This window comes from Triturus cristatus, chromosome 2_2, assembly GCF_964204655.1.
Source record: "Triturus cristatus chromosome 2_2, aTriCri1.1, whole genome shotgun sequence".
In the NCBI taxonomy this organism is placed as follows: domain Eukaryota; kingdom Metazoa; phylum Chordata; class Amphibia; order Caudata; family Salamandridae; genus Triturus; species Triturus cristatus.
In genome coordinates this window covers 521,044,880-521,116,968 of record NC_140582.1, presented here as the reverse complement: position 1 = coordinate 521,116,968, position 72,089 = coordinate 521,044,880, and positions in this window count along the sequence as shown.

Genomic DNA, 72,089 nt, shown 5'->3' with positions numbered 1-72,089 from the left:
TTGACCATGACTGTGTTTTTTTTTCCCTTTAGCTTCAGGTAAATATCAGTCACACAGCCTACATACACACTTTATGTGTGGCACAAACTGTCAAACATGTCATGTCCACAGTGCATGGATGAAGGGTCAACAAAAGTCCATATGCTATGGGTACTTCACCCATTGGCTTTCTGCTGTGGTCACAGTTTATTTTTTGTGTGCACGTCCTGCTGTTACACCTCAGGGTGCTGACTGCTCTCCCTTGAGGCATCCATTGGTGTTCCCTGCCTTACACTACACTGTCCGGGTTCGGCAATTTGTGGGGTGATGCTGCTTCAGCTTGAGAGCTCCTCACTGTCCCCTGAGCCCAGGAGACCTGTGCCACCCATGGTAGCTGTCTGCAGCTGGTCTACTGCATTTGTCACCTGCACCAAACCTTTGGCCACATCCTGGCTGCAGAGTGCCATTTCGACCTGCATGGTCACTGTGCGGCTGACAGCATGGAAGTGGCATTGGACAAGCGATTGACCTCCTTGCTAGGAGTTGGGAGGTAATCCTCCTAGACAGCGCAGCGGAGGTTACCATAGTGCGGCAGACACTCCACCAGCGTCTGGAGGCGAAAGCAACTGACACTTTTATTACAGTAGAGACAGCTGATACTCAAGTCACTCCTCCAGATAGATTTTACGAAGTGACCATCCAAATTGAAGGTGATGTTAAATGCCCAGTTAAAGCAGTGTTTTGGGAAAACCTCACTTCTTCTCATGATATTTTATTGGCAGAGGTTGATTGGCCTTCCCCTCTTGTCCTAGCCTCCTCTAGAGGGGAGAATGTTATTCTTCCTAGTTTTTCACAATATGTCACCGATGAGGACATAATGGCTTTTGCCTCGAAGTGAGCTTTAGCCTTAGCCCCATCGTTATATCACAATCAGGCAGTTTGGGACGAGGGGTTCATGTTCTTCCTTTGCGTTCTAGACCTCAGCCCCAACCACAATATCCGATCAAATGAGACGATTAAGCGCCCATAAGCGAAATCTTGACCAAATTGGAATATCAGGGTATGACTGAACCCTGTGTTTTATCAATGAATAATCCTCTTTATAGTGAAACCGGATGGTTCATATTGTATAGTTTTAGATTACAGACATTTGAACAGTCACGTTCGTACCTTTGCGGTTCAGAACACACATAGTTCTGCGTTAGTGAATGACATTGTTCGAAAAAAGTACAAAACCACTGTGGATATTTCCAATGGATTTTTCAGTCACTCTTTGGCTCCAGAGAGCCGTGATTTGACCGCATTCAGTGCGCTGGTCAATCAGCGCCGATATGTGAGATTGCTTATGGGATATAAGAATAGCTCTGGTGTGTTTGTGGCACGCATAGTGTCCCTTTTGCATGAGATCGACCCTGATGCCTTCTCATACATCGATGACATATATTTGACGGATGATAAATTACACCTACATCTCCTGCATGTGCACTGCATTATCACACATTTTGCGAACTTTGGTTACAAAATCAATTTTGCTAAGTCTCATATTGCCTTATTGGCAGTTCTTTTTCTTGGTTACAAACTCAACAATAAAGGTAAGTGGATGCCCCCCACTTTCTGGAGAAATGTGCTCAATTGCAACCTCCATCTACACTTAACAAATTGCAATCCTTGCTGTTGTTTTTTAAATTTCGGGAGAACATACATTCCTGATTATGCCCAGCGTATCAAACCACTTTACTCTTTGATACAACCTTCTTTTTCGTCTTCCTGTTGGCTTCCAGAACATACCGCAATTCTTTGGTCTCTGCAGTCTGATCTGTTTGCGACCAACTTCTTGTTAACACAAGACAATTCTAAAAATTTGATCATAAGGATTGTACCAGGCACGTTAGGTTTCACATGCTTGACGTTCAATGAGGGGGACACGGTCCTCATTGCTTATAAATTGCATTTGTATGCTCCAGCTGAGATGCGTTTCTCTTCTACAGAGCGTTCTTTGGCTCAGGGTAAACGCATTTTCATGGTCTCACTGGTACCTGCTCTAGAAACAGTTACAAAGGCTAGTGTTCCGAATTCCAAAGCCTTGCATCCACGGTGGATACAAGGGGTTAGTTCTTTGACGTCGGCTGATGTCAACTTTATCTTTGACCCTTCTTTGCAAACACAGGAGTTTTACCAATGTGAACATGTTCATCCTCCTTCTTTATCATTACTCCCTCTTGATCAGTACAAATGTATAATTTACACTGATGGTTTTGAGCAGCCTGCCATTGTTTCTAAACATGCTTATTCTGCTGCCTACGCAATTGTGGTGGGGAAGATTGTTGATGGGGATTTTAAATCCTGCTTGGTGCACACACATTCTCTAGGAGATTGCACGGCTCAATTGGTGTAGCTACGTGCTTTGGTTTTAGCTCTGGAATTTGCTGATCCAGTGGTTCCTACACTTGCAGTGTGCGATTCGTTTTACTGTGTACAATCCTTCAATGACAATTTGTTCTCTGGACACAAAATGATTTTCGCGATTCTAAATGTAGCGCAATTATGCATAAAACGCTTTGGGTTAAAGTGGCCGGTCTTAAGAGGAGCGCTTGCCACTCACACATGTTATCCATACTTTGGGCCATCAACGTGTGAGAGCACAAGCTGTTGGTAATTTACTGGTTGATGAGGCAGCCAAATCTGCAGTAGCCACTTGTTCTGTAGCCGCAGTCACTAGGTAAAAGACTAAAATTGATGATTACATCCTGGCAGCTATCGCTGAGATGAAGGAGGGAACGGAGTTTCCCCAAAGTTTTCCTCCACATTACACATACCACTTGTCTTCCGATCAATCCCAGAACAACTATTCCGTCCGTTGGGGATCGGCTGATTCCCAATGAGGACCGCATTGATCATTGCCGCTCATGAATGCGTAGCTTCAGCCCATGCTGGAGTAACTGTGACAATTTCACTTTACAGCAACGTTTCTGATGGTGTGGTTTATATCAAAAGGCACATAAATATGTTCTTTCTTGTGACATTTGTCAACAAATTAAGCCTTTCTCCTGTTGCACATCCACCCCACACTCAGCTTTACATCTCTAATCAGCCGTTTGGCTGCATTTATCTTGATCACTGCGGTCCATTGACTTCTGACACTGCTTTTAAACATGTCTTGGTTGCAGTGGATTCGTGCACTAGATTCCTTTGGGTATGGCCGCAATGCAGTGCAGATGTTATAAAAGGTTTGCGTGTCTTTGTCGGGACATTTGCCTGTTGCACTTTCCATTCAGATGAAGGTCCTGCATTTGCCTCCAAGGCTTACTGGAATGCGATGAAATCTCTGGGGCTGCTAGTACAATTTTCTTCTCATATCGGCCTTAGGGCAATTCTGTTGTGGAACAGATGAACCGTGACTTAAAGCAATCTATGACAGCGAGAGTCTTGGCAGGGGTTGGCTGACTCATCTCTATGGAGTCCAACGTGCACTAAATAATCTCCATAGAAGATCTCTGGGTGGGCAGACCCCATACAAAATACTTTTTGGCATTAAAATGTTTGTCTATCAAACAAGAAGGGGGGACCAAGGAGCTAATAAAGGTCCAGTGTCCATGCTCCCTGGTGCAAAAAGTCACCCATGCCCTTAAAGGATATGTTAAAAAAGAAAAGAAAAAAGAGTGAAATAGAAACCTAGGTAAGGGACCCACTCAGGAAATGGAAGACCACTCTTTGTCCTCTGATGCCCTCACACACCCCGAAGGATGTCATGCTTCATCATTGGGCAGTTGCTCCTCGTAGGGCCGGCGCTGCAATTCCCTACGGGCCCCCCCGAAGGGTCACTTTATTGGAGATCTTTAGAGGACTGCCGGATGATGCATGCAGGTGTGTGGAGAGTGGATCCTCTAGGGAGGGTAAAAAAGGTGCGTGCAATATTGTGAACAATTCAATAAAGGGTCATCATGCAGCAAATGTCAAAAAATTTACCCTGAGCAGACTATGTCTGCTAAATAAAAATTATAAAATCCCCTGGAGGCACTCTATGTCCAGGTGTCGTAGGTCAACATGTTTCGCGCCTGTGTCGCCATAAGGGTCGTTGGCGCTTCTTCAGGACCAGGGTAATAGTTAGTAAATAAAGTGCACGTGATGCAAAGTGAAATCCAAAAAAATACCCTCTATATCGATCAGGGCAATAACCTGTACTCCCTCAATGTGGTTACAGCTTAATGTTGGAAATCGCTCCTGATCAGTTCCTAGGAAAGAGAAAAAAGGAAACACAACGGGTATGTGCATCAGTAAAACTTGATGCATCAATAGTGTGCCACAGCTGTGTGCACATCAACCACATTAAGAAAGCAGGTACAAGAATCATGTAAACACATACATTACACTTGGTAGACCCAAAGCTCTGTGTAATAACAAATAGAAATTCCTCCCCATGAACATTAAAACATATTTGTGGCATGTTATTGCGTTAGAAGTGGCAGGAGACAGGACAAACAAAAGTCACCTTATCCATTTACAGATTAGCCCTGAAGTAATGTCTCTAAAAGAGAACATGGCCCCTAATGTTCAAAACAAAATGGCTAATAATGAGGGTAATCAGTGCTCTGTCATCCTTACCTAGTATTTAGAAGACGGTCGCTCCATTAGCTAGAAGCATGGGACGCCCGCATATTATCGGGCTGAAACAACAATGATATGGTTTAGAATTCCGTTGGTGAAAATACACAAAACTCTAAGTTCTCAATGGTCTATACTCAGTAATCAAGTTCCTCTCCTAGTCACCTACTCACGGTTCTGCCTGGGCGATAGCTCCTGTATACCTGCCCCGTCCATGCGACTGCCAGAAAAAACCTGATTATGGCAGCGCGAGAAACTAAAATAGTAGCGGGGACAGGTATCGGGGCGGTTTCCCTTTCCGGGATAGCAACTCTAACTGGGACCCAATGCGCGTGCGCAAATGGAGATCGTTAGTGTGCATACGTAAGAAAGATACACTGATCCCCTCTGCCTCAATGTGGGCATCCTGTTTATATACCCCGTAAATGACGGTAGTTCAAAAAATGGCTATCTCCTGGAATGCTAATACTCGCATTCATCAAGCTTGAAACTACCGAACGGAGGATAAACTATTTTGCACGTGACATCGATCTCACACATAATTAAAAGACATCACACACGCTGCGGTCTTGATAATTATAGTCAGTAGGGCGGCATATTTCCATACAAAGCCGTCCCAGAACAGATACTCGTGCTAAAATGTAAAGAAATCTTATAATAAAAAGCAATATATACAATGTTTGGTTATCTAAGAATCCATTGAGAAAAAAGAAGAAGGAGGGGGCTGGGAGGTAACCAAAATTTCATGAACCTCGACATCCCTATAAACACTGTCCCCCTAAGGCTCTCTGTGCCACGTAAAGTAGAAGAGGGGTCAGATAAACAAGAATTTTGCCGTAACATGTGCATCAAGGCACCATTTCGTATTAACCACTACCATCAGTGTTACAAATGGCTTGTGTACCTGAGAAAGAGAAAATTGGAAATAAAGTGATAGAATAAGGTCCCACGGCTAGCCGCTGTACTATATCTCTATCATACAAGAAGGGGGGACCAAGGAGATAATAAAGGTCCGGTGTCCATGCTCCCTTTAACTATGTATCAATCACCCAGAGGACACTGTTCCTATGGCTTGGTGCAAAAAGTCACCTATGCCCTTAAAAGATATGTTAAAAAAGAAAAAAGAGTGAAATAGAAACCTAGGTAAGGGACCCACTCAGGAAATGGAAGACCACTCTTTGTCCTCTGATGCCCTCACACACCCCGAAGGATGTCATGCTTCATCATTGGGCAGTTGCTCCTCGTAGGGCCGGCGCTGCAATTCCCTATGGGTCCCCTGAAGGGTCATTTTATCGGAGATCTTTAGAGGACTGCCGGATGATGCATGCGGGTGTGTGGAGAGTGGATCCTCTAGGGAGGGTAAAAAAGGTGCGTGCAATATTGTGAACAATTTAATAAAGGGTCATCATGCAGCAAATGTCAAAAAATGTACCCTGAGCAGACTATGTCTGCTAAATAAAAATTATAAAATCCCCTGGAGGCACTCTATGTCCAGGTGTCGTAGGTCAACATGTTTCGCACCTGTGTCACCATAAGGGTCGTTGGCGCTTCTTCAGGACCAGGGTAATAGTTAGTAAATAAAGTGCACGTAATGCAAAGTGAAATCCAATAAAATACCCTCTATATCGATCAGGGCAATAACCTGTACTCCCTCAATGTGGTTACAGCTTAATGTTGGAAATCGCTCCTGATCAGTTCCTAGGAAAGAGAAAAAAGGAAACACAACGGGTATGTGCATCAGTAAAACTTGATGCATCAATAGTGTGCCACAGCTGTGTGCACATCAATCACATTAAGAAAGCAGGTACAAGAGTCATGTAAACACATACATTACACTTGGTAGACCCAAAGCTCTGTGTAATAACAAATAGAAATTCCTCCCCATGAACAATAAAACATATTTGTGGCATGTTATTGCGTTAGAAGTGGCAGGAGACAGGACAAACAAAAGACACCTTATCCATTTACAGATTAGCCCTGAAGTAATGTCTCTAAAAGAGAACATGGCCCCTAATGTTCAAAACAAACTGTGCTCTGTCGTCCTTACCTAGTATTTAGAAGACGGTCGCTCCATTAGCTAGAAGCATGGGACGCCCGCATATTATTGGGCTGAAACAACAATGATATGGTTTAGAATACCGTTGGTGAAAATACACAAAACTCTAAGTTCTCAATGGTCTATACTCAGTAATCAAGTTCCTCTCCTAGTCATCTACTCAAGGTTCTGCCTGGGCGATAGCTCCTGTATACCTGCCCCATCCGTGCGACTGCCAGAAAAAACCTGATTATGGCAGCGTGCGAAACTAAAATAGTAGCGAGGACAGGTATCGGGGGCGGTTTCCCTTTCAGGGATAGCAGCTCTAACTGGGACCTAATGCGCGTGCGCAAATGGAGATCGTTAGTGCGCATACGTAAGAAAGATACAATGTTTGTGCCAGACATTGATGGTCTAGACGTTGTGGCGGCTGCCACAACCTTTGACGTAGATAAATCATTGTGCTATGTTGCAGGATCTACAAAAAGCTCCTGATTCATAAGCAAAAGCCCAGGTGTCCTCTTCCGCGGATCCATCGGTGCTAATTCCTGTTTCTGGCTGGCTTCCTAAAGTTGGAGGCCTGGGCTGAGAAAAAGTGGAGAACAAAAAAGAATTTGTTCCATCATACTGTGCAATGGTCAAAGTCCTTGGTTTGAAAGGCACCCATACTGTGATCTTGCCTCCTTTGCCTGGTTGTAAGGAGAACCTTTACATTTCCATCAGACATGTCAACCTACACATATGGCCGATACCGAATAGTATGCCTCCAAGCATTCCACGCAGAGATATTTAATTGAATCCAATGGCTTCTGTTTCTTCGAATAATCCCCAGCGAATGGAGGGGGAGATGGAAACTTCAATTGATTTATTATCTGTTTCTCCTTCTACATCTACATCTGCAGATATTGAGTATGCTTCTCCTCCTGTTGAGGTCATAATGGAAATTCCTGAGTACCATACCTGACAGATCCAATGCAGCACATGTCCTGTTGTTTCAGCTGGGGTCCAATGGTTATTATATGGACCGTACTAGCTTTTCCTCTGACACATCCTCCTCGTCATGTTCTGTGGCAGAGCCCCCTACACGTACCAGTCTTTTCATCTCCTGGTTCAAAAACACTTACATGGTCCTGCCCTGGACATATATCTTGATGGTGCTTACGATGATATTCCTTTTCATGTGGATTGGGTTTGTGATTGTGTTTTTCCTCTTGATTAATGGCCATTATTTACCTGAGAGCTCTGCTGTGAACTTTGTTGACAGGGTTCTGGCCCCTCATACTTCGTCCCACATAATGAAAAGAGACCAAGGCCTTGTCAATATATCAGCGTTCCCTGTTGTTGATGGCATTGTTCGGGATAAAGCATCATACAATATCTATGGCTCGACCGAAACTTTGAACATTCCATACGTTTTCCGCATTTCATTAGGAGATGTGGTTTTGCCCGATCTACATTCTGATGACTGAGGTGTTCATGCTGTTCATTCATTGTTCTCTGATTTAAAATATTATGCTACTATTGACATTGAAGATTTTTATTTAAATTCAGCAAATTAAGCGGATTTATTCTGTTATCAACATTATGGCCATATAATATTTCCTCCATTCCATTATTGGCTCCCTATGATACATGGCAAACACACTAACTATACAATTGATGGCTTAGCTGTCATGTTTCAGAATGGCACACTCAACTCTTCCAATATTGACCCCTTGGGATTATTACTGGGGCCGTCGAGCTCCAATGCATGCCAATTGCGTTTTCTGAATACCACAAAATGGTTTACACAACGTAGACCTGATTTAAGTTTCCCACATTACCATGCAGTTACCACATACTCTGTAGGTAAATTGTGCCAGCAATGTCAGCAATGGTTGGAACATTCCACACTGTCGTCTGTGAAACAACACCTTTCTCTTTTGTCAGGTGACATCGATTTGGCTGATTCTTTTTTTAGGTCCAAAGTCCCCTTGCACAAAATGTTTGATTTATTCAGCATATAATTAATTTTGGAAACTGTCGCAGATGGAAGCTGCTGTGCGTCTGCGCCAAATTGATTAGGCTAATTTAGAAAAAGTTCTTGCAGTAGTCGATAACAGAATTAATACACTGTCTTCCTGTATCTATACTTTGGATAATATATCTTGATGGTGCTTACGATGATATTCCTTTTCATGTGGATTGGGTTTGTGATTGTGTTTTTCCTCTTGATTAATGGCCATTATTTACCTGAGAGCTCTGCTGTGAACTTTGTTGACAGGGTTCTGGCCCCTCATACTTCGTCCCACATAATGAAAAGAGACCAAGGCCTTGTCAATATATCAGCGTTCCCTGTTGTTGATGGCATTGTTCGGGATAAAGCATCATACAATATCTATGGCTCGACCGAAACTTTGAACATTCCATACGTTTTCCGCATTTCATTAGGAGATGTGGTTTTGCCCGATCTACATTCTGATGACTGAGGTGTTCATGCTGTTCATTCATTGTTCTCTGATTTAAAATATTATGCTACTATTGACATTGAAGATTTTTATTTAAATTCAGCAAATTAAGCGGATTTATTCTGTTATCAACATTATGGCCATATAATATTTCCTCCATTCCATTATTGGCTCCCTATGATACATGGCAAACACACTAACTATACAATTGATGGCTTAGCTGTCATGTTTCAGAATGGCACACTCAACTCTTCCAATATTGACCCCTTGGGATTATTACTGGGGCCGTCGAGCTCCAATGCATGCCAATTGCGTTTTCTGAATACCACAAAATGGTTTACACAACGTAGACCTGATTTAAGTTTCCCACATTACCATGCAGTTACCACATACTCTGTAGGTAAATTGTGCCAGCAATGTCAGCAATGGTTGGAACATTCCACACTGTCGTCTGTGAAACAACACCTTTCTCTTTTGTCAGGTGACATCGATTTGGCTGATTCTTTTTTTAGGTCCAAAGTCCCCTTGCACAAAATGTTTGATTTATTCAGCATATAATTAATTTTGGAAACTGTCGCAGATGGAAGCTGCTGTGCGTCTGCGCCAAATTGATTAGGCTAATTTAGAAAAAGTTCTTGCAGTAGTCGATAACAGAATTAATACACTGTCTTCCTGTATCTATACTTTGGATAATATTGTATCATCTGTCATTGACATGGTTCAACATAAAGTGTCTGTTTTGTATCATGATCAAAATCAGTTGCATCTGTAATGCAGTTTGCTTGGACCTTGCAAACACACAAAAATGGAAAAGTGCCATGGGTTTATTTCAATGCTTCTGCACTGTTTTTGCCGTTTAATTGACTGATAAACAGAAATTAATGTCCATGAAAGACGCAACATACACATTGATACATATTGAACAATTAGAACAGTTACCGTTTTCTGTGGCAGAGACGGATTCAGCTGTGTGGTTAATACATGGGGTTATTTCACTGCCTATCACACTTTTTCAGTTCACAGCATGCATGAAACATCATCCTGTTGGAAGATATGAGCCACTGGGCAATAATTATATTAACAAATTATGTTTGTTACCTTTCACCTACAGATGTCAGCACGCAGATAAGGAAGTTTTCCTTACAGGGCAGAGTTACGATTCCACAGTAGAACATTCCCTAGTCTGTAAACAGGTTAAGCTTCACGGAGCTTGTAACGTTTCGGCCCCTAATCTGGCTTGTTTTTTCAAAGGTACCCCTGTCCCATCTATTATTCCCGTATTAACTTTGCTTTCTAATGGTAGTTATTATATTTTGAATAACCACGGTTGCTGTGACTTACGGGTGGGCATCCTGTATATAGTGACAGTTTCTCAGCGAGTTACATGTTGCAGCAATGTCCTGTTTCCACCCCCGCATGGGATTGTAGATAGTTCCCTTTCGCCTTCCATTCCAATTTTGGAAACAGATTTCAACAAGCGAAGCAGACTCAAAGCGTTATTGTTTCAACAAGAAGTCGCTCTCACATCAGCTCGAGAGACCTTCGAATTGCAGGTGGCAAGAACCGCAAGTGAGATACACTCACTGCTAAACATGAATCTTCCACTCTATTTTGGAGAATTAATACACCAAATATTTAATGTGTGTGATACGGGGGACCTTGCTCACTTTTTTAAAATCGTGGGGTCTACCTTGTTTCTTCCTTTCAGACTATATTTGGAGTAATTGCGGCCTTTATCCATTCTATTTTTTCCAGCGCCTTCAGAGAGTTTCCCCTGGTGCTCCTGTTGATTTGCGGTGTTCTGCTTCTCCTATTGTTGCTTCGCAATGGATGCTCAATCTGTGGAGCTGCCAAACCCGGTCCAGTTGCAACTGTAATGTGATCGACTGCAGCAGCTTTTTGGTTCTATGCCAGTGAAGTCCTTTGCTATCGACTACTGGCTGACCTTCCGTTATGCCTACTTCACCTTCTTGCAACCTGTATTCCACTGCCTCCGGTGCCCTTTTCAATGGGCCATAGATGTCTGCCACTCTAATACCAGACACGCTGCCCTGGATTAAGATCTGTTAATGGGTCTGTTGAAGGCCCATGACCAGAAATGTGCCATGGGTAGGTGTTTGTTGTGTGATCCTCCACTTGGACCAACAGAAGACTTGAGTACCTGTGCTTGTGTGCAGCACCTAATAGACCGGAGTTTCATCGAAGTTAAGACAGGGTGCCCTGTGATGCTCCTAACGGCCTCTGGATATGAGGAGCATGTGTGCTTGTTCGATCTACTAAACTTAATGGCATACCTTTTTACTATAGAGGGCATGGACAACATTCTGGAATTCATGGCATTCCGTTTTTTATGCAACATTTTTGTCTCCGAAGACTAACTAACAAGGGATGGGATTTTGAGTGCCCAATTGGCAAACTTTTTTGGGGAAAATATACCCTGCAATGAGTAATTTTTACCATTAAGACGCTTTGTTTTTGCTTGGGGGTGGAGCAAGCCACACCTGAAGATGACAGCGTTTTGAGCGAGCCCCTTCTGTCACTTGAACTAGTAAACTGGTTTGCTTTGTTCCTAAATAACAGAACTCAAAGAATAAAAGTCAATCAAACCCAAATTCTAAAGCACTAAAATAAAATATTCATTACCACATGTATGCTGATGATTCAAAATTATACTTGAAAATGTCATCACCTGAGGACGTGAATACTCTCATCCACACCCTGTTGAAAACCCAACAATTGTTAACTTGCAAACGCCTTATGCTCAAAGCACTCAAAACGGAATTCATTTTGATCACCTACCACAATCCCCCTGCCCCATAGAACAATGGCTCTAACGACTTACAGCTCCCAATTACGCCCCCAACATCATTGACTCTACTACATCACTTGGTATTATGTTGGAAAAATAACTGAAAATGCATGACCACATCAGAGCAACCACCAGGGCAGTCAACTACCAACTGAACGTTCTAAGGAAAATCAAACCTTTCTTGCCACTGATAACTTTCAATCGGCAGTCTAATACCTAGTCATCTTCTGATTAGATTACGGGAGTGCTACTCCTGCAGATCTACCCAAAGAAAGGCAAGCCCCGCTAAGGGCAGCGCTAAACTCAGTGGCTAGGCTCGTCACTGGATCCAGAAAATTCGATCCGATCACTGCAGACCTAAAACATCTAATTGGCTCCCATTTGAAGAAGGATTCAACTGAAAATAGCGTGCATGACGAATAAGGCCCTTCACCAGAACGCTCCCGTGTACCTGGCTAGTAAACTGGAACTGTCTGGGGGTATTCTCTACTTATGAAGCACCAAGTCCCTATTGTTGAAACTGCAGAAGCGCAACAAAAAGAAGACTTACAACCGCTCCTTCTCCAGCATAGCCCCAAGAATATGGAGCGCACTGCCGCCCATAATCAGGTCAAACCCCTTAACGACCTCTTAGAAAAAAGAAGTGAAAAAGCTTCTGTTGAACAAATTACTTCAATAATAACCCTGAGGACCTCAGCTGGACCATTTTCAAGTAGAAACCTCTGGATCATGAATCTACCTAACTAATTCTTACTTTGCATTTATCTTGTTGCTTACTTATTCCTGATTGCTTTCCTACTCTATATGTATGACTATTCTTCTGTTTGTACAGTGCTCTGATACCCTGTTTGGTCATATTCACGCCATATAAAACTCCTCAAATAAATAAATACAATAAAAAGCATGTCTCTTTGTAAATGGTCCAAGCTCCTCCCACTTTATGCTTCAAGAAGCACTTGTGAGTATTGCACCACTATCGACTCTTCTTCTCTTGCTTGCTTTTAAGTCATATCTGGATAGGGTTAGAAAAAACCATATTAGTGATGAATTTAAACCAAAAATCTAGAATCTAAGCTATCTGTCTATGTGGGTGCTGTCATCCTTTTGATCTCAATCACTCTTTTGCCTTTTTGAGTGGCAGAGGACATGTGTCAGCTATGCCTAAAGGTGGAAAAAACAAGCATCACAGGTACACAGATATATGGGTCCTTTATTACATCAAAATGGATATTTGAAGATGAGGCAATAATATCAGTGCACAGTAGATTTATGAGCAATACCACTTCTCAATGGTTACAGCAAAAACATTAGCATTTAAATTACAGTTGGTTACCATACAGTTTTCTGACAGTTTGACCATGAGGTGCCAAGCACAGAATAATAAATTACGGCTCTATCAGAACTTGGAGCAAGACTGTATGGGTGTTCAGCTATTTTCTGGACTGGGATTGTAATGAGATTAGTTTTATCTAGAGCAATGGACAAGGATATTTTCCATAGTAGTGCGCTTTATAAATGCTATGATTGATTGATTGATTTATATTTTTCCATTTTATGATGACCAGTCTGATCTCTGCTTGGCTCTTTGCAAGTTCGTATCCCCTGATAGCAACACAATCATTACAAGATAACCTAATTTAGTGTTGTGGATTACATTGTAAATACACCTTTAACATATTGATTTGAGCCTTGGCTGGAAAGTGGTGCTGAAGTTGCTCTTTCAATGTTTGAGAGAATGTTTTTGAATTTCTGGGTGCCAGTGATTTAATAGGGATGGCAGAATGATATTCAGATGATCATTGTCTGTTTTGGTGAGAATTATGACGTATGCTCAGAAGAAAAGACTCTTCCGAGGAGGCTGAAATGATGCCAGACTCATTATGTTTCATGTTGAGGTATGATCAGTTTTAATGTTTTATTTTTCCATGATAGCAGTTCAGTTTGAGGCCTTGGAGCAGAAAAGTTGAAAACAGTATAATGTCAACAATGGAATGCATATCTTAAAAGCACATGTCCTTTCTTCACCACATCGCTCCTCTGGCCAACAGTTTTCACAAAAACTCTCTTTGTAAATACCCCTTTTTTATGATAATGGCCAATTTGTCACATTACCTTCTCCAGTGTTAAGAGGCCTATTACTATTCTGCAGGTATGATGATTTCCTAATTGAACTGCCTTTATGTTGAAGTGTGCATTATCACGAAAGCTCCGAGATTCAGAAAAGGATAAGAATGATGGTGAGAAGCCCTGTTAGTTAACTATGTTTGAATCTCTGGTGTACTTGCCAGGATATTCTTGATTGCTCTGCTCAAGGACAGGTGAATGAGGATTTTTCCTAAAGAGCTAGAGAGAGTGCTCTAAAAATTGGAAGCTTGGTAGTGGAAGGAGGGATGGTCACTGCAATGTGTCTTTATCCTGCTGACCTATAACCTTGGATAGGACTGCCTTTTCTTTTTATGTCGGGAGAATCTACAGTCGTAAAGATACTGCTAGTAAAATTCCTTTGTGACTAACAAACAAGCATAAACTTCCTCAAAAGTAGATGGACAGCAAGTGCTGCTGGGGTCCCTTTATGCGCCAAATGTAGAGCAGCCATCCTACCTGGCCAGTCTGTTGGCGGTACTGGCGCCGTTCGCTGGCCTCCCCTGGCTCTTGGGGGGAGACTTTAACTCCGTACTTGATGTACACATGGACCGGTCCTTCCCGCCCCTGCAGGGCACGCAGGTGGGGTCGAACACCAGAGCCCTTACCGCCTGGTTGTCACATTGGACTCTCACTGACCTGTGGCGGAATGTCCACCCAGACGACCGCGTGTATTCATACTACTCCGCGGTTCACAGCCTCCATGTCCGGTTGGACAGGGTGGTGGACACCCATTCGGTACTTACATGGGTGACCCGTGCGGAATACATGGGCCGGACGCATTCGGACCACAACCCCCTCATATTGGGGCTTCGGTGGCAGCCTGATAGACCTCCGGTACCGACATGGCGCCTTCAGACAGCGGCTTTGGAGGATTCGGAGTTCCGAGCCTCCTTGGGCACTGCGATTGAACAGTATTTTGACCTTAATGATGGCTCCACTGACAGTGAGCTGATAGAATGGGACGCTCATAAAGTATATATTAAGGGGCACTGCCTGGGCGCGACGTGGAATATTCAAAAGCAGCTGGCGTGTGCTCTTGCCGCCTTGGAGTCCCGCCTCCTCTCATGCGAATTACGTGGAGAAGGGGGGGGTACGGACTCGAGTCGCTTACTGGAACTCCGGGCACGCCATGCCGAACTCCTAGACCGGCTCCATTGCCTTAACTATGCGGCTCACTCGGCCCGGGTGCACGCTGCGTCAGATAGGGCCGGACGACTCCTGGCTTAGCTGATTAGGCAGGAGACGGCTCGTGCTCCAATAGGTGCCATTGCTGGTCCTGATGGTACGCTGGTCCACACACAATGGGAAATTCACCAGGCGTTCACGGCGCATTATACCTCTCTGTACCGGTCAACGGGACGGAGGCGTGTGTGTGACCTAGACAAGTTCTTGGCAGCAGTGGAATTGCCCGTGGTCCCGGAGGAGCATCATGCGACCCTGGAGTGCCCCCTCACAGTAGAAGAGATAGGGGATGCCATCTCCTCTCTAGCTTCGGGGAAGGCGCCGGGGCCGGACGGGCTTCCCCGCTTAAGCCAGGACGAGACGCCACTCAGCTGGGGTCCTATTGCCCGCTCGCCCTGCTCAATACGGACTATAAAATCTTGGCGAAGATACTGGCGGAGAGGCTGGCGCCGGTGGTGCCCACGCTGGTGCACAGCGATCAAAATGGCTTTGTACCCAAACGCAGCACCTCTCTTAATCTGCGGCGTTTTTTTCGTGTAATGGAGGAGACTACCCGACACTGGCCCATGGCAGGCTGCCTGGTCCTGGACCTAGAGAAAGCCTTTGATTGCCTGGAATGGGGATACATGGTGACGACGCTGTTGCGATTCGGATTGGGGCTTGGCTTTCTTCAGCTTGCAGCTCTTTTGTACAAAGGTCCTATGGTGCGAGTGCGCACTGGTCCGTATGTCTCGGACCCCATCAAAATCGGCCTTGGCACTAGGCAGGGATGTCCGTTGTCGCCCCTCCTGTTTGCGCTTGCAATGGAGCCGTTGGAGGCGACGCTCCGTAGGGATTTGGCAAATGGCATCCCGCTGGGAGATGCGACACACCAGGTGTCCCTTTATGCAGATGACCTCCTAGTCTTTGTTAGGGACGTGTCTTCTATCCCTGCGGGGCTGGAACGCATCCTGTCCGCCTTTGAACAGCTCTCAGGACTCTGAGTGAATGCAACCAAATCCTGCCTGTACGCCTTTAGAGACGACGCCCGAGACCCAGACTACCGCCTCGGCGGGGTGCGGGTACAATGGCAACCGGACACCTTTCGCTATCTAGGTGTCCAGATCTATCGCCGACTGGCAGATTTGGTGGAGGGTAACCTGGGACGAACCGTGACGGCGATCCGGACTCAGATGGCATTCTGGAGCACACTTGCCCTCTCGGTAACCGGCCGAATAGCGCTTGTCAAAATGATAGTGCTGCCCCGTCTGTTGTACTACTTTGCCAATCTGCCGGTGTACATACCGGCGTCCTTCTTCATGCCCTTTACGTGCTCCCTCCGCAACTTCATATGGGGAGCGGCGCGCCACAGGGTCGCGTTGCCCAAACTGTGTCTCCCCGTAGGCCAGGGCGGGCTCGCGATGCCATGTCTCGAGCATTACTATCTGGCAGCGCAGTTGCAATGGGTGGCCCGGTGGCTGGCGGACAGATGCCGCGAGGACACTGCGACGGCAGAGAGCCCTCCGCTGGCATTGTTCTGAGCTCCTTAGAATCTTTCATCCGACGGCGGGTGCGCTACGGCCCAAGCCGCTGCTGTTAGTGGTGGTGTGTAAATGCTACCGTAGAAGTCTCCGGCTTACCAGTACCAGGCTCCCGTACGCTCCGGCTATACCTCTGGAGGGCTCCCCTTGTGGGCGAGGAACGCTTGGAGCTGCAGAATTGAGGGATTGGCATGCGGCTGATATCCACACTTTGGAGGACCTATACCATGAGGGGGGCCTTCTGCCGTTCGCGACCCTTGCGGAGGAGACTGGGTTGGCGCAGGGCCAGTTCCTCCGTCATCGGGCACTGATAGAGATGCTGGCAGGTCACTGGGGAGACTTGCGGGAAGAGCCGGAGCAGCACTTAGTGATGCAATACCTTCATGTCATGGGCTGAGGGGGACACCTGATTAAATGGTTCGCCGCGGCCTTGCGGGCGCATGCGGCGCCGAGCCTAGGGGCATTACGCGAGAAATGGGAGGGGGACCTTGCCCACCCTATGGTAGATAAAGAATGGGAGAGGGTGCTACAGGGACCGAGGAGGGTACCTAGAAATATGAGATTCCGCCAAATACAGTTTTTCGTCCTGCACAGGGCCTACCTTATGCCGGCTGCCATTAACAGATATTTCCATCGCGTGGATGCATGCTGCCCCCGTTGTGCGGAGGTTGATGCTGACCTGCTTCACATGCTGTGGGGCTGCCCGGAACTGCAGGCATACTGGCAGACGATACACGGGGCGCTCCGCAGGTGCACGAGGTGGGAGATTCCCTCTGAGTGGACCACTTACTTGTTGCACCTCTTTCATAGGCCGCCCCCGGCTAAGGTTGCCTCTCGTTTTATAGATCTGGGGATCATAGTGGCGAAGCGACTTATCACCAAGCACTGGAAGGCGGACGCTGCGCCGCATGTGCGGGCATGGCGCGGCTCTTTTTTGGTCTGGGCAAAGGTGGAGGAAGCGGTACTTCGGCGGGAGGAAACACTGGGCCTGAGGGTGACGCCAATTGCATTCCAATGGGGGGAGATGCTGCAGGTCCTGCTACAATCGGAGGGGGTGGCCCTGGAGGGGGACAGTGGTGCGCTGCAGGAGCTACGCTATACGCTGGGTTGCTGTCTGCCCTGTCGAGGCGTCACGACGCCGGGTATGACTACCTTGACAACGATGACAGTGCATGCTGCGGCTCGGATAATAGTGCATGAAATATTCCTGGAGGCGGGGGCCGGGGGGGGTGAGGAACCCGACGGGAGAGGGGTATGAGGGGAGGGGCCTCTGGACTAGAAACTGTGAGCTGCTGTTGGAGGTTGTTTTAGTTGCTACGCTGTAGAAGGGACAGCTACCCAGTTACAGAATGGGGAGTTTAGCACTGTTTGTATATCTGTTTGGGGATGCACGGGGAACAGCACGCATTTGGCGACAGAGACGGCAATATGATGCTCTCCACAAGGACTGAGGTCGCAGCATCGCGCATGGTGATAGATTTACTCATGGCCTCACAGGTTGTAACTCTGGACAATGCTGCATGCCACTCACTTAGTGTAACGTATCCAGATTGCATGTGATGTGTACTGAGACTTTACCATATGATTGATGTAACTATGCTCTCTGCTAAACTGAGATGTACTGTGTGAATCTAACTGCAAACTCAATAAACAGATTTCTAAATAAATAAACTTCCACAAAAGTATATATTTACCTTTGTGATTCAGGCCCAAAGAGTTTTATTAGTAAAATGCAGACTAGTCAATACAGAATAAATCAGTGTATGCCATAAAGGCTCAGATACAGAGCACAGTCCTAAATTATAAATCATTTGAAGTATCCATAAGTGTCCCATAATTGTCAGGTCCATAAAGAATACCAACAACATTTCTAATAGGTAAAGGACATTTCTCAATAATCGGACTGAGTTTGTGAGGAAAATGATAGTCTCGCCCAAACGGATAAAGTTACATGAGGAAAAATAAAAGTTGCCCTCCACCCACACAAAAAACAGGTGTTTTTATACACATTTTATGCATCAACAATGTAGAAAAACAGCAAATTCAGCATAGCAAGACTATCAACAGTACATTTTGACAAATCAGATAGTGGATCGTCATGTTAAAGTTTATAACACTAGCCTATTTCTAAGAATAATCCACAATATTCCATCACCTTCCACAGCAGCCGCAATCCCGAGATGCAGCACATGCTCTTTGAATAAATGATCTGTTCTGTCACATTGCACTGTGATCCGCGGAAACTATGGTAGAAGATTCGCAGGGAGGACATTGATTGGATCGCGAATGAACAGTAGCAGAATGAGAAAATGCTAGAAACAGTATTCATTTTAATATAAGGGTGTCTTCATGAAGATGTGGAATAACTAATCGGCATTGATAATTATACTTCTAAACATTTCTAACATTTCTAATCATTTGTTTTCTGTACAACATAATTCATTTAATAGTTACAACTATACTCATCAAAAAAACTATTAATTTTCACACATTGTTTATTACTTAAAATTACACATATGAAAAAACTTCAAACAGTTTCCTGCCTTTGAATATTTCTAAATATTCACTCATAACCCATTAACAAGCTTTATTAACTAATCATCTTCATCTTCTTTGGTTGTCGAGCATTCTCCTCCAACTTCTTTACTTGGTTGCAAACATGATCCTTACAATCTTCCATCACCGTTTCTACTGACCTCTTACTCCATTTCCATTGACCTCTTACTCCCATTCTATTTCCATCTTTTCTATTATTTTTATATCATAAATTCTAACAATTTTAGCAAAAGGAATAGAATAATTTCACAAATCATCATGATTATTACAGCAGTTAGAATTGACTGCAAAACACCTCAACCTATATTGCCTAACCACTCACCAACCTTGCCAAAACTTCTCAATACCTCTCCTAACCAAGAACTTATTATTTTCCATAAACCGGGTTCCTCCAAAGACTGATTCTCAAGAGTAAAATTAGTCATATTAGTAATGAAACAATTAATATACTTATCAGGTATGTTAGTACAACACCTTTTTGCTTTAATCACTTTGCAGACTTTGCCCTCTCACCAAAAGAATATCTAAAGCAAGAACATTTTGCATCACCATTGACCTAATTGCTACCATTTCTAAAATTACTAACCTAAAAGACCCTGCCGAATCTACGTAGACAAATGCTTACTTTTCACATCATTCATTGCTACTCCCATTGAAGGAATAATAGCTCCTAACACATCTAATACTATTTGCCCAAAGATACATTTCATGCTTCTCAAACTATGTTCCTCGTTCCATTCATCCATATGATAAACTCTAGGAAAACACAAAGCTAAATGACATGAGGCAATCCAATTACTGGCAAATTGAAATAAGCAAACTTCCGCTAAGAATGGGTTCTTATCAAGCAAATAATCTGCACTAATTTGGTAGTCTATATCACATACACTCTTCCCACAAATTCCACCATATCCCATTGTGATGAACTTTGCCTTAGTATAGCTCCTCTCTTGCTTGATTCCAAATCTAGGATGCAAACCTGACAATCTACATTCTTTTCCTACTTTACCTCCTCTAATGCAATCTTCTGTTCTTCCCAGCTTCTCACTACTTGTACTCTATTTTTAAATGTATTCCCTAACAAAATCATACTCCTCTTTACTCAAAATATGCACATAACTTTTATCCAGGTTAGTATCATATCTGTTTTGTGCACCCACTTACCATATTTTGTTTATCTGTTTTCTTCCCTAATTGGCACATTCTCTAATCACACATTAAAATCAGTCAAGTACGGAGATAGGAAATATTTATGCATAAAAATAGCAATATAAACGCATACAATAAAGAATATGAACTCTGCACTCGCACATAATGGATCCCTTCCCCAACTGATGTAGGAAAGTGGGCACACACATAACATCTACAAACCTTCATTATGTCGAAATACTCTCTAATCATTTTGGTAAAGGCATTATCTTTAAAAACCACCAAGTAAGTATTCCCATGTGTACTGGTATATCATGTTTGAATTCATTTCTTTTAGTTGTAATTTCATTGTAAGCATTATTAAGACGATCAAAAGCATATCCCACAGAAGTCAATAAGTACAATAACAGTCCCGCTAAAACTATCAATACTATTTTCAGTATTACTAGCCCTTTAATTTTACAGCATTTGCTATACTCAATCTTTTTCTGAGACAAAAAGTCCTATCATGGCTAAAATGCAAAAATCAAACATCAACAAAATTTTCATTAAAACAGTAATGTTTCATTCATTCCTTCGTATCTTATTAAAACAATAATCAGTACCAAAATCTCTTAGGGGCCGATTAAGACGGCGGTCGGAAAACCATCCCGACCACCATGGTAGCGGGAAATCACCGCCCGCAGGACCAGCGGGAAAAACGCCGGTCAGATTATGATAAACCGCCAAAATATTCCGACCGCTGCGGTAGGAGGCATCGAAAAACCGTCTGTAACCGGCAGAGCTGGTGAAAATCCGACCGCAACGGTCGTATTCACAGCGGGAAATATACAAACCGCCACCTGGCACGCGGAATAACCGCACGTGACATTATGATATCCCCGACTCCACAGCGGTGCGTTCCGCTGTATCCGACTGCCGCGGTCGCGAACAGTGATGAATGTGACAGCATAGCCATCACTGCGGAGGATCCGTGAAAAAATGGCGGCCGCTGAAAAAAACACACAATAAGGCCACCAAATGCACACAGGGAAGTAGGCCTGCCCCTCAATTAACCTAAAACGGCACAATGACACCTCCCCATGGCAAATTCAAACCAACAAATCACAGGACAACCCACACAACACACCTGACAGCAATACACTAGCTTGCCACACCCACATAGTTGAGCATACAAGCAGCCCCTTCCCTGACCACAATCCTTTGCAATACGCCACAACTGAAGGACCCAACAGCAGAGAACAACGAAGAGGCAAACCTGCACACATCACACCATCACCACAACACACACACACCACCTACACCACCCACACCACCCTCACAACTGCACCCAAAAACATCAGCACAGCACACACCATGGCACCACAAAAAATGCCAAAATTCACAGAAACCGAGCTGGCAGTCATGGTAGATGAGATAATCAGAGTTGAACCACAACTCTATGGTAACATGGTCCAACAGACACCATTAGCCACCAGAACCCAAATGTGGTTGAGGATAGTGTGCAAGGTCAATGCAGTAGGGACCAACCCCCACAACAAGCAAGAAACACAGAAGCGGTGGCATGACCTGTAGAGCATGGTCAAGAAGAAGAGGGCCAAGAACCATGAGCTGGCTCAGAGGACTGGCGGAGGCCCTCCCATTCCACCTAAACCATTCTCTGAGTGGGAGAAGGTGCTTGCCATACTGCAACCAGAGAGTCTTGAAGGAATACCCGGGGGAGTGGAAGCTGGTAAGTACTAACAAATGTATACCAACACACTGCTATGGACTGTTCTGCATACCTACAAACCTACACCTCCTGGGCCCAAGTCCATTGTACTGCCCCACAATACCCAAAACAGGTCACACAGATGTAACCTCCACTCAACCTGATATACCACAAAGGTACCCAACATCAACTGTGTCGTATGTGTCCAGACAATAAGCACTACAACTCCCACCAGGCCCCCCTGTCCCACCCCTCAGCAGGATGGAGGGATGGAGCACTGCACCCCCCCCCCCAGAAGCATGTGTTAGCCATTGTATGCCTCACCCTCACCTAACAGGTAGGTAGCCATCTTCACAGGGAGGGGGAATGTGTCTTGGGAGACAGCACTACAACTCCCACCAGGGCCCCCTGTCCCACCCCCTCAGCAGGATGGAGCACTCGACCCCACCCAGAAGCATGTGTTAGCCATTGTATGCATCACCCTCACCTAACATGTAGGTAGCCATATTCACAGGGAGGGCTGTTTGGGGGTGGGAGGCCTGCACTACAACTCCCGCCAGGGCCCCCTGTCCCACCCCTCAGCAGGATGGAGCACTCGACCCCACCCAGAAGCATGTGTTAGCAATTGTATGCCTCACCCTCACCTAGCAGGTAGGTAGCCATATTCACTGGGAGGGCTGTTTGGGGGTGGGAGGCCTGCACTACAACTCCCACCAGGGCACCCTGTCCCACCCCTCAGTAGGATGGAGCACTCCACTCCACCCAGAAGCATGTCTTAGCCATTGCATGCCTCACCCTCGCCTAACAGGTAGGTAGCCATCTTCACAGGGAGGGCAAATGTGTCTTGGGAGACAGCACTACAACTCCCACCATGGCCCCCTGTCCCACCCCTCAGCAGGATGGAGCACTCCAACTCCCCCTTAGCATGTGTCTGAAAGTCCCTACAAAAAGGAAAAATGAACAGGTAACCGAACAGTGCATGCACCCCACAATCCCTCACCGAAAGCATTGAGCCATATGACAACACAAGGCCCAAATCCACACCAATATAGAACCAAACAATATATCTATTGACAGTATGCAGACAGCTAAGCGTACGTAACTGTGACAGGAACAGAACTGTGACTCGCCAGAAATTATGTGTAAGCAAATCGGGGACCATACATGCACTGCCCCAAATGTCATCTGTAACTTCCAGGGGTGCTGAGCATGAAGAACCATGGGAAAATTAAACAAGCATGGTCTGTTGTATAAAGAAATACAAGCACAGGACATGACAACGGTATGCATGAGATGACAATGGCTAGTTCATGCACGCATGTAATGGCTGCCAGGCAGAGTAATCAGCAAAGATGCTTCACATCAAGTTGTAGTAATGCCAGTTGTCATATGACAAACTTTCATCGTAATCCCAAATCCTACACGTGGGGCATGGTATCCAATAACATGTCACGCCCTGGAAAATAATGAATGTAACTCCACATCATGGCAGGACGCACATCACTGTGCAGACATACAATGTGTGAAATACTTAACTGTGTGTAGCATAACATGTAAATAAGAGACATCAAACACAGCAAGTTTGAGGGGTGTGAGTCAATGACCATCTACCCTCTGTCCCACAGGTGACCAACAACTGACTGCAGAGGACGACAACCTCAACCTGCAGAGCCAGTCTCCTCCCCCAGAACATGGACACTCTGATGCAGACTCCCAGGATACTGAGGATGTGGAGGACCAAGCCGGCCCATCTGGTGTGCCAGGGTGCAATCTGTCCCAGGCCCCCACTGCCCCCCCTTCAGCAACAACATCAATGCTGAGCTATGCTGGAATGACCTGTGCCACCACTACCACTACCACTGCTGCCTGCAACACTCTCCCTGCCCAAGAGGACAAACAGACCACCCCAACAACTGCGGATGTCAGGGAGAGTAGGCGGGTGCCCACAGTGGTGAGGCAACAGGTCTGTGACAGCAGGCCAGGTGGGAGGCAGAGGGGTACTCGAAGCCAACAGGACCCTGGGACCGAATCCCTGGCACACTTCAACAGAGTTGTTGGGGTCTATGAACAGGCCCAGGGACAATTGGTGCAGGCTCAGCAAGATGCCCAAGAGCAACAACAGATGCTGCGGTCCATAGACAACCGCATGGGCCCACTTGTGGACCGCATGGCCCAAATCGTTGACCTCTTGGGCCAGCTAGTGGCGGTACTGAGGGACAGGCCTGTGGCACGACCAACACCTCCACCTCTCTCCGGTGGCCCGCAGGATGACAATTCCACATCCTCCCCTGCGGACACGGAGAGAGGGGACTCCTCAGACCCCACTGTCCCTGCACCTGTGTCCCCCCTGCCAAGAGATCAAGAGGCCGTCCACAGAAATACTTGGGAGCATCCAGTGGCAAAGAACCTGCCAAACGCCAGTCAAGGAGCCAGCCATGATGGCACCCCTCTTCACCCTGCCATTGATTTTGTAACCTGTCCTCACCTACACTGCCATTGAAATGTCATCTGTCAGTTAGACTGTGTCACATATAACAATGTGGTGTTTACTCGATTGTCTCATCTACCATCCCTGCCAAATCATTGATTCACCATTCACATGTATGTAAATATCCACTTCTCTGTCACAGATACCCATTGTAAATAAACACTAATCACGCACCAATGTAGTTGTCTCTGCTCCATGTTTATCACAGTATGTAAAATGTTACCCATGATTACAATGTCACAGGAGCAGGGATTCTCTGCAGGCAAGGAGAGGCTGAAGGGCCATAGGAAAACACAACAGAACATTAGTCGCTACTCAGTTGGTGGTGTATCAACCATCACACAACACTTGTCATCAAGGTACTCCAATCTGCACACATTACAATGGGAAACAGTACCAACATAGACATCAAGTATCTGTGCCAAACTACCCTGTTCCCAAAACATCTGCAGCCAGCACTGACTCAACAACCTTCTGCAGTCACAAAGCTCACATAGCCCTATTCACCAAACACAACATCAGCAGACAACGGCCACGTTGTACATTGTCACTCACCTTCAAGTGAAGTAGTTGTTGATGAGCTGCTGACGCTGGTCGACACCTTCCTCCTCTCCACAATCCTCATTACTCGACATTTGGGGGTTTGCAGGTGGAGGCTGTGGCTGGTCATCATCATCCAGGATCAAGGAGATTCCCTCCTGCATGGCCAGGTTGTATGGCATGCAGCATGCTACCACTATCTGACACACCTTTACGGGTGAGTACTGCAGAGCCCATCCGGTCTTGTCGAGGCAGCGAAATCGCAATTTCAGGAGTCCAAATGTTCGCTCTCCCACCCGACGTGTCCTCCCATGGGCATTGTTGTAGCGGACTTCAGCTGGTGTCCTGGGATTGCGTAGTGGGCTCAGAAACCAAGGGCCGTTGGGATATGCAGAGTCACCTAAGTGTGAAATACACATACAGATTGACTGTCTGAAATGTGGCCAAGGACAGCATAGCACACAAAGAGCACACAACTTGACTCTTTGTACTCACCCACAATCCATGGGCGCTCCGGAAGCAGATCGGCCATCAGCTGGGGCACAATGCTGTTGCACAGAATGTTTGAATCGTGGGCTGATCCTGGAAACTTGGCACAGACATGTGAGATGACCATATCGGCCTGGCACACCACCTGCACATTGATGGAATGGAAATGTTTCCGATTCCTGTATGTGTGCTCTCATGCCTGTGGTGGAACCAGGCCAACATGGGTGCAGTCTATTGTTGTGCCACCTTGAGACGAAATAGACATACACCTGTACTGTATTTTAACAGTGAGTAGAAACAATATGGGAACTGTCTCTGTGAATGCTAATAGTTACATTTCAAGCTCTTGTTTACCCAGCCCTGAGAATACATGATACAAGACATGTGGGAAGCAGAGACACTGCTGTCTTCCACGTGGCTGCTGTACCTGCCACACCTTCTTGTGCAATCATGACAGGGGACATATTAACAACACAAGGTGGCTAGTTCAGTAGGATAGTTTTTGGATTCAGTGCCACTTCAAAGACACACAATTTCAGAGACATTCACATACATATTCACAAGCATGTGCCAATATCCACTGTCATCAGTAGACAGGCCATATCTGCTGCCAAATACAGTTCAAAGTCTGACAGTGACAGATAATGCAAAGCATTTGCTGAATATGTGTTCACGTGTAACAAGCCACCATTACACCACAGCCCAATACTCTCAACAAGCAGACAGATTGTCAATGTGGCACACAAAAAGTGGATAAGGTAAGTGATCAGCAGGGGCTGTAGACAACCTTTATTCGGCCCTTAAGTTGAACAATGACATGCAGTATGAAGGTAGCACTGCCCAAAGACACATGTGAACTACAACAGATGCCATGACGATAATCATCCAGCTGGTTGGAGACACAACAGTGCCACAACACCAACCTACAACACTACCAGGACAAACACACCCCAGTATACCAACAAGTCAGCGCATTAATAGACTGGATGTCTTACAAATGCACAACAGTCATAGACACATGACACCAGTGGAACTTATTACACACCGCATGTCCCAAAGGACATGCATCCTGAGCCTCATTACACACAGGATGGCAGGGCCGACACAGCGGACAATCAACATCCCATCGCAGACAAAGCTGCTGGCTGTGCATCACTTGTCGGCCACTAGTACCTCCCAATGAACAGATGTAAGATTTGGATGAATGTCACAGGCAGCCCTATCAAGGCACTTCCCATCTGTCTTGGATGCCCTCTTCATCTTGATTCACCAGCACATTCAGTTCACCCACACTGTGCAGGAACAGCTGGTGAGCAAGCATGGCTACCACTCCATAGCAGGCACATACACTTGTGTTGGTGGCAATAGGCTGCACACGTGTCCTACTTGTGCAACTCAACAACACTGCCCACAATTACTGCAAATCAAAGCACACCCATTCCATCAATGTGCAGGCAATAGTGTGCCCCCGTTGACTGTTCACAAATGCCATAGCAAACTTTCCAGGCAGTGAGCTCCATCCACAAATGTGCATGCAGTCCATCATCCAAAGCAACATTCTTGATGTGAACAATGGAAATGCACTGGTCGTAGGTGAGTAGCAACGGAACACACCACACTACTCAAATCCTATATCAACTAAATCACCATTGTGGAAATATACATGTGACAAAATCACATACGACAGGCCTAACAACATGAGCATGGACCAGACACAACAACATAAGTCACTGTGGTAACAGGTGGCAGACATGTAGACAAAACATCCACTCAGGCATATACCCAAGTGACAAAGAATAAGAATGTACAGAATGCCAAGTGTGGCGCTGATGTACATAACATCCTTGAGTAGGTATATCACCCACATGTACATGTGGACATACACTGCAGGAGTTGCCAGTGTGTACCATAACATTACATGAAGGCTGTAATTGGTCTTACCAAAATTACAACAGGGTGACATATGTGTCCAGTGATGACATTCATGCTGAAATCATGAGGAAATATTGATATTTAGGGTGACACATGGGCTCAGATATGAAATTGGGGGTACATTTTGTGCAACATTAGGAATTACAGTGTGGCATTTGGTGTTAGATATCACGTAAGGATGTCATGTGTAGCAAGAGACCATATAAATGACATCCAGTTCCATGATTGAATGTATGTGTCCACTTTTCGTAGACCATAAATGACCATTGATATTGACACAGCATGATGGGTCTGTAGGTGCCTTAAAGGTGCTCCAAAAACCCAATAACACAGAGTCAACAATGTGATGCTGCAGCCCCGCCGTAGCGACCGCCCATACTGTCCGGGATTTAGGTGGCGGAGCATGCCAACCGCCATTTGAAGCTATGTAGATGCCTAAGACTACCGCCAGTGTGTCTTGTAATGTACATGACACACTGGCGGTAGTGATAGGCATCTACATAGCTTCAAATGGTGGTTGGCATGCTCCACCACCAAAATCCCGGTCACCCATGTCACTGTATGGCACCCAAACCATGGTAGCGCCCGCCTGGACCCTGTGGTGTTTCACCGCCATGGACCATGCCCTTATGACCAAAGGGACCCGCTATCGCGGTGGCCTGATGCAATTTTGAAAATCCCGGTAGGCGTGCTCCACCATCGCGGAGCCACTCATTGGATGCATTTGAAAAAGGCTGACCTGGAACACCAATTGCAGCAGCTTATGACCACTGAAATGAACCCAGGGGGCTATATATGTGTGGGAGGGAGCCACACATTTTCACTGCTCACTAGAGCCTGCTGCCTAAGAGCCCTCACCTGCTGCTGCCTCCAGAGACTGCTGCCTGAGAGCCCTCACCTGCTGCTGCTTCCAGGGACTGCTGCCTGAGAGCCCTCACCTGCTGCTGCCTCCAGGGACTGCTGCCTGAGAGCCTTCACCTGCTGCTGCCTCCAGGCACTGCTGCCTGTCAGCCCTCACCACCCTCTGCCGCTGCTGTCTCTTGTCTACAGTGATGGCAAGGACTGAGAAGATCCGTGCCAGTCCCTTCACAAGCGAGGAGCTGGAGGTCCTGGTGGATGAGGTGCTCACACATTACCCAAGGTTATATGGTGCCCCAAATGTCGTAGTAAGTCTTCAACAGTGGGGGTGAGAGTGCAGGGGGGCACACATATAGTCAGTCAGATGCAGTATGTGCCTGAGAGTGTGGGGTTGTGTCATGCACTGCCTAACATTCTTCCTACAAGGGTAAGGGAGGTGTACCCTATTCCACACGTTTCCCTGCCTGCACATCAAGATTGGGGGGGACATGTATTGTCTTGGCAGCCATACAGTGACGCAGCAAGTTGTTAATGCAGGAGTCAGGACATTGATTGCATATGTGAAAGGCTGTGTGTGTCCCTGTTGTCCATCTCAGTGTGAGCCCACCTGGCCTGCACAGTCACCGCCCAAAATGACAAGGACACATCACTGAACGTACAGGGTGTTGCATGTGTCTTTTCTCATTACACTTCATCAATGAGCCATCTCAGCCCTGTAGATTGCACACGACTGGCCCTGTGAGATGAGTGTGGGTATGTGAGATCATATCCGTCAATGCGACATACATGACACAGTGAGTTATTCACAGGGCTAGGTCGTTGAGGCCTGTGCAGTGTTGGACAGAGTGAGTCTCACCCCAAACATATGTTGATATGTGACATATGTCTTTCTCAACCTGGAAATGGACAGTAGAAGTGGGCAGACTACACATGGCTTTCTATGCTAGCATCCTGCTTGTATATGAGATGTGCAGGTACTGTGTCCCCCCTCACACCTGCATGCATTTCCATGGGCTTCTCACATGCCGATGTACCCTGTGAGATGCATTCCTGTCTCTGCAAGACATATCTGTGGAGTTGGGATGAGTCAGTATCATGCTACTGTATTGAGAGATGTTGTTACATAACAGTGTGTCACTGATGTTTCCCTCCTCTTGTCTCCGAGTCTTGTCTCAAAGTACACCAGCGTAAGGCCGTGTGGAGGGCCATTGTGACCAAGGTGCGGGCTCTGGGAGTCTTAAACCGCCGGCACACCCACTGCCACAAGAGGTGGGATGACATTTCACGGCTGGCAAAGAACGTTGTGGAGATGACACTGAGGCTGCTCTCTCGCAGTGGCAGGTTATCACGGTGCAGCATGACACCACTAATGTGCCGCATCTTGGCCGTGACACAGCCTGAGCTGGATGCACGTTTGAAGGAGCATCAACAGCAAGCTAGGGGTGAGTATTATGGGAAGGGTGACTTTGGCTGTGAGTGGCTGCATGTGTACCAAGCCTGTGCCAGCGCTGGTATACGTGATGTTGCTAGTGTGATGCAGTGGCTTGTAAGTGGTCTCTGTGCTGGGTGCAGCTGTCATGCATTTGTCCTACATGTACCTCCTAATGTTATTCGGGTACTGGGTATTTCAATAGCATTCTGGTTGGTGGGCTTCAGGTCTGGGCTATTTGTGTTAGTGTTTGTATGGAGCCACATGCAGGATGTTGTGCTGTGTGGTCACGACATGACTCACTTATGCCTTGTTTTCTTGTTTACACACACTGTTTGAGTAACAAAAGTGTGTTTGCACGGTGTTATTGTCCAGGGTGGGCTGCAACATGTAGACTTAGTCATCCTCAGTGTTGCTTTGCTTGCATATGTTTGTTCTGTTGCTGCCACTGAACTGACCCTACATCTCTCTCTCTCTAATGCAGCATCTCCTGTGGTCACAGAGGAACAGGGGACGGTCACCAGTGGTGGGGAAACAAGCACAACAGCTGCACAGGAGCCCAGTGACAAAGATGTGACCAGCGCCTCGGAGGGGGACAGGAGTCTGCTGGAGGAATCACAGCCCGAGACGCAAAGTTCTATGTCATCTGACGACAGCGGTGACGTAGCCATGTTGGGGGACACAGGGAACGGGGACTCTGTATCATCTTCCACCACACAGCATCCATTGCCCACCCTCCCAGCAACTTCCTCTGGTGCTGCCAGTGTTCGCACCAGTAAGAGGGGAAGAGTGTCCTTCACCCCAGGCACCCCTGTACCCCCTGCTGCCATCAGTGCTGAGTCTGTGGACCTTTTGCACCAGCTGTGTGTAGGCCAGACAGCTCTCCTGAATGCATTTATTGACCACGGCAAAAAATTGGCACAGGTGGTTGCTTTCATTGAGGGCATACATTCAGAAGTGGGTGGGCTGCACAGGACTGTACAGTCAATGTCCTCTGCAGTGACGGCAGCACTTCAACTGGCACAATCTCGTAGTACAGGTTCAGTCCCTTTGTCCACCCCATGCCAGTGGCCATGTCTGACAATAGTGACCATGCCCCACACACCTCCAGGTCACGATACAGCACACATAGAACACAGCAGAAGCAGCCCAAGCATTCCAGGTCACAGACACCATCCCCACAGAAAACCAAGCCCACCCCAGAGCGCAAAGAGAAAAACCTGTCAGGCGACACCAAGGCCCAAAAAGCGAAGAAGCAGACCTCAGGGTCACATGCCTCAGAGCAATCCCCAGCCAAGGACTCTCCTGTCCCAAAAGTGTCTTGCAAAGACAAGCAGACAGTTTCTGGGCCCACTGTGAAGGTGGTGCCGTAAGAAGGGCTCCAAGGCAGATTCACCCACTACCTCGACCCCCATTCCAAGCCTAGTGAAGCAGGGAAAGGAGGGCACTGTAGGGGAAACATGTGGTAAACAGGGGATGGAGGGGCAGAGGCAAGGCCAGGCAAAGCGTCCCGCTGGATCCAGCATGTCCCCAGAGGGAGGGCCGCGTCTGAACCTGCAGCAGCCTTGGTGTTGCGTGTGCCTGTTGTGTCCACACCACTTCCCATTGATCCAAAGTCAGGCAAGCCATTTAGAATCCCCAAGAAGTGGAAAGGCACCCCTCCACAATCTCCCACACACACTATGTCTCACGTCAGCATGACTCCACCTCCACGTGCCACTACACCACCTGGTCCAAGCAGCCCTCCGGCTTGCCAAGCCACTGATAGCTCAACCTCAGCTGGGCCTCTCTCTCCCCAGTCAAGTGCTCCAACTGTGCCAGACACACAGCCAGCTCCCAGTCCGACTGAGAGCCAAGTCTGAATGTTGGTTAACCTCACACACCTGTCTCTCCCACAGCAGTGCCTGTGCTGCCCATCGTGAAACCCCAGACTGTGTTGCTGACCATGGCAGGGTACAGTCACACACATTCCCTGCGCAGCTTCTCATGGACTCACTCTGCACCGTGGACTGGCCACTGGCCTTGCTGTTTGCCACCTGCCTGTGCAGCTTCTCATGGACTCACTCTGCACTTTGTCCTGCCCACTGGCCTTGTTGTTCACTGCTGTGTCCTGGCTGCCTGTGCAGCTTCTCATGGACTCACTCTGCACCGTGGACTGACCACTGGTCTTGCTGTTTGCCCCCTGCCTGTGCAGCTTCTCATGGACTCACTCTGCACTCTGTCCTGCCCACTGGCCTTGTCATTCACTGCTGTGTGCCCCCTGCCTGTGCAGCTTCTCATGGACTCACTCTGCACTGTGGGCTGGCCACTGGCCTTGCTGTTTGCCCCCTGCCTGTGCAACTTCTCATGGACAGGCCCTGCACTTTGTCCTGTCCACTGGCCTTGTTGTTCACTGCTGTGTGCCCCCTGACTGTGCAGCTTCTCATGGACTCACTCTGCACCATGGACTGGCCACTGGCCTTGCTGTTTGCCCCCTGCCTGTGCAGCTTCTCATGGACTTACTCTGCACCGTGGACTGGCCACTGGCCTTGCTGTTTGCCCCCTGCCTGTGCAGCTTCTCATGGACTCACTCTGCACTTTGTCCTGCCCACTGGCCTTGTCGTTCACTGCTGTGTGCCCCCTGCATGTGCATCTTCTCATGGACAGACTCTGTATTTTATGCCTTGCTCTTATCTAATATTGGTGCCTATCTGTGCAATATGTGAATATAGACAGTTGATCCTGTTGTCAGTGTCCTTACTAAATAAAAAAAATCTGTGTTCATATGGTTTACTGTGCCACATGCTCTGTGTGCGACTTCAACTGTGCCAATGGCTTGTCTCATTTATTCTATTTTTGCAGGGGAGACAGGGACTTCAATTCTTCCTGACTGATACTTGTGGGTGCAATTATGTTGTTTTTCGATGACATACCGTTTTCACATTAATTCTTTGCTCATGTTGGCTATATTGTACACATGTCTGGTTTGGGGGCACTGCCAGCACATAGTGGGATTCTATCCACAGGATTGCAGGCAGGCTGGCCACGGTCATCATGTATGTGTGTTCTTAATTTCGGTGTGACCATCAGTGTAGGTGTATGGTCATGTTGTGATGGGCAGTCATCCTAGTCAAATGGGTTACTTTCAATGTGTGCTATTGGGTGGTCAAGTAGTGAGCAGTGTGAAGGTTGTGAGTTTGTCATGAGTGTTGATGTGTGTGTGCCCATGCAATGTCAACTAAACACATGTGTCACCCAGGAGTAGAGTGCCTGTTTATGTTATTGCTCTGGCCTGTGATTGTGTGCACATGTGTGAGTTGTATGTAGTGCACTGTGCATTGTGTTGGTGTGTCCTTGCAGTTCTGGCTGACTTCTACTTGTTGCTTTTGCCAATTGTGTGTATGCAGAGTGTGTGACTGGCAAGTCAGGGTTTTGTTTTGGTGAACAGCCATGTGTCTTGATACTGTTTGTACTCACTGTGCATACCTGATCGACCACACTGACATTGTGAGTGTGATGTTCTCATGCATTGATGTCACATGGTGCTTTATTGCCTCCAGTGTTGCATGTGGTGTGCGGTGTGATAACATCCCCTATGTGTGCTTCTGGTGCCTTAACATTTTGAGTCAGCACTCCCTCTATTTGTGTATGGTACACTACTGCCATGTCCACTCATGAGGTGCACCCCACTTCACTTTGATGTCAGCTGTCCCATTGTGTTGCCTGTGTGTGCACCTCCCCATCACTTCATTTGTGACACTGTGCTTTGTGGTACGTATCTTTGGCCACTGGCACTGTGCCACTCATGACATTTCCCCAATTAGTTATCTGTGTTGTTGTAGTACTGTTCAGCAGTCATGGGTGCTCATGTGTAGTTCAACTGTTTGTGCTGGCCAGTCCTCTAGTCAAGTTGTTTCCACTTTTGTGTCCCAGACTTGTGCATCTGTGGGTGTTGTGTTGGGTGTATGTGTGTATGCTGGGGCACTGCTTGACTTCCTGGGTGTGATGTTGTCAGTGTGCTGTTTTGCTTGTTGTTGTGGGTGTTCATGGTGTGTCACTTATGGCTGTGTGGGACTGTTATGTTTTGTGTGCACACACAGCTTGTTGTGCATGCAGTGCTGTGGGTGTATGTTGCCTTGTCCTGGCCTGGTGTGCTTCCCCTGATGTCCTGCTGTGTTTGCTATGTGATTTTTGTCATGTGCATCTGTAGTGTGTTTGATGTGGCTGGGTTGTTCTGTGATGGTGCACTTCTTGTCTGTGTTGTGTTATGTTGTCTGTGCATTGTTCCTGACTGATGAGGTTGTGCACTCCTGTTGTGTCTGTGCTCCCATTGCCTTCCCACAGTTTGGCTGCACAGGTCATGTGTGGTCTTGTTGTGGTTCTGTGTGTGTTTCTGTTGTGTTATGTGTTTGGCTGTTGTTTTTGTTCAGACATTGGTTCTGGCATCCCTGTGTGTGTGTGATGTTTGTGGCTACCCCCAGGGAATGTGTTTGTTTGTCTGTGTATTGACAGGACATTATTGACACCCTTCTGTGTGTCTGACACTGGGGTTGTGTGCTGCAGGTATGAGGAGGGTAGGTGTGAAGAGTCCTACTTGTGTTTGACAGTCATGGTGTGTGCAATGTGCTCTGTGTGTTGTGCTGCTGGCATACTCCTGTGCAGTTGTTGTGTACATATGCGTGGCTGTTCACAGTTTGACTTCCGTGCCTTCCTTTCATCCCTGTGCCTATACATGGTTTGCCTTGCTGTCTCCATGAGTTGTTGCACTGGTGTCACTGTGGTTTGTGTTCACTCACTGTGACAGGCATGTGTGCTTTGATGGTGTGAGGGTGTTGTTCTCTGTTCCTTGTCTTGCATGTGATATACACATGCTTGTTGGTTGTCTCCTTGACCTCCCATTTGTGTGCACCTCACTTTGGCTTTCCTATATGTAGTGCTCCATTGCTGGTAGCATGTGGTCTGTGTATGTGGCTGTGTGTCAGTGTGGAGTATTTCTGCGTGACTTGGCAGGCTGAGTGTCCAGTATAATGTTTGTTCATCGTATGTGTGTGTGTTCATTTTGTGGTTGTACTCAGCTTTCTTGCCATGAATGTGGTGTTGTTGTGGTGTGTGTGTTGCCCTGGGCCTGTACTTCTGTGCTGTGTGTTCCTCTGCAGCCACTCCTGCTGTGGCTGTCTCCCTAGTTGTTAGTTGTGTGTTACAGGGTGTGGATTCACCTAGCTTGGTGTTGGGCATGAGGGTGCACAGGGGGGTGCACATGGCATGTCTATTCATGTAGGCAGGGGGGCAGTGTGTGGATGGTGGAGGTGTGGCCCTGTGGTTTTTATGGCCTGCCCATGCTTGGCCCTGCCTTCTGCATCGTGCGCATGTTTTCCCGCGTATTCACCGCTGCGTTGATGTGACCGGGACATTACTTCATGATTGCGGTAGATTGGTGCCAGGTAAGACATGTGTGGGTACACTTATGGATGTCTTCCTGTCCCCACCAGTGTGTCTGGTGTGGACAGGGACCCTGTATCAGCCCGTGTGTTGTGTGTTGTGATTGTGTGCTGGATTGTGTTGTTGCGTACCTGCGACAGCGTCTGCGACGGTCCATGATTTGCTGGTGATGTATCACGTACAGTACCGGGAGGACTAGTAAAGCTGGATCCATGACGTTCGGGACCGTGTGGAGGGGACTGGGAATCTGGTATCGCGTCCGCTGTTGAGCTATCGCCGTCTCTGGTTGGGCAGTTTCTCCGCTGCGGTGCGACTGGCTGTTTGAGGCATCCTGATTTGTACGGCGGACGGGACGTAATCCCGTATGGCGGTGAGTCTCCATTGGCTCCCACCGTCGCAGTGGCAGGCTCACTTTGATGGCGGTGCATGTCTCACCGTGGTGGATGGTAAATGGGCTATGTTTGGCCATACTAATATGGCGAACGTGAGGACCGCTGCTCGCGGACGGAAAAAGGCATTTTTCGGCACCGCCAGCACCGCGGTGGTGCCACCGCCCGACATCCTAATGGACCCCTTAGTTCTTTTTTTTCAAAGGTCTTCTTTTTTTCTCAAAGGTCTCAAAAGTTTCTTTCAAAGCTCATCATTTCTAATCAGCTCAAAATAATACAAATCCAAAAATTAATGAGTCTTTGTTCAGAAAACGTCTTTTCAAACGTCTCAACGTCGTTCAATAAAGTTATTCATTCAACAATCTCTTTACCAAATTCACAGTGGTTCTTCATCTGTCCCCAACTCAGACTTTGTTTCACTCTCAAACTTACACTGGCACTGAATAATCATCAATGAATAATCATCTATGACTTTGTCTTCTTCTTCTTCTTCAGAGACAGTAGCCAAATACACCCAGTTAGGTGAGGCATATTTTTGATTTGGAACTCTCTTTCTTTTTAACCTTTTACCAACTGGAGACTCACTCCCAGTAGTTTCCAAACCTAATTGTCTCTTTTCTTTTATCTCTGGCTCACAATGCTTCCCGTTGCTAGTTTTTGTTCTTGGAAAAACTCCTTGAGACTTTTCTCTCAACAGTCTTTGCCCTTTTATTCTCTGCAACACATCGTCTTGTGCACAGACTTGAGCTCAAACTTGAACTCAAACTCTGATCAGCTTTGTCTTTGTCTCTGCCTCGGTCTGCTCTATTCACAGTGAACTTCTTCTTTCCTTTGGGGGTTTTCTTAACTCTGATTTTCAACTAGAATATTTCATGGCTTGGATCAGAGACTACTTTTTTTTACTGCCACTCAAGATTTTGTCTTTTGCACTGGAACAGCTCTTCACTCTGATCACTGTTTTGAAACTGGACTTCAGGAGTTTCAGGTTTTTCATCAGAGTGTTCACTGACCTGAAACTTCACTCCTTTAGACTGCTTTTGCTGAGTATCTTCACCAGTTTCAACATCAAAATCTTCACCCCCTCTGGATTTACGCTGCAAACGTGAGCTTGAATCTGGACTTAATTATATGATGTTGGTGTGCTCTTTACCCGATCACTAGACTCCTCCACTGCTTCAGCTACTCTCACTCTCTTTGTGTGAGCAGCATGAATCCACTGTGCCACATCCACACACTTCACTGCAGTAATCATCAGAATCACCTGATGAGGTCTTTTCTTTGCTTGTCCAGATGCCTCTTGCGGACGAGCTTTCATTTTACTAGCCATTTCCGCAGACTCAATCCTCGGTCTTGAGTATCTTTATAGTCTTCCACTGGTACATTCACCTGATGAGAGACAGATTTCACCATATGAGCCAGACCCTTACAATAATCTAGCACAATGTCATCAGCTATTGAAACTAGTGCATCTCAAGGTTCACATGCAAGTCTCATTGCTTTGTCCAGGATGACTTCACGGGGAGATAAACCAGTTTTTCGTCTGCAGTTCTTCTCACGGTCATCAAAACAAGAGGTAGGGAATCAGGCCATTTCAAATCAGTCAAATCACACACCTTCGCTAGATTATTCTAAAGAGTGCCATTTGCTCATTCCACAAAACCACAAAACTTTGGTCTATAACTGAAATGGAATATCTGATGGGTGTTGAATATTGTATAGATTAACTGCAAAATCTCATTTTTAAAATGGGCACCATGATCGGTCTCAATAGGAGTTAGAAGGCTGAATCTCTGAAACAGCAATTTGGCGACTGTAAGGATATACGCTTTTCTTGTGGGAAATGTCTCCACCCATTTAGAGAGCAAGCAGATAATCACTAAGACATACTTTAAGTCATTACAATTTGGCATCTCAATAAAATCTGCTTGAAGTCTTGTAAATGGGTCTTCTGATTTGCCAATAAGACTCATGATTGTACCTGTTCATTATTCACGATTTTTTAAATAACAAGTCAAACATCATCCGCAAACATCCTCAGCAACATTTCAGAATCCAGTATTTTCCCAGTACTTTTTAAAAATCCTGACCAAACTATCTGTCCTTGCATGCATTTGATTGTACAAATACTTGCACACTGGATGTTTCAAAGAATCAGGGAGTATGTACTTTGGTTCTGCATTGACATACAGATCCTGATATTTCTTTTTGTAGCCCATTTTCTTTTTTCATTTTCTGGAGCATTTTCCTGCAAGTCCCTCATTTTGCTCAAAGAAGTTTGCGTTAAATCCATAAAAAACAATCCATATTACTTAAACTTTGTACCGAATCAATTCCCAATTCACTGATTTCATTTTCATTTTCCTGAACAATTGACTCTTCTTGTGTCACAGTTCGTACGAACAGCATAGTACCACGGGCACACTAACAGCATATTACTAAGGACGTGACAATAACGATTTGGGACACACTTATACTGCCCTACATATGATATAGTGGTTTAAGGTTCTACATGATGTCCAACCTTTGACTACTACATGGCTATGGCTTTGGAGGTTTGAGGGCTCCTGCATATTCATGATATATGCCATAAACACAGTGCTTATGCTATAAATACTATGCTTACAAGACAATACATTGTACAGAACTAATACCCATCCACATTATTGTGCTGTTAGTTTGCCTTTTGTCCTCTTTTTGTCATTGTTTCCTTTTTTTTGTTTCTTTTTTAGGGCACGGCTCTCACGAGATCATCACTAATCTCGGCCGCAATGTTTCTGTCAAACTGCACGCCCAGCGGCCTATGTGGATAATTGAGGATCAGAATCTGTGTTCTGGCATCCAACCTCGTCGGGGATTTGGCAGCCATTGCGAGTAGCATCTCTTCGTTTCCACTGTTCCAGAACCTTCTGCCTAGCAATGAAGCAGTCGTCACAAGCTGTTAGTAATGTTCAGGCTCGTGCGTTCATTTGCACCAATGATCCTTTTGTTTTAGGCATCTTTACCGTCATAACAACAGGTAAGACCTTCCTTGGTTGCCTTCTGTAAATATACGTTTCTTAGTGCGCAATTGTAAAATGAACTGTGCACAATTAGGATAAAAGAGAAAAACAATAGTACAAGACATTGAATATTCTCACCTCGTGAAGATCAACTATTTTATTCAACTCCAAGCACCAGATGCAATGCATATGGTTACATGCATACGAACAATATTTTGAACTGCTCAAAGACATTACTGATTCAGGTTATCTTGGCTGGAATTGAGAAACCAGGAAACGTTTCATAGTTGCATTCTTGGACATTATTATAGTAACATCCTGGAACAAAGACGTCCCAAGCAAATATTATGTAAAGGTGTTGTTATCATGACATTTCTGCTATAGTGACATGATAAGTTACATTTTGTGTTTAAAGTGTTTCATTCCCTAACCGTGTGGCTCATCTTGTTCCAGATCTCCATTCCTGCAGCACCCTCCCTAATTTTCCTCCACTCGCCTGGCCACTCTGAGCTTCTGTGGGCTCATTTAAATTACAGAATCAGAGCTGCCGGAAGGTGGGCATTTTGGAGGTACTGCTCCTGAGGAAGATACAGATCTTGACATCTTGTAATGCACAGTATTTTGCTATCTGATCTGCGTATCTATTTCCAAAAGTAATTATATCAATGTCAGATTTATAGGCTATGCACCTCACAACAGCTACTTCTGTATAGCTCTTAGTAAATTCAATACATACACACTAGTTTTTCTGGGAGCTCCTGAAGACGTCATAAACCCATATTTGTGAACAAAGCTGTCCGCAATCATGAACAACACTAAACCATACTGGCTGTTACATCAGTTCTAAGAGAGGCAGCATGCTCTTGGTAAAGCAATCAATTCTGCCTCCTGCGCTGAAGTAACATTCAGCAATGGTCATGCTTTTAACATTTCAGAAGTGGTATGTACTGCATAGCCAGCTGTTAGTGCTCCATATTGGTTTATTAAACAGGAGTCAGCAACAAACAATATCAGATCAGCCATTCTTAATGGTATTTCTGCAATATCTGATATTGATTTTGTGCAAAATTCGGTCACCTCAAGACAATCATGGACTAATTCATTATCAATTTCATCATCATTTTCCCTGTCTTCCCAATTTTTAACTGATTGCGAAGCAGTATTGTTGGGGACAAAATATTACATCTCCTAATGGAAATGATCTCAGCTGCAAGTATGATCTGCTCATAACGAGTCAGTCTGCTGTTTGTCATATGCTGTATCCTTCTTAGAAGGATGTCAAACGAATGCGGGACATAGACAATTAAAGTATGACCCATCACAATTCCTTCACTCTATTGAATGACTTGGAAGACAACTGCAACAGATTTCAAATTTCCTGGAACACTTACAGCTATTGGATCCAAAACTGCAGAACGATATATCACTGGGTGCTTTAGTCCTTCATGTTTCTGAGTAAGAATCGAAAGTGCACAACCATTCTTTTCATGACAAAACAAAAAAAACATCAAATTATAATCAGGAATCCTGAGGGCAGGTACATGACACAAACTCTCTTTCAGCTTTTTAAATGCATCAATGCATTCATCATCTAATGGTACCAGATCTTGGACAACACTGCATGTCAACTAAAGTGCAATGAAGGAAAAGTTTGGAATCCACTGATGACATTAGCCAACAATTCCAAGAAATGTCAACCTCCCACTGAATGTCCACCTCCCACCGGGTGTTTGACTGACTCAGTTTCAGAATAGCAAAAATGGGTTCCCTCGAGACGTACTTCTCTCGCTTTTCATAATGGTGTCCAAGATAAATTACTTCCTTTTTACAATATTGCATTTTAGTCAGGGAAACTGTATGTACATTATCAGCTAGATGATTCAAAAAGGCAATTGTGTTGCGTTTACACTCCACCTTTGTATTTGATGCAAACAGTAAGTTATCAATATACTGCACCAAGACTGAATTACATGGCAATTTCAAACTTCTCAGGTCTTTCTTCAGGATTTGTGAGAAAATTGAAGGACTTTCAGTATACCCTTGTGAAATCCTACACCGCAGTGGAACTTTATTCAAAAAATGGAATGCAAAAAGAAATTTTACTCTTCATAGAGAGGAATCGAGAAGAACCTTTGGCATAAGTAGATGATTGTATACCATTCTGCTTCTGATGAAATGCATAACAGGGTCACTGTTGGATTTGGTACCACTGGAAACATGGGACAACTATTTTAACCTTACAGATAATTAGTATGATTCTCTATTTGTCATTGGGCAATAAAATTCCCATTACAGGCAAGTTACAAGGACTACCAAGTTGCACCCGGAGGATTCCCTGTTCAATCCTTTTTTCATTTACAGGGTTTATTACCTTCTCTGCCCCTTTTTGTAAGTCTGTATTGTGAAGTTCTAGGGAATACCAAATCAGGTTTAACCTTGATTAAAACTAGTTTTGTGCTTTTAATCAACCCAATTTCTTTCCAGGTAAAATCCCCTAAATGATCTTTGACAGTATTTCTTAAATTTAGAGGCAGATCCTATTTGTTTACAACTGGGAACAACTCTCAATTCCGAAGAAGTCATTATAAACACTGAGTCCTCATCTTGTCTCTCTATTGCAACACCATCCGATGTATAATACATTACATAGTTTATTTTGCAAAGTAAATCCCTTCCTAGTAAGTTCACAAGAGTCACAAAGAATAAATTGGTGGCTATTTTCCCTGTGACCAATTTTAACTGCACATCTATTGTCACTTTATTACCAATTTGTTTATTCCTCATCCCTACAACTTGGACTTCTCTTCCCTAGAGGGGTGGGTTTGGGACTTCCACATAATGAACTGTAGAATGGGCAGCCCCTGTATAAATCACAAATGAAAAGGGATGGCCAACTGATGTTTACGTCAACATATAGGCCACTTTGGTCCACCTCTAAGACTGCTCTCAGCATGCAGTCCTCCCCGACCCCCCCCCAGCACCATCACCGTGAACAGCTTCCTTTTCAATTCATCACTCAGAACCAATCTCAGGTCTTCTCAATTAAATCTTTAATATGAGCTCTTAAAGTGATTAAGCCCATTTCCTTAATTTCATCATGTGCTAAATCTATTTTATAATTACCCTTCACGTTCTTCATTTTGCTGCTGTTGGCTTCTAATTCATCAGCTAACTCCTCCAATTTATGTTGTGCCTCATTTGTACATCTGACTGCTTCTTTAGTCAAATATCTCATCTCATCGCATTTAAAGTCTACAGCTTATTTACATCTACATTACCCTGAAGCATTTAACCAAATTCAATTTTCAAAATGCCGAGGCTAATCTCTTTTATAGAAAACACTAGAAGCTGCATCCATTTTAATAAAATAGAGTCTACATGAAAATGTGGCATAACTAAACTACAATAATCACTCTTTTAAACATTTCTAATAATTATTTAAGTGCAACAGCATTAATTTATCAGTTACAGCTAAATCATAACAATAAATAATATACAAACATTTATTACACAGAATTGCACATAAGAAAAACTTCAACAAATTTCTAAATTGCCTTTTATATCATCATAATGGGACTGGCTACAGTTACTATTGACGCACTATCTTCTTCAGACTTTACATAACACAACCACAACACTTATTCTAGGAAGGTGACCTCTTTTTACATGATGTCACCTTTATAGCACACAAATCAAGGACTGGAAAACTAGGCAGCCCTGACTGGCAATCGAGTATTGACAAAAAGCAACTGCATTGTCTATGAAAGTTGAGATTCACTGCTGAAAATCGTATGTCTATATTTCCTTGCTAAAATAAATATCAAAGTGGATATCAAATAAATATTAATACTGCTACAATTATTGATTTAGAATTTGAACAGTCCACAAACATATTGCAGCTTATTTTCTACCAAAGCAACTTCAATATTTATCATAAACATACCTTATTAATCATTCTTTATCGTGTACTATCTAAGCACTCTTTGTAATCAGTCTATTTAGCTCTCTTTTCTGAGCTAATCAGACATTCAACAAATTAAGACATAATTCCTTCATTTGCTGTACATAAAGCGGGAATGCTATTGCGAAGCTCAACCAGTTTCTTGTTAAAAGAACAAACTTGGCCTCGTGTTCAGTCCCGACGTTCACGCCCTGTAGTTTAAGTCTCAGATATTTAATCCGTCTGTTTCTATGTAGTGGGCATGTTAGCAGGAGGACACGGGCCACGAGGCTTACCTACACCGCTTTGTGTTGTGTACCGTCTAAGCCATCTCCTTTCTCGTTCATACGCACGTTAAAAGACCTGTCGTGCGCAATGCACCTAGGGGTTATGTGTAATAGTGCTCACTGTCCTGTTTGCGAGCGGTGCACCTAGTTAAATATGCAAAGAGGTTGCAACAGGGACAGTGCATCCTTTACATAATGCTGATTCTTGGTGCCTTCATCAACTTTATTGTAATCGTTATATCTAGATAGTTGCAATCTATCATCTTTTTCAGTTTCCTCCTATTAATAAACCAGCTCTTGCCAGATCCTGATTAATTGGAGTGAACCATTATATTAGTTCTCCTATTTTATGTGGTTGATCTGATCTCATTGCAAAATGCATCCAATGCATTATCAAGCAGTGCTTGATCAACTATCTCTAGGATGTTTGCATAGTAGATTGCATTGACCTGCCTATCTTTTAGGAGGAAAAACATTTATGTTCACAAGGACCCCTTCTGGTCCAACAGGTGGATACTGAACAAAATGGTATGTAGCACACAACCCTGCTCTAGCCATGAAGCACTGGAGTTTCTTGTATCACGTTTTCCCTATTGCTATTAAAGCCCTCCTGTTTATCATGTTGTTCATCAACAGAAAATGAGCATATTCACCTCCCCCAGAATAGCTCCCATTAACCACTGATTTATTTTCATTTTATCATGCATTAGACACACACCATTTCCTCCTATGAGCACTCTCATAATATTCTCAAAGAATTCTAGACTGAAGTAATATGCTATAGGAGTTTGGCGGGTACACGATTGTCCCTAGAGTATGTGTTGCCTTAGAGACAGGATACAGAAGGCGTTGCGACGTACCCTCGGGCATCTGGCCTCATTTTCGCCCACCTCACTTCTGGCCATAGAGTGCGTAGTGCTGGTGCAGCGGTCTAGTGCTCCCAACCCACACACTATTTAATCCACATGCAAAAGTGGGTGCAGCGGACATTAGTAAGTCTATGGCACTGCCTGTGTGTCTTTGTTGTTTTTAGCTATCTTACGCTGCCTTGACAATATCCTATAGAAAAGTGCTAAAATTGTTTTTAGCTTTAGTTTGAAAGAATATTGCATGTGACTGTGTTTACGGCATTGATGGTGTTTGGGGAAAGTGGGGGGCCACTTACCGTGTGCTTGATCCTAGCCTGAGGGTTACTCTCACCCTGGTCCGTTGCAGCTGGTGCTGTTTGAACAGAGGGCGTTGTGACGTACCCTCAGGCTTCTGACCTCATTTCCACCCACCTCACTTCAGGCCATAGAGTGTATAGTGCTGGTGGAGCGGACTAGTGCTCTCAGCTCACACACTATTTAATAAACATGCAAAGGCCGGCGCGCCGAAGGCATGCGAAAGGTAAGACTGTCTGCGCCCATCCACGCCTGGATGGCGCCAGGGTCCCGGACCCCTGGTTCTTCTTCAAAGGACACGGTTTGCTACTCTTCAGCAGAGATTCTGACTCTCAGGAACTCAGTTGAGAACGACTGCTTACAATCCGTCGTGGTGGGCTCAGGAATGAAGGGTTGTAGGAATTGTAACTTTTTGCTGATGACAGCCACAGAGTAAAGGAAGAGGGGGGGTATTGGAGTCAGCGAAAAAGACTCCTTACTCTGCCTGTCTCTGAACTGCAGGTCTCTCAGTAAACACAGAGATGAAATTCATGATTTATTAGTGGATCTAAAGCCAGCAGGGTTTTTCCTGGTTGAAACGTGGCTCCATTATCAATCAGCACCTGATATTCTGGAAGCATTGCCAGAAGGTTATGCTATTCTGAGGGTCCACAGATGTGGGCAGAAGGGGGGGGGGGCTTGCGGTGGTTTTTAAAAAAGAATACCAGATAAAGATGTCTTAACTGCCGATGTCTGGCTGCGAGGCGTACGTTTTTAACATGTCTCTTAATTGCGAATGGTCAGTTGTGCATCTCCTTATCTATAGACCTCTGGGCCCGGCCAGAGTATTTATTAATGAGTTGGCCGAGACAGTGCACCCCTCAGTCATCCGCTAGCCCAATTTTGTAACTTTGGGGGATCTGAACATACATTTGGACAATAAAGAAAATCAAGAAATTGGTGGATGACAATGGGACTACAAGCCATGGGCTTAGAACAGCTGGTCCATACCCCTACGCACATTAAGGGCCATAATTTAGACATTATTTTCTCTAACAGCACACAAGTAGAAGCACTACTACCTGTGCCAATAGTCTGGTCTGACCATTCGATTCTCCCATTTAGGATTGTGAATCCGAGAAAGATCCCCTGCAATCTGGAAAAGCGTCCAGAGTCCATAATGACCCGGAAATAGGCGCTATTCACTCACAACTATTTCAGGGATAATTTGGCCTCAAGCACACCGGAAAAAAATGCTGACACCCAGATAACAGAGAAACAAGTCTCTCTGTGGATTAAGCAGGTAGTGGACTCCTTAATACCTTTGAAACCCTGTAAGAGTGCCCGCCCGTCTAACCCCAACTGCGGAATGGTTCTCAAAGGAACTGGCATTGCCTTGAATTGAATGTAAACGCCTTGAACGCTGTTGGAGGGTGAACTATCAGACCGAGAATAGGCTGAAATGCTTAGAAGTACTCAAGTTCTATCATCAACAAATTATGAGAGCGCAGAGGGAGTTCTATATTGAGAAATCGAATCAGTTAAAAATACCTCAAGGAACATCTTCAGTATTGGTAAACAACTTACTTTCCCAGAGCGCGTCCTAGAAGTACTGCCTGCTTCTTCAGACTACTGTAATAAAGTAGCTGAGTTTTTCTTGGGAAAGATAGAGAAAATATATGCTACCTTTCCTGAAAGTAGCAGGAACTATACCTTTGCTCCACCAAAGAATGATTCACTGGTTGACGTTAGTTTTATTTTTTTATCCTCCTGAGAAAAGTAACGTTCTAAAACTTATGGAAGTAGTTTAATCAGGGTCTCCCTGGGATCTGATTCCTCCAAAGATGTTACTGCGAGGGGAGGAAGCTATTGTTCCGGTACTTACCAATTTTCTGAAGATGAACTTCGGCTTAGGGCAGGTTCCTAGCAATTGGAAACACGCTATGGTGGTGCCATTGCTAAAGAAACCATCTTAAGATCCAGCACTCCTAGAAAATCTGAGACCTGTATCTCTGCTTCCTGATTTTGCAGAAATTGCAGAGAAATAGCTTACTTTCCAATTGACTATGTTCATGGAAGAAAAACAGGCTCTTCATGAAACTCAATCTGGCTTCATAGCGTTTCACAGCACTGAATCGGCCTTACTCCTGGTTTCTGAGGCTCTAAAGATAGCAGCTGATGAGGGAAGGGCGAGAGCATTGATTTTTCTGGATTTGAGTGCAGCGTTTGATACGGTCTCCCACGGCCTTCTGTTGGAACAGCTGTGGGAGGCCGGTGTCAGAGGTAACACATGGGAATGGATCAAGCACTTTCTGCAGAACAGATCCTTCCTTGTCTTACATGTCTTTTTAAGTCCGAAGTGTGTCCTCTGTCTCAAGGGGTACCACAGGGCTCGGCCCTCAGTCCAACTCTATTTAATGTGTACATGCGCCCTCTGGCAGACATTGTGCTGAAACATGGGGTGAAACTGGTGTCATATGCTGATGACACTCAGTTTATTGTCACATTAGAGCAAAAGGAGGCAGAGGCTGCACATAATTTCAAAGCCTGTCTGAGTGATCTTGCGAACTGGATGAAGTTCATCTGTTGGCAATTAAATACAGGAAAGACAGAGGTTTTGTTGGTTGGCAAACAGTCCTCCATTTTGTCGCATTTGTGGTGGCTGGAGGAACTGGGACCAACACCGACTCCCAAGTCGAAGGTTAATAATTTGGTCTGGTTCGACAAAACACCCTATCGTTTGCAGAGCAGATATCAGCTGTAGCAAGAGCATGCGTTTGGCATTTTAAGAATTTTGCGCAAAATTGTGGAAATATAGCCATTAGATGCCAAAAAGACCATTGTGCAAGCCCTTGTCACATCCCGCCTGGACTACTGCAACGCCCTCTATCTGGGGGTCACAAAAAGTAATTTGAACATCTTACAGAAGGTCCAAAATGCAGCTGCTTGGATGGTATTGAATATTCCTAGGTGTCGATTGGTGGGGGCAGCCTTAAGGAAATTACACTGGCTTCCAGTACAGGCCAGAAGTACCTTTAAGGCTCTGTATTTTTGCCACAGGATTCTCAATGAGAAAGGGCCGAGGTACCTACCCCCATTACTCACTGCTTACAGACCTACCCGGAATCTTAGGTCTATGGGGACTGCTAAGTTGTGAGTACCAAAGGTCTGAAAGGAACTTTGGGGAGGTAGATCCTTCGGCTTTCTCGCAGCTAAGGCCTGGAATGACCTACCTATGGAACTGAGGAATTATCCATCTGAAACAATGTTCCGTAAAAAAAAAGGAAAACCTGTTTTTTTCAATCACCCCTGGGGGATTGGTGTTAGTGCACTGGCTGCAAGGTTATCACGCATGCTAGGGCCTATGGTCCTTGGGGAGGATAGGGCTCTGGTGTCATGGACTGTGATGGCTTAGTGCGGGGACACTCCGTTGGAGTAACTAATAATAAAACAAAATAATAATAATAATACAGATAATAGTTAATGTGCAAAACTTAAGCTTAATGGTGCACCTTACAGTGTGTTCTAGCCCATCCGTGGCATTCCCGTGATTCTCCAAGAAACGCTCCCATGTTTAATAACTTCCCATGATGAAGAAATGGAAGGTAGACAAAGATTTACAGAAGCAGGCCAATACCAATCATCTGCTGATAGGCCACTCAAATATGATAACTACACCCACACTAAAAACTCTCCTACTCAAGCAATTGACTGCAGATATATGTTTAACTGTTTGCCTTTGAATCCATCCCACAGTTGTAACAGATGCGTTAACACAGCTTCCAAATTTCCTCAATGGAACACCAGAGTTCTAATGGCGCAAGCCATTTAAATCTTATGGTGGGTTTGATGGATCATTATTATGGTCAAGTACTGCATGACCCATTGTGTGGGCATGACTAATGAAGAGTGACTCCAGAAAACCAGTGTTGAACTAAATCTCAAATTATTCAACAGTCAATCAATCTATCAAATAAACTGTATTCGGTTTTACATCGGAAAACCATAAAACTTACACAGATATAGGTGCATAGAAACAGTAATAAATTAAAACATGATTAAGAAGTCAGAACCTCTTATGCAATTTATAAATAAAGACCCACTACCCACCCACCCAAATTTATTCGAGGCCTTAAAGTGCAATGTGCCAGAAAAGCATGACTTCCAATTGTATTTATTTTATACCGCGAGCAGGATCAGCTAAACCAATAAAACATACCTGGATCATCCAATGTCTACACATCCATAAAGGCCCTAGATTTCACAGAAGCATTTAAAAACCCTACTATAAAAATAATGCAGTCCTCTTTCAGCAGTTGAAGATACATAAGGGCAGGACGGGCCTGTCTAAAATTCATTCTTTTTAAAATGGGAACCAGAAAATGCCTTCGGGGGGTTTCATACAACTTACATTTGAAACATAAAATGCAGCAGATCCTGAGGAGTCTGACCGTCGCAGCTGCAGGGAGCTAGCCCTTGACCTCTGCTGTATCCCTTAGGCCTGGCTAACACGAGATGGAAGAGGTTCATCCGAAACCTAGTTGATAAAAACTTCTCATGTGTTGATAGAAACCCCAAGATAAGGTTCCGTTGTCGGAGTTGTTTTGAGCATTAAAAACATATGGACACTAGGTTTCAGCATCTCCTGCACTTCCCTATCCACTTTCCTTGAGGTCAAGAAGGCTACCCTGATTAATTCCACATCCTTCTTGACAATGGATTCAGGCTTACAAAATAAATTGCCGCGCCCTACCCCTTCCAGACTGCTTTTAATATACTTAAGCCAAGGAATTCGGGATGCATTGTCGAGAGACATGCACTCTCTTAAAATTAAATGGTTGAGAGTTAAATCTTTGTTCAGCCAGCACTTCAACCAAAAAACCAAGGGGCGCAGTGCAAGGACATCGCTTAAGTAGGGAACCCGCAGGTACTCATGGACCGCTAGGTTAGAGGTTCCACGCGGAACACACAATAGGCGCTTCAGAAAGTCATTCTCCGCCACCTGAAGGGAATCCGCAGCAGCATATACCCAAATTTCACTACCATAGGTAGCTATGGCCATGCTTTTGGCTTGATAGACTTTCAACATAGCTCCTGTTGGTTTCTTCCCTATTTTGGAGGCAAAAACTAAACATTTGCGCATTTACCCGTTCCAGGTCCCCCTTTTTTCTCGAGATTAAAGGACTCCTTTTTAATTGGTCATCAAAAAGAACTCCTAAATAGGAAAATACGTTAGTACGGGGGATCTTAGCAGGGCCAAAACTAAATTGGAAATTCTTTTTGGGATGTTGCCCCACTTTCATTACATAGGATTTGGAATTAATTTTTGCCAAGTCCCGATCAGTCATGAATCTAGAAAATGCTATTAAAAGAGATTGCAAGCCCATTGCAGTCCTGGATATAAGGACGGCGTCGTCCGCATATAGCAGGACGGGAATACCACGCCGCCCTACACATGGGTAATCAACTCCAGTTGCTCTTAGTACAGTCTCCAAATCATTGATGTAAAAATTAAACAAAAATGGAGCCAAAATGCATCCTAGCCATACTCCACTCTTAATCTCAAGGTCCCTTGTGTCCCGAAGGTCCTGAGAAAAGCTGACATTAGCTTTGGTTGATTTATGCAGGTCCTCTAGGAAATTAACAATGCGGTCATCCACCTCCATTGCCCTCATGGACTGCCACAATTTAACCCTATTAACGCAATCAAATGCGGAGGACAAGTCCATGAAGGCAAGGTAGATAGTGCCGGGCCGTGCAACAGTATATTTGCTCAGTATCATAGATAGATTGAGACACTGAGCAACAGTAGAACGTCTCGACCGGAATCCATACTGGACATCCGACAGGATCTCATGCTCCTCCGCCCAAGTCAATAATCTCTGCAAAAGAATGCGTCCTACCACCTTAACCACTGAGTCAATGAGGGAGATTGGCATGTAGCAGTGGGTACTATTCCTGTCAGCCTTCTTGACAACAGGGACTATGGTGGATGAGGCCAAGACTGAGGAAAGCCATTCTTTGCCGCAGCGTTAAACACAGCCTCCAGTATCGGGGCCCAGAATGGAGGGTCAGACTTAAATAAGTCTGGAGGAAGCCCATCTGGGTCCGGCGCTTTATTAATGGATAGTCCTGTAATACCAGCCATAACCTCACCCTTTTCAAAAATTATTACAGGGACATTTGTGTCCCGACTCTCTTGGCAACTATGCTCCTTAGGGCAGTCAAACATAGATTTAAAGTGAAGCACCCACTCCTCCTCAGTGATGTGTGAGTCTACGGCCCCCCCCACATACTGACCAAAAAGGGGTCGATTCATAACGTTCCAGAACCTGGAGCTGTTCCTAGGAGTGCTTCAATCAATCAGCTCCCTCCACGCCTCCTCCTTCAGGGCACCCTTCCGTCTGACCAGAGCAGACTTATATTCTTTCCGAAGAACTCATACCTCGGTTTGAGTTCTTGGTTTGGCTGACAGAGCTTCCCTTAGCTTCTTTGCAGCCTTAGAGTAATGAGAGTCAAACCATCTGGGGCCGAGAATGACAGTTCTGCTAGCTGGGACACTTAAGATTTCACCAACTTTATGCGCTATTGATTCGTATGCTCCAATAATCTCATTAGGGGAGGAACCTGCAGCTGTTCATAGTGCTAGCTCGGGGGCACAAGATACATTTACTTCGCTGTAAAATTTATCTGGGGAAATCTGAGACCATTTAAGTCTTCGCTTGCCATCAGTCGGTCTCAGTGCACCCCTGGTTGAAACATCGCCAATTCATACAGATAATGGGCCCAACATGTGAACACATAGTGGGTTGTGGTCACTAAATTCGCTCTCCATAATATTAAAACCATGAAATAAGGATAGCAAGGAAAAGGAAATTAAAATAAAATCTATAAACGACTCCCTACCACGCCCTTTAAAAGTTGGCACAGAGAATTTAGTTTGCGGGCAGTTAAGGACATCAAGGCCACCATGTCCAATTCATTTATCATATTATTCAACAGTTCCCCCTGGGCATGATGTTTAAAGTGAAACCCTGTCATACGGGGGCACCCTAAATGAAAAATACAGGATAGTATTGGGTTCCCACAGGGAAGTATGTTAAAATCGCCAGAAACCAAAAGATTATGTAGAATAGGGCCAAAAGATTGTCTGATAAATGCTCCCAAGATGGTGTAAAGATGAATACTCAGAAGTCGTAAGTAATAGGTTATTTAATGGTATAAAGGACGACACACCTACCAGGAAGGCTAGGTGCAAATGCCTGACAAGTCGGTAGAAGCAACTGTCATAACTGTCAACATAGAACGTCCAGCTGTCAACATTCCAGCTGGTGGAGGAGCACGCGCAGGGAGGTGCACGCGGTGAAGACAGGGGAGGGAGAGGGACAGGGGGATAAGCAAGAGACACAACACATCTCCCTCCCTGAGAATGGAAAAAGTGTATAAGGAAGGCAGGAAAGGAAAGCTAACTTAAAACATACTGTATAACTATTCGCAAATGAAGTCTTTGTATTTGCTGGGTTTAACCACGCTACAACTACATCTACTAGTGCTGGCTCCCTCTTCCAAAGTGTTCCTTTCCGGTACCAGTTCTTGACCAGATGCCTGGCAGTCGCTTGACTCTAAGGAGCTACTGGTTGCACTAGTAACAGAATAGCTCCTTTCCTCACTGGGCTCCACGGCATCTTGGTCATCCACATCCGTTGTAACACTTCTCTCGCCAGGGGATCCCTCAGAGGCACTTGTGCTAAGTTCTCTGATCCTACCAATGGATTCAATAATCCCACGTTCCTGACTGTCACCACTGCATTGCATAGTCCACATGTTATCACCATTCTCGTCAGTATCAGAAGATTCTTGGTGTAGCCAATCATACTTGTCTAGCACAACCCTTTCCTCCTCTACATCCTTTGGTTCCTGTTCTTTTAAACATCTTTGTACACCATCCGATCCTTTACAAACCGACAACGCGGTTGCATGCCAAACTCTTCCATCACTGAGGAGTGCCGAGTTGCAAAATACTTTCTCCACTCTTAGCGGTTCAGTAAACCTACTTTGTCCCTTCACTATGTGTCCACTCCTCCTTACTCTTACTTTATCGCCTTCTTTTAAGTTGATAATTTTGCAGTTATGTTTGCTGTCATATTTGCCTTTACACAAGTCCTGTGCCTCTTGAATTCTTTCCCTAACTTTTTCCGCTGACCACTCTGATCTCTTTGCATTCTTTTGCCATTCGATTTTATCTTTAGACACTGGTGTTCTGCCTCTCATAATTTCAAATGGACTTATCAGGGTTTTCTCTCCAGGGGTAATCCTATACCCCCAAATCATTTTGTTAAGTTCTTTCCTCCAACACTTCCCATTGTTGTTAGCCAACTGGATTGTCCCTTTAATAACTCTATTTAACCTCTCCACAGCCCCATTGCCTGCAGGGTGGTAGACGGAAGTGGTCTTGTGAGTTATACCATTCCTGTCAACAAATTTCCTGAACACATCTGACGTGAATTGACTTCCATTGTCACTGACAATGGTTTTAGGTATGCCTTCTCTTGTGAATATTCTATCCATGAACGTGATGATGTCAGATACATCTACCTTTCTACAAATCTTTACTTCCGGCCATTTTGAAAAGTGATCAACCACCTGCACCTGTTCTTCTTGCCACCTTACAGGACCCATTATGTCGATCCCTACTCTCTCCCATGGCATGTTCGGACAATTCAATGGTTGGAGGGGGGGTCTAAGGGTAGTTTGTGACTTATTTGAATTTTCGCATTGTATACAGTTCCTCACTGCTCTTTCAATTTGGATGTCGCACCCCGGCCACCAGTACCAGTTCTTAATTCTTTGTTTTTTTTTGTTAATTCCTAAATGACCCTCATGGCAAATGTCGGTAAGTCTTTCTCTTAATGTAGTTGGGGGTATCACCTTCCCCTGTCTCAAAACCAGATGGTTTTCCACCGATAACTCATTTCTCAATTCCCAGAAAGGCCGCATTTCTTTTTTTAGGAGTGTTTTCCTAGACCACCCTACAACAATGTTTTTCCTAACCTCACTCATTGTTTCGTCCTTAAGACACTCTTTTTCCCAGGTTTCTTTAGTTATGCTAGGAAATTCTTCGTTGATGCTTGCAACACAGAGTTCTTCTTCCTTTACTCCTTTTTCCTCAGTTTGCAACGGCAATCTACTAAGAAAGTCCGCAACCACATTATTTGTACCAGGCAAGTATTGAATTTCATAGTTGTAATCCAACAGTTTTATTGACAATCTTGCCAATCTAGGTGACGTATTATATAAACCTTTCACAGTCAGTACTTTTGTCAATGGTTTGTGGTCACATCGCAGAACTATCCTTTTCCCCCAAATGTACTGCCTGTAATGTTCTAGGCCCCACACACAAGCCAAGGCCTCACGCTCAATGACCGAGTACTTCTCCTCGCTGGTTGATAAAGAGCGTGAGGCAAATGCAACGGTGGCTTCCTTCCCATTGCACTCGAACTGTGTAAGGACTGCACCAACTCCCTTACTGCTGGCATCCGTAGTGACCACACAAGTAAGACTGTTGTCAACCCTTTCAGAGGTGGTGCATCGCAGATTTCTTTTTTAGGCTTTTGAAACAGTTATCACAGTCTTGGTCCCATTCAAATTTGTTCTTATTTTTTAAAAGGGTTCGTATGCAGTACGTTTTCATAGAAAAGTTCCTTACAAACTTTGAATAGTACTCAACTAGTCCCAAAAATGCTCTGAGTTCTTCCTTATTTTGCGGGACTGGAGCATCCTTGATAGCTTTTATTAGATCTTTCTTAGGTTTTATACCTTCTTTTGTGATCTCATGACCCAGGTAAGTGACAGAATTTTCGCTGAACTTGCACTTCTTGTACTCTGCTGTCAACCCATTTTTTTCCAAGATCTTAAGTACCTGTACTAGTCTGTTGTCATGATCAGTTTGGTCTTTACCCATAATAGGAATATCATCTTGGAAGATGAGTAACTTTTTCACACCTTTGAATATTTCATGCATTAGTCTCTGGAATAATGCCGCTGCCGATGCTAACCCAAAAGGTACCCTTTTAAATCTGAAACAACCAAAAGGAGAAACAAAGGTGGTGAGGTGTCTGCTTTCTGGATGTAAGGGTACCTGGTGGTATGCAGTGGCTAGGTCTTTAGTTGAAAATATTGTCATACCTTTAGTGAGTGACAACATCTCATTGATCCTTGGTAAGGGGTATTGGTCAATAAGAATATTTTTATTGAGATCGCGCAAATCAATGCACAATCTCATTTTTCCATTGCCCCTTCTTGCGACTACCAGGGGAGCGACCCATTCTGACGATTCTGTGTTTTCAATTATTTCTGCTTCCAATAGCCTATTTATTTCTGATCTCACCTCCTCCCTTAGTGTTAAAGGGATTTGTCTTACCTTATGCAGGCAGGGTACTGCATCATCTTTAAGTTTTATTATGTGTTGGAACCCCTTTAGTTTTCCAATTCTTCCATTAAATACTTTGGGGAACTTGTTAACCAAATCACAACCCAGAAGCACCTCTTGTTGAGTCACTAGTACAGGTTCTACACTGTTCGGATTTAGAGTAATCCCAAGTTTTCCCTGGTCCTTCCAACCCAACACAGAAGGGCCAGTGACTGCAACGTACAACTTGCTGCTAGTTTTCCTTTCCTTAAATGCAAACGTAAGTTCCTTGAAACCCACAAGTTCAATCGGTTCACCCGTGAACGTTTTTAGTGAGATGTCTGGTTTTTCCAAATGCTTCCCAACTTTTTCTCTGAATTTTCCTCTCCAAACATCTTGGTTAACTATTGTGCAGGGTGAGCCAGAGTCTGCTACTATACTTATATTTACACCACCTATTTCAATTAAGCATATGGGTTTCTTTTTTTTGCTTTTCTCTTCTTCCTCATTAACAGTTGCCTCTGTTACATTTAATACACACAAATTATACTCCGAGTCATCCGAGGAGTCTTGCTCACACTCCTCTTCCTCCTCATCCTCTACAAATTTCACCTTTTCTTTTATTTTCCTTTTGCAAGCTTTTTGGAAATGACCAATTATTCCACATTGCGAGCATTTGTTATTCCTTGCTGTGCACTTCCAGCCATTAGCTAAATGCTTACTACTACCACAGCGGTAACACTTTAATTGTTCATACGTACCAGCATTACCTTTCAATTTAGGTGCGTCCTTTATTCTGTTTTTATAAACTTTCTTGGACCCACTTATTTTTGCCACCACACTTGCTTCTTCTGCTTTGCTTTTTCCCTCATTAATTACCTCCTTTGCACAACGACCAGTCAGTTCGGCTTTCTTTAAGATTTCAATTACTCCCCTTTAGCCCATAATGCGTCCTGTATGTTTGAATTTGCAGCACACATTACTATCTGATCCCTAATCAAGTCATCGTGCATGTTTTCAAACTTGCATGAGAGCGCCAAGTTCTTTAATGCAGATACGTAGTCATCAATGCTTTCCTCCTTTCCTTGTTTTCTTCTGTAAAACTTATACCTGTGTACTGCTACACAAACCGTTGGTTTGTAATACCCATCCAAATCTTCTATTGCTTCGTCATAAACATTCCTATCTTCTCCAACTCTTACTTTTTTAGTTATATTATTGTACACTTTAAGACCTCCTGCACCTAAACAGTGTAACAATATTTTTTTCTTTTCCTCCTGTTTGAGTGGTTCATCCTCCTTATCAAATGTAGATATGTAGTTACAAAAATACTCCTTCCACTCTTCCCATTTCACAGTTGGCACACCAGACCCTTTTAAAAATGCTTCTGGGGGTTGCAAATTGTATATGTTTGCCGACGCCATAGCAATCTTTTTGCAAAATATTAAAATGTCTCTCAAATATATATTTTTTCAAAAGTACAGCCAATTCAGTGTGCCACAGAGTTTCAATCAGACTCAAGCGTTTATCCAATATTTCTGTCTCTCAAGTTTCATTTTTTTTTTACTTTACACCAGTAAAGTCAATTTGCCATTGCCTTCTAATTAGACAAAAAGTTCCTCAGTATTTAATTTTTTAAACAGTTTCTATCACATCTCCATCGAATGTCAAGGAGAATCTCACCTGCTCAATTCTTAGCGCTTTGCCAGCTTCAAATCCCCATCCAAGCATTCACTCTATGCGAACCGATGTGGGTGGTTGCGTGTTAAAAAAATAACTAGACCGCTTGCTACACTTCTCGCTTACGTCGATTTCTGCATCACGACGCTTGAAAATGAGTGCGCCACAACTGCTGTGGAGAATTCTCTCCACACGCAACTCCTGCTACTCTGAGGTGAGTTCAGTTTCAGACCTTGTCCATTATTCACCTTTTTGAAAAAACTGCATGTTGTTCAGATCGTCATTCAACTATCCGTATCGCCGTTTTTACCTCGCACCACAGGCAATTTTACCCTTTGCTTTTCCCTTTGACGTCGACGATGCTAGTTAAATTCACCGATACGCGACTTCTTCATGCTTTCATACTTCCTCCGTACTCCTTATCTCTCGGATTCCGACAAGTGCAACTTATGTCCACACACCAATCCGCTGCACTTATCTCTCATTCTGCTTCATTTCATTCTCTGGATTCATTTATTTCATATGCTGCATTACACACCTTCAATTTTTTTCTTTTCTTCCTCCCGATTTCCTTTTATTTATTTTTTTTCCTTGAAGTCTTCTATCATCATTTAATTCTCATCACGTAGGTTCTTTATATGTGCGTCGTCCGACCTCCTCGTCGCCAAATTGTAAAGATGAATACTCAGAAGTCGTAAGTAATAGGTTATTTAATGGTATAAAGGACGACACACCAACCAGGAAGGCTAGGTGCAAATGCCTGACAAGTCGGTAGAAGCAACTGTCATAACTGTCAACATAGAACGCCCAGCTGTCAACATTCCAGCTGGTGGAGGAGCACGCGCAGGGAGGTGCGCGCGGTGAAGACAGGGGAGGGAGAGGGATAGGGGGATAAGCAAGAGACACAACAGATGGTAATGTTACAAGCACCATGAGGACAGGCCACCAAATTGTAGAAGTTAATAAGGCCCCATCAAATGTCCCCCCTTTTGGCTGACAATGCCAGAATTCCTGGGTTTGTGGTTGACACAACCTGAATCTGGCAATCGACAGCCACAGATATGTATACAACTAGTCCACCCTTTGGTCTTCCACTCACCGAAGGAGTGGCTGGGACGAAAAAAAGCCTTATAACCTTCCAAGAATAGGTCACAATCCACTGACCATGTGTCTTGAAAGCTAATTACCGAAAATTGCTTCACAAATCTCACCCACAATGGGTCTTGGAGCTTGTTTGCCAGCCCTGCGATATTCCAAGATAAAAAGTTGTTGGGTCTCTCACCTGTGGGCCCCTCAACTACCTCTGCTGGGAACTGGGTAAGCACAACAGGCTCAATCTCGGAGGGCGTGGAGATCCTTAGTCAATCACACTCCTCCAACCCGGATAAAACAGAAAATCTATTATTTAGTTCCAGTGAGGGGTCGACACCAGTCTGACCATCTGTTACAAAGGATGAGTGGGCCATAGAAGTTGGCTGTTGCCTAGATGCTATTCTATTTGACCACCCACCTCGGCGAAGTGCCCTGGGGATTTACTCAAACATATCCCTGAGAGGGACTGGTTTGTAAAAAAATCCCAGAGGAAAAACCCTGATGACAGATCCAGAAAGGGGAGCGAGACAGATGTCCCTAGATAAGATCCTACCCGCAGTGTGGGGGTTATCGAGGTTTACAAAACCACAGTCACCCGTGCCCATTTTTCGCGAGCTCCCAATCCAACTTACTCTGCGGGCCATAAGACTGTTTTTATCCACATGGGCACCCAAAGTGGTGTTATATGTGAACCAATGAGTTAGTTTGTTTATCAGCTGCCCATAGTTCTCGCTAGCACCTTGGGGGAGGGAGGGAACACTCCCCAAAACAACTACATAGGGAGTGGTTTCCGGTGGGAGGTCGATAACTGGGAGACTCGTTGGCTGTAACTCCCTTCTATCTAACCTCCCAACCCTTGAAGGCAAAGAGGACCCTGCTATTGTAGGGGACTGACAGGTGCGAGCTGGAATATCAACACTACTAGGCATAATGTTGTTGGAGCTACTCTTATCTGTCACCTCTCTATTTTCAGCAGAGCTCGCAGGTGAACCTACCCCTGTACCTGTTCCCCTAGTAGCTAAATGATCTCTACTAGTATTTGAACTAACTGCCGGCGTGACCGGCGGTTTGCAACTAACCGTCTGCTCTAGTTTTTATAATCTTGCTTCTACTGAGCTTTTTTTCTGCAGAATAGGATCCAATAAGGTAGACACCATAGTTTCAAGCCTGCCCCAGAAGTTCCCCTCCTGTGTGCTATCAGCGAACTGCCCTATCGTCGTCTGGATCGTAGGGGTGGGGGGGCCCTCTTTGGGATCATTTACAGAGATGACAGGTATTTTTTTTTTCCAGTTGCTCTCAGAGCAGGTTTACTTGGTTTCAATAATCCTCGGCTCTTCCTTTTTCTGGAAGGGGATTCATTAGTACGGGTTGGCCTCAATTTAGCTTTCTGCCCTCTGGTCGTAACTTTCGGTTTAACAGGGCTGGATTCTTGGTGAGAAGATGAACAGGAGACAAGGTTTGTCACTGAATCCGGAACAACATATGGGGACTGACTAAGCCAGGAAGGGGATACATCATGGTTGAATACCAACAAAGATTCAGGGATTGCGGGAGTTAAAGAGAGTCTACCTTGCGAAGGTTGGGGCTCAAGAGATAACCTTTGTTCAGTAAGCTTTATCCCATTAATGAGGGCTGATTCTGCCCTAAATAAGAAGGCATCTAAGGTTCCTGACACACTTTTACCTATACTCGGCTTTCGTTTACTCATGGTAACCGTATATGTACACGCTGTTATATTATCAAATCCCTGCTAAAGTGCTTCACAGTTTGTAGGACAAGGTGCAATATGCAATGTGCAAAATACAATACGGTACTTAATCACAAACCAAAAAATGCCAAGTATTAAAACTATCAAAAAGCCTTATATTATCGGTAAAAGTACAACGTGCAAATAAGTTTTGTTGGAAACCCACTCCCACACTAGAAGGGGTGGTGGTGGTCTTCCGGAACACACTGTGGTAGCTTGGCTCGAGTGGTCAGGAAACAGGCGCAGTGCTAAGCATACAATATACCCATACAATATCCATGCGTGCATCCGTTCCAAAAACGACTCTACACCGTAAAAATTATGAAAATATTCTTTCTTTATCTTTTTCTCTTAGTTGCTGATTGGAAAAATAAATAGGTCAATCACAATATACAAGTTTCAATTAGTGCAGGTCAAATAAATATTGGCTGTTTGATGAAATAAATAGGGGTGATCATAAATAACAGGGCATAAATACAAGTGCAATATATACCGACAATTAAATACTTTGAGGCAATAAATACTGTACCAATAAATATTGTACACCATCAAGTCCTGTGGACCTATAAATATAGTGCAGCAATAAATAGGTAAAAATTCAATAAATACAGTACCCCCAATAAATAATTAAAAGTATACAGCATCCCCCATATAATCAGATGACACTTCAATTCTTATGGGCTGATTTGGCCCAGGCACAGCTTGTAGGGTTGTGGAAGGCTTGAGGGGGGCTACTCCCTGGCTGGGACAAGGCTGAGGCCTAAACTGAGGTAGATCAAAGGGGGGAATACCAGTGCCCTGGCTTTCTCTCTCCACACAACCTCTCTAGGTTAGTCCCAGTTCACCCCAGGCACAGTCAGGTTGGTTTCAGCACCTCCCTAGCCCCTTAGAGTAGTCTCTCAGGTCTCCACAGGGCCTTAGGCGCCCTCTACTCCACTTACTGCCCTTTTTCTGATGTTCCGACGCCGCTGGAGTCGTGTCGACGCCGTGAGGCGGTTCCGGTTCGGTCTCGGCGGCCTCGGCACAATGTCAGTTCTTTGACGACGCCGGCAGGCGGTTCCGGTCCGATGTCGGTGGCCTCGGTTCGACCTCGACCTCCGATTCGACGGCGTCGGGCAGTCTCTTCACGATGTCGACTTCGGGCGGCTCCGGTCCGATGGCGCTCTCGGCTCCGATGACGTCGGCCGGCCTGGCCTCGATGTCGACTTCCGGCGACTCCGGGGTGCGATCCTCACCCCCGACCTCCGGTGCTCCTCCACACAGGTTCCGGGCGACTCCGGAGTGCGATCCTCACTCCCGACCTCCGGTGCTCCTCTACCTCGGTCTCCGACGACTCCGGAGGGCGGACTTCACTCCTCCGATGACGCCGCTCGCTCGACCTCGGTTCACTCCCTCCTCGACCTCTGGTATTCCTCACGACCTCCGTCGGCGCCCTCTCACGACCTCAGGCGGCTCCGGGTACGACGTCTGCCACTTCAGTCAGCGCCGCTTCTCCACCTCGGGCTCCAGGTCTCAGGCTACTCGACGCCGGACTCCAGGGAAACCAGTTTCCAGGTCAGGATCTTGCTGCTTTCTTGGTTCTAAGGCCTGTTCCTGCTGTCCAGGTCCTTAGGATAAGTTTCTTCTGTCTTCTTCCCACACAGGGCTATAGGCTGGGATCCATCAGTAGGGACAAGTATCAAGGGTGGGTTTATGGACCCCACTCCAGGCACAAGTTTCCACCCCTGCTGCTTCACTCCTTCCTCCTTCACTGTTGTGCTCCTCTCTCTTCACCAGTCAGGTGCCAACTGCCAGCTCCAACTGCCAACTGCCTCTCTTATCCTCCCAACATTCTAAACGGTCTCCAACTGTCACAGAGTTCTGGAATCTCCTGGAATGTTCTGGAAGGTGCTGGTAGGTTCCAGTGGATGCTGGTGATGTCACAGGTGGCCACCATTTTGTGCTCCAGGCCCTCAGACAGAAGTTTCAGGGGTAGCTAAAATGGCTCCCTGAATCTGTAGCAACACGAAAAAGTCTGGTGGTTCCCAAAAAGGAAAAAATTCAAACAGGGTTTGAGGCAAAAGTGGGACAAAATAAATAATGATGAGGAGGGACCACCCAAAGGGCTGACAGGTCTAACACGCGTCCCCCCCAGCTGAAAGTGGGGAGAGCTACCCAACCCCTTGGGAGTTCTCATCACTAAGGCGGAAATACCTTGAGAGACCGTCTGCATTGGCGTGGTCCACTCCAGGCCGATGTTCCACCTGAAAGTCCATCCCCTGTAGGGAAATAGACCACCTCAACAACTTGGGATTCTCCCCCTTCATTTGCATCAGCCAACGAAGGGGTCGGTGGTCGGTCTGAACTAGGAAGTGCGAGCCAAACAGGTATGGCCGCAACTTCTTCAGAGCCCATACCACTGCAAAGGCTTCACGCTCTATTGCACTCCACTTCTGTTCCCTGGGAAGTAGTCTCCTGGATAGGAAGACCATGGGTTGATCCAGACCCTCTTCGTTGAGTTGCGATAACACTGCCTCAATGCCATGTTCTGATGCATCTGTCTGGACAATGAACTTCTTGGAAAAGTCTGGGGCCCTTAAGACCGGGGCCTCGCACATGGCTTTCTTCAATTTCTCAAAGGCTTGCTGACAAGCCTCCGTCCAGACTACCCGTCGAGGTTGTTTCTTGGACGTGAGCTCCGTGAGAGGGGCTACGATGGTACCGTACCCCTTCACGAAGCGGCGATAGTATCCCGTGAGGCCCAAAAATGCTCGGACCTCAGTCTGTGTCTTGGGGGGTTCCCAGGCCATGATGGCCTCGATCTTCGCCTGGAGGGGTTGCACCGTTCCCCTACCCACCAAGTGTCCAAGGTACACTACCGACCCCTGCCCGATCTGGCACTTGCTGGCCTTGATCGTCAATCCAGCTTGTCTCAGGGCCTGGAGAACAGCTTGCAGGTGACGCAAGTGATCCTCCCAGCTGTTACTGAAGACGGCTATGTCATCCAGGTAAGCAGCAGAGAAACTCTCCATCCCGGTGAGGATCTGGTTTACCAGGCGCTGAAACGTGGCAGGTGCGTTCTTGAGCCCAAAGGGCATCACACAGAACTGGTAGTGGCCATTGGGCGTGGAGAAGGCTGACCTTTCCCTTGCTCCATCAGTCAAAGAGATCTGCCAGTACCCCGAAGTAAGGTCAAAGGTACTTAGATATTGGGCAGCTCCCAGCCGGTCAATTAATTCATCCGCCCTAGGGATCGGATGAGCATCAGTTTTTGTCACTGAATTCAGTCCCCGGTAGTCCACACAGAACCTCAGTTCTGGTTGGGCACCCGGTGGTGCAGCTTTTGGTACTAACACCACCGGACTGGACCAGGGGCTGCTAGAAGGTTCAATCACTCCTAGCTCCAGCATCTTAGTGACTTCACTATGAATGCTGGCCTTCACCTTGTCTGACATCCGGTAGATCTTGGACTTCACAGGTGGGCTGTCTCCTGTGTCCACGTCATGGACGCACAGGTGAGTCCTACCCGGGACAAGGGAGAACAACGCAGAGTACTGCCCCAGGGCCTGGCGACAGTCCTCCTGCTGTTCAGGAGTTAGAGATGGGGAGAGAATCACTCCCTCCACCGACCCATCCTTTTCCTGAGACGCAAACAGATCAGGGAGAGGCTCGCTTTCCACGTCCTCTCCTCCGTCAGTCACCATCATCAAGATGACTTCGGGCCTCTCGTGGTGGGGTTTGAGGCGGTTGGCATGCAGCACCCGCAGGGGCTGACGAGGGGTCTTCAGGTCCACCAAGTAGGTAGCCTTACCCTTCTTCTCCAACACCTCAAAGGGTCCTGACCAGCGATCCTGGAGGGCACTAAGCTCTCCTGGTTCGATCACCCACACCTTCTGGCCAGGCTCCAACTCCACCGGGTGAGCGTTGTGGTCATACCACGCCTTCATCACTGCTTGGCTGGCTTCCAAGTTGTCAGAAGCTTGCTTCCACAACTTAGCCATTTGGCTCCGGAAGGCCAGCATGTAGCTCACCACATCCTGGGGGAGCTTTCTGGGAGTTCTTTCCCAGCCGTCTCTCACCAGGTTAAGAGGTCCGCGTACAGGGTGCCCATACAGAAGCTCGAAGGGGCTGAAGCCCACTCCCTTCTGTGGCACTTCCCTGTAGGAAAAAAGTAAACAGGGTAAGAGGACGTCCCATTTCCTCCGCAGGCTTTCAGGCAGACTTCTGATCATGCCTTTCAAGGTTTTATTAAACCTCTCCACCAGACCATTGGTCTGGGGGTGGTAAGGAGTCGTGAACCGGTAGGTCACTCCACACTCCTTCCACATTGCCCGCATATATGCTGACATGAAGTTGGTCCCCCTGTCGGACACAACTTCCTTGGGAAAACCCACTCGGGTAAAGATTCCCATCAGGGCCCTAGCCACAACAGGTGCTGTTATGGTCCTCAGAGGTATTGCCTCTGGGTACCGTGTGGCATGATCCACCAGAACCAGGATAAACCTGTGACCAGCTGTAGTTGGTGGATCTAATGGACCCACAATGTCGATGCCCACCCTTTCAAAGGGGGTGCTAACGACAGGAAGTGGTTCCAGGGGAGCTTTCAGCTTCACCCCTGTTTTCCCACTGGCTTGGCAAGACACACATGTCCGGCAGTAGGTATCGGACGACACTTTCATCTGAGGCCAATAAAAGTGTGGGACAAGACGGGCGAAGGTCTTGTCTTGCCCCAGGTGTCCTGCCAATGGTATCTCGTGAGCCAACTCTAAAAGGAAGGCTCGATAACGTTGAGGAACTACCAAGGCTCGTGACGATCCATGTAGGGGTGCCTTGGGTTCACTGTAGAGGAGGCCATCCTCCCAGTAAACACTGTAGTTCCCTTCAACGTTCCCTGCTGCCTGGGCTTCGGCCTGTCGCCTCAGCCCCTCAAGGGTAGGGCACTCCCTCTGGCCCTGGCAGAATTCCTCCCTGGACGGGCCTCCCTCCACGTGCCACTCGGCCGGGATGGGTAAGTCCTCCAGGTTGGTAACGTCCCCCTCCGCAGACTCCTGGCCCACCACCTCCGGTGGCCTATCCGTCCTACGGGGTGGAGACGCCGAGGCAGGCTCCTCCTGTCCTCGGTTCTTCCCTTGACTGGCAGCTGGCTGGGCCTTTGTTCCAGGCTCCAGCCGGAATGAACTCCCTCTTCGGGTAGTCGCGGACCTTGTGCTAACACAGGCCCAGTCAGGTGTACCCAGCATCTCGGTGTGAGTCCGGTATTCCACCTCCTTCCAAGCGTTGTGCTCCATGTCATTGCCCAGCAGACAATCGACTGGCACGGCAGGGCTTACGGCAACTCGAAGTGAACCTGCAACCCCCCCCCATTCAAAGGGAACCTCGGCCACTGGATAGTGACCTGTTCTGCCGTCAGCCATCGCGGCTGGGTGGAGTACATCGGGAATTACCTGCTCTGGAGACACCAGTTGGCTACGCACCATAGTCATACTGGCTCCTGTGTCTCTCAGAGCCTCCCCTCTTTGGCCGTTGATGGTGATCCACTGCCCATACTTTGCGGTATTTGCGGGCACCTGGATCTTAGGAACCATCTCCCGTTCTCCCAGGGACACTAAAGTGACACCCGCCCACTCCCTTCCCTTAGTTAAGGGCATCTCCTCCCCGAGCACTACACTAGCTACTCCGGGGGTCTTTCCTCCAGTGGGAGGGGGTGATCGTTTCTGACACTTCGGATCTCCTTTATAGTGTCCAACGCCACCGCACTCGTAGCAATGGACAACCCTTGGCTGCTGACTCTGGCCAGGATTAGGGTTTCTGGGTGGGTTAGCCTTAGAGGTGAATCCTGTTCCTTTCCCTTGGAAGTTATTTTGGGGGCCTTTGGAGAACTCCTTTTTCTTTTCCCCTCCCTCTTTCTTCTGGGGGGCGCCCTGTCCGGCCTTTTGAGTATCCCCTCCAGTCCCCCTTGTGGACACCCGGGTACTAGCCCAAATGTCCGCCTCCTCAGCAAGCTTCCGGGGGCTGGTCAGCTTGCTATCCACCAGGTGTTGCCGCAGTTCAGGGAAACATTTCTCGAGTAGGTGTTCCTTCAGTACTAGGTCAAACAGCTCCTCGTAGTTCCTTACTTCACTGCCCTGAATCCAACCTTCCAGTGCCTTCTTTGCATAGTCCAGGAAGTCCACCCAATTCTGTGTGCCCAGCTTGTGACTACCCCTGAACTTCTGTCTGTACTTTTCAGGTGTTAGTCCAAACTTTCTGATGAGCGCCAGTTTCATGGTGGGGTAGTGGGTCTGCTCATCCTCTTCGAGGGCCAATAAAGCATCCCTACCAGCTGGAGGCATGTACCTATACAATCCTCCTCCCCAATACTTCACTGGAACCCCATGGGCCCTCAACGAGACCTCATAGGCTGCTAGCCACTTGGCGATGTCGTCACCCGCCCCATAGCTAGCTACTATGTCCTTTGGCAGGTAAGGTTTGGATTCCCTGGTGATTTCTTGGTCTTTGCTGCCACCATTAGGAACAGTTGGTGCCCCAATTCTTAAGATCTGAAGCTCTATCTCTTTCAGTCTTATCTCATGAGCCATCTTCTGTTTCTCCGTCTCATGAGCCATCCTCTGTTCCTCCTTCTCCTTCTCCAGCTTTGCTAAATCCCATGTGAGCTGTCTTTTCTCTCTCCGATCTGCTAACTCCACGCTGGATAAGCCCCCGCTAGAGACAGTGCTGCCCTTCCTAGAAAGTGTCCTGGGCCCTGCTGACAGGTTCCCCACCTCAGGTTGGTACATCTCAGCCCCCTCGGGGTCAGGCTCTCCATCCCTGTCTTCCTCCTCAGCCTTGCTTTCTCGGCGTGCCTCCCCCCAAGCCCTTAAGCTGGTTTGGAGTGCACCCTTCTTTGCTCCTGGGGGACAGTACACCCCCTCCCGCTGGCAAAACTCCCTGAGTTGGGCCACAGTGTACGTTTCTAGATTCTCTAGTACAAACTCCATCTTGCCCACTCAGGTTAGAGGACAGGTTTTGTGCAGTAACAATGTAGGGGGGTATCTTTAGTAATACCTCCTCCCACCACCAGAGTAAATTTGGAAAAAACAAAAACCCACAATCAGGAAGGCCGCTCTTGAGAAAACTCCCGGTGTAGGCCTATGGACTACCCACAGTTATTGTTGAGTATATGTAGGCACAGCTCTATCCCACCACTGAACACCAATTTATGTTGGAAACCCACTCCCACACTAGAAGGGGTGGTGGTGGTCTTCCGGAACACACTGTGGTAGCTTGGCTCGAGTGGTCAGGAAACAGGCGCAGTGCTAAGCATACAATATACCCATACAATATCCATGCGTGCATCCGTTCCAAAAACGACTCTACACCGTAAAAATTATGAAAATATTCTTTCTTTATCTTTTTCTCTTAGTTGCTGATTGGAAAAATAAATAGGTCAATCACAATATACAAGTTTCAATTAGTGCAGGTCAAATAAATATTGGCTGTTTGATGAAATAAATAGGGGTGATCATAAATAACAGGGCATAAATACAAGTGCAATATATACCGACAATTAAATACTTTGAGGCAATAAATACTGTACCAATAAATATTGTACACCATCAAGTCCTGTGGACCTATAAATATAGTGCAGCAATAAATAGGTAAAAATTCAATAAATACAGTACCCCCAATAAATAATTAAAAGTATACAGCATCCCCCATATAATCAGATGACACTTCAATTCTTATGGGCTGATCTGGCCCAGGCACAGCTTGTAGGGTTGTGGAAGGCTTGAGGGGGGCTACTCCCTGGCTGGGACAAGGCTGAGGCCTAAACTGAGGTAGATCAAAGGGGGGAATACCAGTGCCCTGGCTTTCTCTCTCCACACAACCTCTCTAGGTTAGTCCCAGTTCACCCCAGGCACAGTCAGGTTGGTTTCAGCACCTCCCTAGCCCCTTAGAGTAGTCTCTCAGGTCTCCACAGGGCCTTAGGCGCCCTCTACTCCACTTACTGCCCTTTTTCTGATGTTCCGACGCCGCTGGAGTCGTGTCGACGCCGTGAGGCGGTTCCGGTTCGGTCTCGGCGGCCTCGGCACAATGTCAGTTCTTTGACGACGCCGGCAGGCGGTTCCGGTCCGATGTCGGTGGCCTCGGTTCGACCTCGACCTCCGATTCGACGGCGTCGGGCAGTCTCTTCACGATGTCGACTTCGGGCGGCTCCGGTCCGATGGCGCTCTCGGCTCCGATGACGTCGGCCGGCCTGGCCTCGATGTCGACTTCCGGCGACTCCGGGGTGCGATCCTCACCCCCGACCTCCGGTGCTCCTCCACACAGGTTCCGGGCGACTCCGGAGTGCGATCCTCACTCCCGACCTCCGGTGCTCCTCTACCTCGGTCTCCGACGACTCCGGAGGGCGGACTTCACTCCTCCGATGACGCCGCTCGCTCGACCTCGGTTCACTCCCTCCTCGACCTCTGGTATTCCTCACGACCTCCGTCGGCGCCCTCTCACGACCTCAGGCGGCTCCGGGTACGACGTCTGCCACTTCAGTCAGCGCCGCTTCTCCACCTCGGGCTCCAGGTCTCAGGCTACTCGACGCCGGACTCCAGGGAAACCAGTTTCCAGGTCAGGATCTTGCTGCTTTCTTGGTTCTAAGGCCTGTTCCTGCTGTCCAGGTCCTTAGGATAAGTTTCTTCTGTCTTCTTCCCACACAGGGCTATAGGCTGGGATCCATCAGTAGGGACAAGTATCAAGGGTGGGTTTATGGACCCCACTCCAGGCACAAGTTTCCACCCCTGCTGCTTCACTCCTTCCTCCTTCACTGTTGTGCTCCTCTCTCTTCACCAGTCAGGTGCCAACTGCCAGCTCCAACTGCCAACTGCCTCTCTTATCCTCCCAACATTCTAAACGGTCTCCAACTGTCACAGAGTTCTGGAATCTCCTGTAATGTTCTGGAAGGTGCTGGTAGGTTCCAGTGGATGCTGGTGATTTCACAGGTGGCCACCATTTTGTGCTCCAGGCCCTCAGACAGAAGTTTCAGGGGTAGCTAAAATGGCTCCCTGAATCTGTAGCAACACGAAAAAGTCTGGTGGTTCCCAAAAAGGAAAAAATTCAAACAGGGTTTGAGGCAAAAGTGGGACAAAATAAATAATGATGAGGAGGGACCACCCAAAGGGCTGACAGGTCTAACAAGTTTTTAGCAGCAAATAACAATAAAGGCGTTTGGACAAAGTAATGACACTAAAGTGCAGCGTGCGGTACAGTGCCCTGGTTCGGAAAAGGCTGGACCCAGAAATCCAGTAGAATCAAGTTGAATATAAAAAGTTTAGTCACACCTTATCCATTAGACCATAGTACATGTGAGTTTTGCTGATAGCGGTAGGTTACAATTGCTGCAGGCAGGTGCAAAGGATAGAGGCGGCAAGATGAGGAAGCACACAGTACCTGTTAGCCAACTCCAGATGCTGAACAAGAGACCAAGTCCTGGGGCAAAAGGGGGTGGCCCTGCCCTGCCTCTTCCTGGCAATGATGGGCAAGGACGGGCCCGCCCTTGGCCTGGTCTTTGCCCAGGCACTGCCTGCGCACTGCCCGCACGTGTCCCGCACTGCGGGAGCCCGCTGGCATTTAAATGCAGTGCCCCCGGGCGCGAGGATGACGGTGCGCGCTAAGGAAGGAGTGCAGTGGGATATGGGGCTGGGAGTCCTGGCCCCTGCTGGACTGCTGATCAAAGTGACAGCAGGCTTCATTGAGTGGGCATCCAGCGCTGCTGGAGCCTGCTAGTGTTTACATGCAGCGCCTCCGGGCGCGAGGATGATGGTGCGCGCTAAGGAAGGAGCGCGGTGGGATATGGGGCTGTGAGTCCTGTCCCCTGCTGGACTGCTGATCAAAGTGGCGGCAGGCTTCGTTGAGCGGGTGTCCCCACAGTCTGTGCAGTCACAGTAAAAGTGTGAATCCTGACATCACATTGGAAAGGGCAATATTGTCAAGAGCAAGAACATCAACTGCAGAAAGAGAACAACAAAAGCATAAAGCTGTGCTTAAATCAGCCTAACCAAGTAGGAGGTTGACCTGTGTCCGATAGGTTTCTTGATGTAGACCTGCTGCCTTATTCCATAGAGTGGGTGCGGGACATGCACTTGACTCATAGTTTGAGAATCTTGGTACACATCTCAGAGGCTTGGACCTCTCCCTCAGGAGTAGCAATGCTTCAAAGAACAAGTGAGAAACCTCGAGAAACAGGGTAGAAGATGAAGACTTTGAGGTATGTGGAGCAATGCACACAGCCGCAGGGATACAGAAGAGGTAGGGAGTAGGAAAGCAGAATAAGTGGGATCACCTTAGACACACAAGAACAGGAGACACCTCTACAGCTGCTGCATATTGAAGGGACAGCTGCAGAGAAGGTAGGCACTAGCAGCAACATGTTTCTGGGTCCTGAATTTTTTTTTAGATAGTAATTAAATGATCGTTTCGGGTACACAGCAATTGAAATGCTGATCACAGAGTCAGATGCTATGAAAAATGTAGAGGTTTTTCTTCAACGCTTAAGGCTGCTTGGTGAAAAACAGAGGTGTTGTTTTACTTTTAAATATATGTGATTTATTCATTTCATAGCGCTATTTTAGCTGCTGTTATGGACTCTAACGAAATTTGTTTCAGAGTGATTGGTCATTTACCTATCTGGGCTCCTCAGGCAAATCACCTACGATGGAGCACCCCGGAAGCACAACTTCATAAGGCGCATAAGGGAGAGGATGTGGCATTACGGGCAGTGCTGCAGACTTTGGAACTGGGGAACCAGGCTCAAGTCTTGGTGTTGGCTTAACAACCTGTGATTCTGGTCAACTCCCTTCCTCTTCATGTGCATTATATGAATGATTGGCTCCATATAAAACTGCAAAAAAATAAAACATACCTTAATGTGATGGGCATATTGGTGCTGATTGTTTTGGACCAGACATCTTACTTTCTCCACTAAACGGTAGACCCAATCCCATGCTTATGCTACACTTTGAAGACATAGGGCTTTAGCAAGGTGTAGGTTGACAAAATGATCTGAGTTGTATAGAATGCAAGCCCTCTATGCTAGGATCTCTCCCACTTTGTGCCCACTTTGTGTTATAAAATGTGTAGGAGTGCCCCATGGTCGATTCTTTTGATGCTGATAAGTCTCACTATCCACAACAAACACTCCCAGCCTGTCCCATGCAAGGACTTAGAGAAATTCAGTTAGAGAGTTAGTGGGAATATCTTCACTTGAAATATTATATTTGTATGATATTATCGCTACTATCTTCCAACTATCTTTAATATATGGTTTACTACATATTGTATACTATCTATATCATCTCCTCCCTAGTCCACCTTTCCTATTCTTTCCTTTCCAGGTTTTATGAGTATCTCAGATATTGTGTCTTTTGATATCTGCATTATCTTTTTTGTATTTAGAAATCTGAGAAGTTAACATTTCATCGTAATTTATTGTGTGGCCATAATTTGATTTGTTTATACTCCTTTTTTTATGTATTGTTTATAAAGAGTAGTTAACTATGGAAGAGGGGGTACTTAACATTTGCAAGCAGATTTATGCAGATACAATGTGTAACGTGTCGCTGTTGGTGAGACCTAAAGCCTAAGTCACGGTTGGAATATTTTGCAAATTAAATTACCGACGAGCTCTCCACTCATTAAGGGCGGGTTAGTGAAGCAGTATCCTAGACAGGACTGGAAATGCCCTGGTCCTCTTCTATTGCTAAGGCAAAAGTATATTATCTCTGCCACTCCCAGCCATTATCTCAACTGTGCACATCTACCTCAATCATTTTCTTCACGACCCTTTGCTGAACTGGTAAATGAAGTCACGATAAGCATTAAAACCCCAGCAGACCTCTTCAATCAAAGGAACATTTAAAATGCTTATTATTGGAGATAGTAATGCATGAATGGATAAAGCGAAATGTTCTTTTCTCTTCACTGGCTGGCGTGCAATGTGTTCTTTAAATCCACAACTTCCAGTATGATGATGGCACTGGCATTACCCATAGCAAGAGCACTCTCCCAAAGTATGTTCTTGTGAGCCAAATGTGTTTGTGGGCTGCATAGCTCAAAAGGATTTTACAACTTTTCTCTGACTAAAGAATCATTTGCGCACACAGCTGCCCTTGCATTCAACAACAATGCCAAAAAAACACCCAAATACACCAAAATATACAATACAAAGCCAAGAGCCCTCCACAGAATAAGCTCTCAAGTGTCCTAGCCCCTGGAATGTTTGCAACCGTACTTGACCGAACCCTTTTTTAGCTCCGGCTTGATAGCTCAGCTGTTTCCAGACCTTATGAGACCAACAAAAAAGAGTTTCAGGTTATTACTGAGAGAGGTGTTTAGTTTCTACAGTTATGTTGGTTCCCCTGGGTACAGGATTTGATTGTGTCAAAGTAGTGTGCTTCTACTTAAAAGAGTGCTTATATTGCACTTTTTAGCTTGTGGCAAGGCTTATACTCAATACAACAAGGCCACATTGGTTATGGTGATAAGCCAGTGATCATGGCTATCTGCCTGATAATATGAAATGTTGTGACAAAAACAGTAGGCCTGACATATTTATTGTGTAGAGCTTATTATAACATTCTATTTAAGGGCAGATTGTTAATACTCTGACTGAAATCCTTTAGAGAAGGATGTTCTTAGATTACTGTGGTAGGCTAGGGTGTTGGTGCTGGTTACCCTCTTTGACAAACTGTGGATGTAGACTTACTCTATGAGAATTCTTGTTATGCCTTTTTAGGAGAAAGAGTGTAAGATAATACCTCCTTTTGTAAGGTCCCCACCAATTTCTTTTAAACTGATGATGATAGTTTTGTGACTCTGCAAGCTGGGGCACTGCTAACCACGTCCCAATGCATTGCTCTGACCCCTCAAAAATGTTTAAATAGGCAAACATTTTGACTGTCATATTTAACTTACCTATAAGTCCCTAGTATGTGGTACAAAAGTGAACCTATGACTTGTAAGTAAAATCTCACTAGTGCACTGCAGCACATATTATACCACCATTAAAGTGACAATGCAAAGCATGCCTCCAGGCCTGCTTCTTCAGACTGGTTGTACAGTTTTAAAAAATGCCAATTCAACCTGTTAATATAAATCTTTTGCCAGGTC